General features: G+C 43.1%; 1 protein-coding gene across 1 annotated transcript; it reads left to right on the forward strand.

Annotated features, from left to right (window-relative positions):
- Positions 1-1,399: 1,399 nt before the first annotated feature.
- On the forward strand, positions 1,400-53,741 carry LOC311118085 (nuclear factor 1-like; the record flags this gene model as incomplete). The annotated part of the gene is made up of 4 exons (XM_084192959.1): positions 1,400-2,434; positions 17,990-18,073; positions 52,435-52,966; positions 53,652-53,741. Coding segments are annotated over exons 1-4 (709 nt in total), but the record flags the coding sequence as incomplete, so codon positions are not given.
- Positions 53,742-56,513: the final 2,772 nt, after the last annotated feature.

The following is a 56,513-nucleotide window of genomic DNA, read 5'->3' on the forward strand; positions in this document are numbered from 1 at the left end:
GATGTGATGTGCTGCAGGAATGTCATTGCGTGTCTGATTGAATAGCTTCAGATTTTAGGCCGGATACTTATCTTTACTCTCAAACAAACCAAAATATAAAGATATATGTAGCCTATCAATAACACATACATGTGTTGGCCCCCACCCATGTTAATGGGTGTATTTCTTAGGCCTACGCTATATGTGGCATGTCTGGTTGACTAGCTCCAGATTTTAGTCCGGATAGTATCAACCCAAAAATAATAACATAAGCAGTGGACATTAATCCAAAAAACTGATTATCGTTATTTATCAAAAGTACATAAATAGCCTATTTAGCAGGTTTTTATTTTTATTTTACGCATGTGTGTAGGCCTATATGTGGTGTGTTTGTGTCTTCAACCTGCGTTGCAAATGTGATTATGGCTGCAAATGAGCGGCATTTCAGTCCTATATACATTTTAGAAAACTGCACGAACTCCCGAAAAGTATAGCCATGCAGGACAGACAGAGAACAAAAAACCCAACTGCATGGGTTAAATTCCATTCCTGAATTCAGTAATGTCACATCAATTGTGCTGCACCTGTTAGCTAAATAAGCTTAGGTGGATGGCCTAAACTTTCCTCAGCTTGTGTCTTCAAGGTCAACTTTTTGTCTGTGATACAAAAAGGTTTATATTGCTTGCTTCATATGGCACCCCTAAAGGTTCTATATAGAACCATTTTGTAGGGTTCTTTGATCAGAACCCCAGGGGTTCTTCTTCATTGAACCAAAATTGGTTCCATATAGAACCAATTTCGGTTCTAGAACCTTAAGGGTAACATTTATGAAGTAAGCATAGAACTCTTTTTGGTTCTATCCAGAACCTTTTTTTGGATGTTCCAGTGTAGGATATTCCAAATTCAATTGCTATTGCATCCATGATCCATGCATATTAAATATCATTTTCTATAGGCTCTGAACTTTGGGACGTTTTTATGAGAATATCTGGGAGGCCTCAGAGCAAAGTTAGCGCGCGCTGCCTCACCTCACCAAGTTTGTGGCACTGCCAAAGGACGTGTACTCTAGTCACTTTGGAAACTTTAGCTGACCCAGATGACCTTTAAAGACGTCATTTTTAAAATGTAGACATTGTTAATAGGTTTCTATCGACTGCAGTTAATGAATATGTCACTATGGGTAAAGTTCCTAGTTGAACTGACTACCTGACCTGACCTGACCAGGACTATTCCACTAGTCTACACCTGACACCACTATCCCTCACTCATCTCCCGCTTTCTCTCTCCGTTCCTCTGCGGCTGGTAACGGTAGCGCAAGACAGTACAGGCAGCCCGTAATCCCCGCTGCCCGTGATTTAGCCCGAGCCCGCATAATGCTCCTAAACCCCCAGCTGCTACCCTGGTCACTTGCTCCCCGCGACAGACTGCGAACAGTTCGCGTTATTAATAATTCAACCAACTCGACGCTTCCACGAGACCACGACCGGCTGATCGCTCTGACCAGCCCATACGCTAATAACGCTATACAACTGCCCTCATTCTTATTCAATTTTAAAGGGACATTAACCTCCTTTTGTGTCGCTGATATTGGGGAATAAACCGACCATCAGCATTGATATTGGAACGTAGGCTAAGGCTATCGCCTCAGCAGTCAGCATTTTACGTGAGGATTTTTCGACAGGTCTTTGTTGCTGAAGTGTAGGCATTCTGGTATCTCGGCAATGCAATAATGATTTTGAAGACGTCTCTTTCATCTCGTACGCTTTGAGGAGGAGGAGGCGAGGGACCAGGGGACTCTCCGATTGTGGATCAAGAGTGAGAGAGAGGGAGAAGAGAGACGGTGGAGGAAGAGATAGGGGTGTTGGTGTTAGTTTGGATACATATTTTGGAAACGGGAGCAGAGAGAGCTGTTATTTTGAAGGGGGAGAAAATACATAAACAAAAACTTACTTTCAATCTTATCTCCGTCCACACAGTATTTAGCCTATTTGTGAGACGTTTGTTGGTGGTTCGGCGTCTCTCTCACGTCACTGATTTGTTGCAGAACTTTCTTTCACCGCTCGGTGTTGAAGGCAGCAGGACTTGGACTCAAACGTCTCCCGAACTTCTTGGGCCGACGACGAGCGTTGAAGATGGATGCAACTTGTGCTAACAAGTGAAAAGAAGAACCCAGAATAACGACGAGAAGTAGGGAGGGAGGCTGCTGCTACGCTGTCTTTCCTTTCCATTTCTCTCGCAGAAGAGAAGACTAACTTTTTCAAATACCGTTTTCTGGGCCACAGGCCGACTTGTTTAAAGGACTTGTTTTTGCTTCCGGTAACATCGAAGAAAAAACCGAGTCGCGCTCTCTCGCCCTCTTCGCTCCCTCACCCTCTCTCTCACTTTTTCTGGAAGCAGAACTTTTAAAGTAAAATGGGTCTTTGAGAGAGTTGGCACATCTCCCTGCGCTATAATGGTACGTGATGTAAATTAATAATATCACTGGAGAAGGCCTTTCAAAGTATTGCCGTATTATTTCTAAGGTTGAAATGTAGAATACCTTTACACTTTAACAATATGTTCTCATTATGTTACAATTAATATAAGAGGGGATTTATTTGATTCACGTCAGTAAAAATCTACCTCTCAGTCAGTCAAAAGTGGAGTATTTGTTATTGATTAGACGAATTACTTTAGTATAGGCCTGCAGGTGTATTATTTTATTATTTAAGTAATATTATTTTATTTAGTGTGCGCGCGCGCGTGTGTGTTACTGTGTGTGTATGTGTGCAGGTTCGTATGTTGATTCAGAGAGTTGAGTGAAATTGCTTGTCACTAAACTGTCAAAAGTGAAGCACCACAATGCAAGCAAAGCTCACCTGTATCCATCGTGTTTGCTATAATTGGCTAGACAAGGTGCCAGTGGTAACCACTCCGTTTTGTTATTGTGATGTGTCTGAATATCATAAACTGCTTATTATCCCACATTTATTTTCTCACACTTTTTTATTTAACCACGATTTTGATTTAATGTAGGCCTGTTATTATTTATATGATAATTTATTATGATAAATTATTATACATTTATTATAACATTTATAATATTTAGCCTATAGGCCTATTATTTATTATTATCGAAGTCAAAATAAATATGAGGCTATATAAAAAAAAACACTAAAAAAACATTGAGAACAAAATAGTCATCTGAATATAAAATCCATGTGATGACAAAGTGGCGGGAAACTGGGTCTATTCTGCGGTGGTTAGCCTACATCAAAAGGAATAACCAACGAATAACACATGCGACGACAGCATGTTTTATTGTTCTAAGAGAGCAGTTTGACAGGCCAGAATATGGGACAGTGCGGGTGGTTCTTGTGTGTTGGAGACCCAATGTTCAACCTTTTAGAAGCTTCAGTGTCTGGGGTGCATCTCTTTCAAATCAAATCAAAGTGTATTTGTCGTGTATGTATAAACAGATTAGCAGATGTTAAAGCAGGGGCAGCGAAATGCTTTTGTTCCTAGCTCCAGCAGTGCAGTAAATGTCTAAGAGTACAATATGCCTACTAATACACAAATAATCCCAATCTCTTTCTCTCTTCCTCCTACTTGCTGAATTGTCTTTTTTTCTGTAGCCTGTCGGTTGTATGTTCATCAATGGTCGGCTAATTGAGTTGCGTGGTTGATGACACTTCATATAGCCTCGCGCAAAGGGAGGGGGAAGCGGGTATATATTTGCCTTCAGTATTGGAGTGTTTATAGTTCATAGGCCCGCCGTTCAAACCATCCAATGGATATCAGACTTGTTTTTATTGCCAGAAGCACGTGGTTACCTTACCACAAGCTATAATAATAATATGCTAATAATAACTAGAATAATATATGACATTGAATAAAATTTAATAGGAATACTATATAGGAACACCTGCTCTTTCCATGACAGACTGACCAGGTGAATCCAGGTGAAAACTATGATCCCTTATTGATGTCACTTGTTAAATTTACATTTGACATTTTAGTCATTTAGCAGACGCTCTTATCCAGAGCGACTTACAGTCAATCAGTGTAGATGAAGGGGAGGAGACAGGTTAAAAAATGATTTTTAAGCCTTGAGACAATTGAGACATGGATTTTGTATGTGTGTCATTCAGAGGGTGAATGGGCAAGACAAAATATTTAAGTGTCTTTGAACGGGGTACTGTATGGTAGTAGGTGCCAGGCGCACCGGTTTGAGTGTGTCAAGAACTGCAACCCTGCTGGGTTTTTCACGCTCAACAGTTTCCTGTGTGAATCAAGAATGGTCCACCACCCAAAGGACATCCAGCCAATTTGACCCAACTGTGGGAAGCATTGGAGTCAACATGGGCCAGCATCCCTGTGTAATGCTTTTGACACCTTGTAGAGTCCATGCACTGACGAATTGAGGCTGTTCTGAGGCCAAAAGGTGGTGCAACTCAATATTAGGATGGTGTTCCTCTCCTTAACTCTGACTGTTCATAACCATATTGGATTACCATTATAATCTCTGTATCATAACTCTTCGTTAATATATGATTTCATATGTAAAGGGACAGATGCATTAGTCTTTTGATAGCTCTGTTGAGTTTTTTATTTTGTTGTCTGTTTTGTATACACTCAGTGTATATAGAAAAGTTATTATTATTCAAGAGGCCACTAATAATAATGTATTTTAAGTCCATAGTTACCATGAATGAAAAAATGGCATTTTATTTATATTATTCAGGCAGCATCAGTAATAGTATACTGTAACCTACACCCCAGTCACATTAGGAGTTATATTAGCCTAGCCCTAGGCCTTCTCTTGAAGCCTGCTTTCTGAGGCAAACACCCACCTCTGAAATGTACTACTTGATAGGCTGTGTGTGTGTGGTGTGTGTGTGTGTGTGTGTGTGTGTGTGTGTGTGTGTGTGTGTGTGTGTGTGTGGATAGTGTCTGATGTGATTTGGCCCTACGGCACCAAGCATTATTCAGTCTACACAATCCGTCAGTCCGACTGGCTCTCACCTGCACACATGGAATCTCACATCACTGACTCTCAAACATACAAACATAATACAATACATTAACACGTTATACTGTAGGGCTGTGACGGTCATGGCATTTTGGATGATGGCAATTGGCCAGCCAAATGACCGCTGTCACCGTAATAACCGTTCAAATAGCCCCATAGGAGCAAATAGGAGCAAAACAGGAAGTAAAGATAGGTGCTAAAATATGTGCTGTGATTTGTTGATTCAACTAAACTGACATTACAAAAAATACGCTCCATTGCATGAGCCACATCAGTTAACATCATTTGAATGAACATTCTACATTACCATATACATTATTGAGTGTACCCATGAGTTTACCAGTCAAATTTCCAGTGTTAGAGGTTCCAAGTCTGTTCTATTCATTCTAGTTCTATGTGCTGCTGCTGCATTGTGCCTAGGCAACCGAAGACTAGTTTGCTTGTTTCAACAAGGAGCAACAAAGTTTCATCACGTTGTTAAGAGTCCATGTTAAGGCCAAAACGGACTCAACTGCACGAATGCTCAGCCTTCCCGTCTTCAGTCAGCACGAATGCTCAGCCTTCCCGTCTTCAGTCAGCACGAATGCTCAGCCTTCCCGTCTTCAGTCAGCACGAATGCTCAGCCTTCCCGTCTTCAGTCAGCTGTTTGTTCCACACAAAAGTTTTTTTTTTTTTAACGGTTATGACGGTTATTTTACTTTCATGAGGGTCTTCATCCTTAACCATATGGTAATTGTGCCAGCCCTAAGTTATAGGTGACTTAGCAAATACTGTAGAGCAGCATTTCTCAAACTCGGCCCTCAGGACCCCAAGGGGCATGTTTTGGTTTTTGCCCTAACACTACAAAGCTGATTCAAATTATCAAAGCTTGATGATTAGTTGATTATTTGAATTAGCTGTGTACTGCTAGGGCAAAAAACAAAATGTGTACCTTTGGGATCCCGAGGACCGAGTTTGCGAAACCCTGCTGTAGAGGGCCAGGGTTGTAAAAATAAGTTCCTGAGAGATAGAAAAATGTATCCTAACAAATGGTTAGTTCATGCATCAATGAGCACGATAATTCAACACAAAACATCATTAACAGCATTGACAAGATTTCCTGTAGTCTATATTGTGCTTATTATTAGTCTCAGATTTGGACTTTGAACTGCCTCGTCTGTCAAGTGCAGTATTGTCATTGGTGAGTTGGCAAGGGGGCGTGAACCTCGACATCACGTCATCACCATGACATTTGACTGATTTGAATATCTGGATTCTATTTCTATGGGCTCACCCGTGTGTTAACATTATATGCCCCATTGAAACGCTTGTGTTTTGTAATCTAATGCGTTGTGGTAAACTCTCCCTGTATTAGAGCTCAGAAGCAAATTACTCCACAGGATCAGCCTATTGTGGGAAACAATGAGGTGATTGTAACCAGGAGAAACATTATTGTGGACTGCACATACCACAGTGTGGTTTCATGTTGTTAGAGAGTGTGGTTTCACTAGTAAGTTACCACAGTGTGGTTTCATGTTGTTAGAGAGTGTGGTTTCACTAGTAAGTTACCACAGTGTGGTTTCATGTTGTTAGAGAGTGTGGTTTCACTAGTAAGTTACCACAGCGTGGTTTCACTAGTAAATTACCACAGTGTGGTTTCACTAGTAAATTACCACAGTGTGGTTTCATGTTGTTAGAGAGTGTGGTTTCACTAGTAAGTTACCACAGTGTGGTTTCATGTTGTTAGAGAGTGTGGTTTCACTAGTAAGTTACCACAGTGTGGTTTCATGTTGTTAGAGAGTGTGGTTTCACTAGTAAGTTACCACAGTGTGGTTTCACTAGTAAATTACCACAGTGTGGTTTCATGTTGTTAGAGAGTGTGGTTTCACTAGTAAGTTACCACAGTGTGGTTTCATGTTGTTAGAGAGTGTGGTTTCACTAGTAAGTTACCACAGTGTGGTTTCAATAGTAAGTTACCACAGTGTGGTTTCATGTTGTTAGAGAGTGTGGTTTCACTAGTAAGTTACCACAGTGTGGTTTCATTAGTAAGTTACCACAGTGTGGTTTCATGTTGTTAGAGAGTGTGGTTTCACTAGTAAGAGTATCTGGGTAAAGACAGACATGTAGGGACAGAGTTATTGTGTTATATACATTAATACCAGCCTTCTACTGTGTAACTAGATGTATAGTGTTGTCCTATAGGGATCTCCCACACTACTGTGTAACTAGATGTATAGTGTTGTCCTATAGGGATCTCCCTCACTACTGTGTAACTAGATGTATAGTGTTGGCCTATAGGGATCTCCCTCATTACTGTGTAACTAAATGTATAGTGTTGGCCTATAGGGATCTCTCTCACTACATGGTGCCGGAGATACAGTATATTGGGTGGGTAATGCAGGGTTTTGTTCCAGCCCAGCACTAACACACCTGTTTCAAATAATCATTCAAATATTCGGTAATCATGATATTTAGTCTGGACCATGATTACAGGAATCAGGTGTGGTAGTGCTGGGCTGAAGTTGGAGACAAGTGAAGTGAACAAGGACAGAAAGAAGGGAACAGCTTCCTGGGATGAAACACAGCTACAATATATCTTTATTGATACAATACAGCCCTGTTATAAATACAATACATCTTTATTGATACAATACAGCCCTAGTATAAATACAATATACAGTGCCTTCAGAAAGTATTCAGACCCCTTGACTTTTTCCACATTTTGTTATGTTACAGCCTTATTCTAAAATGGATTAAAAAAAAAAAAACATCCTCAGCAATCTACACACGATACCCCATAATGACAAAGCAAAAATAGTTTTTTAGAAAATGTTGCTAATTTATAAAAATAACAAAACAGAAATACCTTTATTTACAGAAGTATTCAGACCCTTCGCTATGAGACTCGAAATTGAGCTCAGGTGCATCCTGTTTCCATTGATCATCCTTGAGATGTTTCTACATCTTCATTGGAGTCCACCTGTGGTAAATTCAATTGATTGGACAGGATTTGGAAAGGCACACACCTGTCTATATAAGGTCCCACGGTTGACAATGCATGTCAGAGCAAAAACCAAGCCGTGAGGTCGAAGGAATTGTCCGTAAAGCTCAGAGACAGGATTGTGTCGAGGCACAGATCTGGCGAAGGGTACCAAAAACTTCCTGCAGCATTGGTCCCCAAGAACACAGTGGCCACCATCATTCTTAAATGGAAGAAGTCTGGAACCACCAAGACCCTTCCTAGAGCTGGCCGCCCGGCCAAACTGAGCAATCGGGGGAGAAGGGCCTTGGTCAGGGAGGTGACCAAGAACCCAATGGTCACTCTGACAGAGCTCTAGAGTTCCTCTGTGGAGATGGGAGAACCTTCCAGAAGGACAACCATCTCTGCAGCACTCCACCAATCAGGCCTTTATGGTAGAGTGGCCAGACGGAAGCCACTCCTCAGTAAAAGGCACATGACAGCCCACTTGGAGTTTGCCAAAATGCACCTAAAGACTCTCAGACCATGAGAAACAAGATTCTCTTGGCTGATGAAACCAAGATTAAACTCTTTGGCCTGAATGCCAAGCGTCACGTCTGGAGGAAACCTGGCACCATCCCTACGGTGAAGCATGGTGGTGGCAGCATCATGCTGTGTGGGTGTTTTTCAGCGATAGGGACTGGGAGACTGGTCAGGATCAATGCAAAGATGAACAGAGCAAAGTACAGAGAGATCCTTGATGAAAACCTGCTCCAGAGCGCTCAGGACCCCAGACTGGGGCGAAGGTTCACCTTCCAACAGGACAACGACCCTAAGCACACAGCCAAGACAACGCAGGAGTGGCTTCGGGACAAGTCTCTGAATGTCCTTGAGTGGCCCAGCCGGAGCCCGGACATGAACTTGATCTAACATCTCTGGAGAGACCTGAAAATAACTGTGCAGCGATGCTCCCCATCCAACCTGACAGAGCTTGAGAGGATCTGCAGAGAAGAATGGGAGAAACTCCCCAAATACAGGTGTGCCAAGCTTGTACCGTCATACCCAAGAACACTTGAGGCTGTAATTGCTGCCAAAGGTGCTTCAACAATGTACTGACTGTCTGAATACTTGCGAAAGTATTCACCCCCCTTGGCATTTTTCCTATTTTGTTGCATTACAACCTGGAATTAAAATGCATTTTTGGGGGGTTTGTATCATTTGATTTACACAACATGCCTACCACTTTGAAGATGCAAAATACATTTTTTTGTGAAACAAACAAGAAATAAGACAAAAAAACTGAACTTGAACGTGCATAACTATTCACCCCCCCCCCCCCCCCCCCCAAAGTCAATACTTTATAGAGCCACCTTTTGCAGCAATTACAGCTACAAGTCTCTTGGGGTATGTCTCTATAAGCTTGGCACATCTAGCCACTGGGATTTTTGCCCATTCTTCAAGGCAAAACTGCTCCAGGTCCTTCATGTTGGATGGGTTCCGCTGGTGTACAGCAATCTTTAAGTCATACCACAGATTCTCAATTGGATTGAGGTCTGGGCTTTGACTAGGCCATTCCAAGACATTTAAATGTTTCCCCTTAAACCACTCGAGTGTTGCTTTAGCAGTATGCTTAGGGTCATTGTCCTGCTGGAAGGTGAACCTCCGTCCCAGTCTCAAATATCTGGAAGACTGAAACAGGTTTCCCTCAAGAATTTCCCTGTATTTAGTGCCATCCATCATTCCTTCAATTCTGACCAGTTTCCCAGTCCCTGCCGATGAATAACATCCCCACAGCATGATGCTGCCACCACCATGCTTCACTGTGGGGATGGTATTCTCGGGGTGATGAGAGGTGTTGGGTTTGCACTAGACATAGCATTTTCCTTGATGGCCAAAAGGCTCAATTTTAGTCTCATCTGACCAGAGTACCTTCTTCCATATGTTTGGGGAGTCTCCCACATGCCCTTTGGCGAACACCAAACGTGTTCTTTAAGCAATGGCTTTTTTTCTGGCCACTCTTCCATAAAGCCCAGCTCTGTGGAGTGTACGGCTTAAAGTGGTCCTATGGACAGATACTCCAATCTCCGCTGTGGAGCTTTGCAGCTCCTTCAGGGTTATCTTTGGTCTCTTTGTTGCCTCTCTGATTAATGCCCTCCTTGTCTGGTCCGTGAGTTTTGGTGGGCGGCCCTCTCTTGGCAGGTTTGTTGTGGTGCCATATTCTTTCAATTTTTTTATGATGGATTTAATGTTGCTCCGTGGGATGTTCAAAGTTTCGGATATTTTTTTATAACCCAACCCTGATCTGTACTTCTCCACAACTTTGTCCCTGACCTGTTTGGAGAGCTCCTTGGTCTTCATGGTGCCACTTGCTTGGTGGTGCCCCTTGCTTAGTGGTGTTGGAGACTCTGGGGCCTTTCAGAACAGGTGTATATATACTGAGATCATGTGACAGATCATGTGACAGTTAGATTGCATACAGGTGGACTTTATTTAACTAATTGTGTGACTTCTGAAGGTAATTGGTTGCACCAGATCTTATTTAGGGGCTTCATAGCAAAGGGGGTGAATACATGTGCAAGCACCACTTTTACGTTCTTTATTTTTTAGAATTGTTTGAAACAAGTTATTATTTTGTTTTCACTTCACTATTTTGGGTATGTCCATTACATGAAATCCTAATAAAAATCAATTTAAATTACAGGTTGTAATGCAACAAAATAGGAAAAACGCCAAGGGGGATGAATACTTTTGCAAGGCACTGTAAATGTGCTATTTCAGTTTTTAATTTTTTATAAATTACCAAATAATTCTAAAAATTTGTTTTTGCTTTGTCATTATGGGGTATTGTGTGTAGATTGATGAGAGAACAAAAACAATTTAATCCATTTTAGAATAAGGCTGTAACCTAACAAAATGTGGAAAAAGTAAAGGGGTCTGAATACCTTCCAAAGGCATTGTGTCTTTATTGATACAATACAGCCCTGGTATAAATACAATACAGTGGGGGAAAAAAGTATTTAGTCAGGCACCAATTGCGCAAGTTCTCCCACTTAAAAAGATGAGAGAGGCCTGTAATTCTCATCATAGGTACACGTCAACTATGACAGACAAAATGAGAAAAAAAATCCAGAAAATCACATTGTAGGATTTTTAATGAATTTATTTGCATATTATGGTGGAAAATAAGTATTTGGTCAATAACAAAAGTTTCTCAATACTTTGTTATATACCCTTTGTTGGCAATGTCACAGGTCAAACGTTTTCTGTAAGTCTTCACAAGGTTTTCACACACTGTTGCTGGTATTTTGGCCCATTCCTCCATGCAGATCTCCTCTAGAGCAGTGATGTTTTGGGGCTGTCGCTGGGCAACACAGACTTTCAACTCCCTCCAAAGATTTTCTATGGGGTTGAGATCTGGAGACTGGCTAGGCCACTCCAGGACCTTGAAATGCTTCTTACGAAGCCACTCCTTCGTTGCCCGGGCGGTGTGTTTGGGATAATTGTCATGCTGAAAGACCCAGCCACGTTTCATCTTCAATGCCCTTGCTGATGGAAGGAGGTTTTCACTCAAAATCTCACGATACATGGCCCCATTCATTCTTTCCTTTACACAGATCAGTCGTCCTGGTCCCTTTGCAGAAAAACAGCCCCAAAGCATGATGTTTCCACCCCCATGTTTCACAGTAGGTATGGTGTTCTTTGGATGCAACTCAGCATTCTTTGTCCTCCAAACACGACGAGTTGAGTTTTTACCAAAAAGTTCTATTTTGGTTTCATCTGACCATATGACATTCTCCCAATCCTCTTCTGGATCATCCAAATGCACTCTAGCAAACTTCAGACGGGCCTGGACATGTACTGGCTTAAGCAGGGGGACACGTCTGGCACTGAAGGATTTGAGTCCCTGGCGGCGTAGTGTGTTACTGATGGTAGGCTTTGTTACTTTGGTCCCAGCTCTCTGCAGGTCATTCACTAGGTCTCCCCGTGTGGTTCTGGGATTTTTGCTCACCGTTCTTGTGATCATTTTGACCCCACGGGGTGAGATCTTGCGTGGAGCCCCAGATCGAGGGAGATTATCAGTGGTCTTGTATGTCTTCCATTTCCTAATAATTGCTCCCACAGTTGATTGCTTCAAACCAAGCTGCTTACCTATTGCAGATTCAGTCTTCCCAGCCTGGTGCAGGTCTACAATTTTGTTTCTGGTGTCCTTTGACAGCTCTTTGGTCTTGGCCATAGTGGAGTTTGGAGTGTGACTGTTTGAGGTTGTGGACAGGTGTATTTTATACTGATAACAAGTTCAAACAGGTGCCATTAATACAGGTAACGAGTGGAGGACAGAGGAGCCTCTTAAAGAAGAAGTTACAGGTCTGTGAGAGCCAGAAATCTTGCTTGTTTGTAGGTGACCAAATACTTATTTTCCACCATAATTTGCAAATAAATTCATTAAAAATCCTACAATGTGATTTTCTGGATTTTTTTTCTCAATTTGTCTGTCATAGTTGACGTGTACCTATGATGAAAATTACAGGCCTCTCTCATCTTTTAAAGTGGGAGAACTTGCACAATTGGTGGCTGACTAAATACTTTTTTCCCCCACTGTATATATTTATTGATACTATAGAGCCCCACATTGGAGTTGTCATATTACCCATAAAACCTAGCGGTCAAACAGGGAAATGGTTCCAATCGTTTTCCCACCATTAAACACTTAACACTTAACACGTGGTATAGATACAATATATCTTTATTGATACAATACAGCCCTGGTATAACCTGTGCTAGAAGTTAGCTATTTGTTCTGTGGTGACGTTTCTCCTAGGTACAAATCTAGGATCAGTTTTCCCTCCCCCAATCCTAACCTTAACCATTAGGGGCGGAAATGCAAAACTGACCTAAGATCAGCGTCTAGGCTGGGGGAACTTCACCCTACATCTAGCTAGCTATCCTGTCTCAAAGAATGGGTATTTGTCACCATGCCAGGTTTATAGTGCATTTCTGGGGCGTGGTGGTGTACAGTAACTCTCTCCTGCTGCCATGCAGTTCTGTATGAACTTGTTCACCCTGTCCTGTCTGCCTTTAACTCTTATGATGTGAGGGATTTTCTACTGTATGTCTGTCAATCAGTTCGTCAGGGTAATTGCTGGGCTAGCCTACATTGTCAATGCTTTATTCATTCAGCCACCCACATACTGTCAGCCACCCACATCACTCACACTTGTTATGGGTAATGGTACTTGTCGTGACTACACAACACACATCCGCCTATGCACGCACGCACACACTCACACACACACACACAGCTATGTCTTAATATACTTGTGTGGACATTTTTGGGACCAACATTTGATTAATTAAAAATCCTATTTTCCCCAAACCTAACCCTTACCCTAACCTTAGCCTTAACCTCTAAACCTAACCTTAACTCCTAAGCCTAACCCTAAACCTAACCACTAACCCCTAACCCTAATTTGAACCAAACCCTAATCCTAACCCTAACTTCTTTTCAAGTGAGGTCCGGAAAAATCAATTCTCAGAAATGTAGGTGGTTAACTATTCTTGTGAGGACTTCTGGTACTCAAGTATAGTAAACGTGTACACACACACACACACACACACACACACACACACACACACATCATTAATTTACACTGAAGTGAGGTCAGATACTTTCTTCTAAAGGAGTTTTCCCCACACACCTACTGTATGTGTGGACCACATATATCTCTAACCACACAGTTTACTATTGTGTAAACCTGCTACGCAATTAACCAGAAAACAACATTCAGCACCACTCTGTCTTGGCTTCAACATCTGAACCCAGGAAAATAATGTTAAAACCCTTAAAAGTGGACTGAAATAATTAGCAAAGGCCCCATATCCATTCCAGAACCCCCCCCCCCCCACACCCATACACACAACCACTACCTACCCCCTCCTCCCTCCTCCCTCCCCCCTCCTCCCTCCCCCCTCCTCTTCTTCTTTTGTCCTCCTCCCATACTCCCTCCTCACCCCCCTGAGATAGTGGTGTGAAAAATCACATTTTTCCAACATTTTCTCCCTGAGGTGGCTCTGGCAGGGATTCACACGGAGGACATTTCTGCCTTTCATACACCCCCCTCTCCCAAACACACACACACACACACACACACACACACACACACACACACACACACACACATGCACACACACTGGAACAGACCGGTTTCGGCCCAGCCTTTGATGTGCTTGCCATCTCATGCAGGTTGGCTTCCTTGGTTTATCAGTGTATGTGCGTACCGCTCTGTGTGTGTGTGTGCGCGAGCGCGTGTACGTACGGCTCTGTGTGTGTGTTTATTTGGCATCGTGATATCCCGGCCACCAAATTGATAATAATAAATCAAAACAATAATGCTGATAATAATGACTGGTTGTTAAAGAGAGAAACTGACAATGGTTGGATAGTTGGGATGGTTGTTCTGCAGCCAGAATAACTGGTTTTGGAGAGAACAGCATGAACTGCCAGGTGTGGTGTGGTCTGCACAGTGCTGGGCAGCATGTGTGTGAACGTGGAAGAGGATGTGTGTGTTTGTGGCTGTGTGTGTGTGTGTGTGTGTGTGTGTGTGTGGCCGTGTGTGATTATGTATACAGTTCCAGTAATTAACTTTAAAACTGAACTATCTGAGGATCAATCCCAAAGCTCAGTGGAGGTGTGTGTGCGTGTTTGTGTGATTGTGGTTATTAGTGTTGTGTGATTGCGCATGTGGTTATTAGTGTGTTCCAGTACAGGTTTTGGGAGATCTCACCTCCAGAGAGTTGGGCCATATGGTCCACAATATATCCCCACAAAGAATCTCTCTTTTGTCAGTTATACCAAGCTGGATGGCAATTTATTTAACCAACTGGATCTTCCCACAAAAGCATTCATCCTATATCCATCTCACGTCTTTTTTTCAGGAATATCTCAATTAACACATTTGCATTGGGTTAGTGTTGGTGACCCACTTCCAAACAGGTCAGAGACTCTGTCAGCGTCCCAAATGGGACCCTATTCCTTTATAGTGCACTACATTTGCCAGGGTCCATAGGGGGTTCTGGACTAAAGCAGTGCACCTTAAAGGGAATAGGGTGCCATTTGGGACGCTGCCTCCGTTTCCAACGCCTCCGTATCTTCCCTCTAAAATGTTAATTAGCCTGTGCTTTGAGATATTTGTGCTCAGGGCTGGCCATATGGACCAAGCATATGTTCTGTATATACAGGACAATATATCATTCACACATGGCTCAGGGATGAGCATTGATAAGAGAGGGATAGAGGAGATACATTTGGGACGGAACCGAAGGGGGATTGGTTCAGTACAAAGGGAGACAGTATATTGTGGGGTCTGTGTTGTCCCTCCCTTGGCAGGTAGAGAGCATAGGATTGCTTCATCTTTATTCTTACTGTGCGATGATGAGGTTTCCATTTGTTTCCCAATAGAATGATTAGAAAGGTTTTCCTGTTGCGATCATTCAGCCATCCTTCAATATCCTCATTCTGTAACTGGGCTTTCTCCATCCAAATGCAGAACGCCATCTTTCAGCAGTCCTGGTAGCATCCTCGCACGCACGCACACACACACACACACACACACACGCAAACACACACACACGCAAACACACACACGCAAACACACACACGCAAACACACACACACACGCAAACACACACACACACCAGTAAACGAGCCAGCAGCCAATTGGACAAGCCCATGTGCCCAGTGCCAACACGTAGCATTTTGGGTCTGGGCTTAGCCAATCAGAGCAACTGACAGTGTCTCTGCCCGGGACGTCCAATCACAGAGGGCCTGTGCACCTGGTGATGCATTAGGGGCCGGCTACAGTGTTAGCAGTGGGCTTTCGGCTCAGACAGGCAGACCCCCAGACACACACACACACACAGGTGCCGTGGCTAAGGTCCATGAGGAGCACTGGCCAATAAGACCAAGCCCTGCTATCTAACACGTGTCCTGGCACTGGACTGGGTGGCAGCATCCCTTTCCCATCATGCATTGTGTTATCAGTGGGCCACCTCTCCCTCCTTCTCCCTCTCCTTCTCTCCCTCTTATCCCAGCTCAGTGTTCTCCGCTCTCTCTCTTTCTCTCTCTCTCTCTCTCTCTCTCTCTCTCGCCCTCTCTCTCTCTCTCTCTCTCTCTCGCCCTCTCCCTCCCTCTCTCTCTCTCTCTCTCTCTCTCTCTCTCTCTCTCTCTCTCTCTCTCTCTCCCTCTCCCCCTATCCACCTCTCTCTCCCTCTCCCCCTCTCTCTCAACAATGAGAGCAGTGTGCCTACATTAAAAACGAGGGCCTCGCCGTAAAAATAAGCTTATGTGCTAATAAAGATGATTAGAAATCACACAATACGCAATAAATAAAAAGAACATTGTGGGCACAGATTATCCCCAATAAAAAAATGAAAGGAGGAGAGAGTGAAAGAAAGAGAATAATATTTACATGTTAGTAGACGCTCTTATGCAGTGGAACTTACAGGCACAGGTAGGGTTAAGTGCCTTGCTCAAGGGCACATCAAAATATTTGTTCACCTAGTTGGCTCGGGGATTTGAACCAGCGACCATTCATTTACTGGCCCAACGCTATTAATCGGTAGGCTACCTGCCGCCTAGCAAGAAGGAGAGCGAGAGAGCGGGATAGAGAGAGGAATGGAGAGAGCGAAAGGCCGAGAGAAGGAGAGAGAGCGTTCATTGCGAATGGAGGGATATGAATAGCCTTTGTTTTCACCACAACTCAGGGTTGTGTGGTCTGCCAACGTCTGGCTCTTATTATGGGCTTTGTGTCTGCACTGCACGTGTGTGTGTGTGTGTGTGTGTGTGTGTGTGTGTGTGTGTGTGTGTGTGTGTGTGTGTGTGTGTGTGTGTGTGTGTAGTGTCAGAGAGGGCATACTTGGGCATGTACAAATGCATATATGTGTTAGTGATTATGTTTGCCCTCGTGTGCGTATATTATATAAACTCAGACTACCAGGTAGGCTTTTTCTGTGTATGTATACAGTGGGGGGGGGGGGGACCGGTTTGGCAACAATGTGTGTGTTTCTTTCTCCTGCTCTATCCGTGAAAGTTGTGAAATGTAAATAGGATTTCACAGAACTGTGCGGTTAGCTACCTGGCTGTGGATTTGGGCTCCAGTCAGCAAAGTGGAGTGGAGTGGAGTGGGTTAGCCCGATCACAGCAGAACTGGAAGGGAAGGGAGCTGTATCTCACACACACACACTGGAGCGCACACACACACACACACACAAACACACTGAAGCGCACACACACACAAAAACTGGAACGCGTGCACATACTGAAGTGCACAAATACACACACACACACGTTTTCACAACTCCAGGCCATTGCCAGAGCCTTCCCTTCCTTTAGAATACAAATGAAGCCCCTCTGAATACAGACTAGTTAGTACACTTCCCCTCTGAATACAGACTAGTTTGTACACTTCCTCTCTGAATACAGACTACTTTGTACACGTCCCCTCTGAATACAGACTAGTTAGTACACTGACCAGACAGAAGATATAAAAGCCTCCATCCAAGATGTAGACAGGATGTGTTGAAACTTGACTTGAGTTATTGGCATGCAAACTGTCATTTCCGTGTGGGACTGAGTTTGGGAAACCCTATTGTAGGGGATAATATTCAAATGTAATCAAAGCTCTGATTTGTACCAACCTCATGGTGACCAAGGTGAACAATAGAATAATGAACTGCCTATACATCATCTTTCTGTGGTTATTCTTTCATTTTTAATTGTGTTCTGTATGTTAATTTATTCATATATAATCAAAATGGGAGGAAAAAAAGTAGGTGAAGAACAGAATGTTTCAGTAGTAAAACAAAATGCGTTCTCTATAGTACCAAGTCCTTGAACAGGAGCTGTTTTTCCTAGGATTATTCAGACTGCTTAACGATAAGCCTTAAACTAATACATCAATGCAATTTAGGCCTACAAGTGAGTTTGAAATGTGTGTTGTTATGTTATGTTGTGTTGTGTTATGTATATAAATCCAATCAACAATTAATAAATTATTGTGTTTCAGGCCACTGACACGTACCTGGTGAATGAAGATCCTTCCAGAGGCCCCGGGATGCCCGAGTGTTTTCTAGTGTCTGATTCCTACAGGGTACGTACACACACACACACAATATTTCCCTACTACCTGTTACCGTCACTACAACTGTCACTATAGTTGTTGTTTTTTTACCAGGGCCCAGAATATATATATATCAAAATATAAATATATATTTATCAAAATATAAATGTATCAAAATATATTTATCACATAGGTTGTAGGTCATTCCATTATATGGTAATTGCATCATGGAGTGAAAATGTCCACAACACATTCAGCATTCAAAACATATAATGCACATATTAATATGTCATTTATACACAAATCATACTTACTGATCAACAGTACAGTACACTGTTTTCCCTTCTGTTATTTATTTATTTGGAAAGTCTGAGCCATGTGTATTCACATATACATTGCTGCAAGTATTCTACATGTCTACGTGTCATGTCTCTGCACAGTATACATGTAGGCCTATTGTTTTGTGCTCGGTACATTCCCTCAGCTTTTCTTTTTGAAGGTCTCTGACTCCAGCCACCAGACTGGCACATTGAGCGTGCTAATGATTTGATCAGTATGCTACATCACTTTCCAGTATGTAATAGCCAAGCCACAGGCAATGGTAAACAGCAAGTATGCATACTGCCGTACTCCTTCAGTGTGTAGAAAGAAGAAACGACGAGGCCCTAACACACACACACACACACACACACACACACACACATAAAAAAAACACACACACACACTCACATACATACATACATACACACACACACACACACACACACACACACACACACGAAAACTCAAGCACACACACACACACACCAACCGCAAGGCCCTAACTATAGTTAGATGACATATGGTTTTCCCATGTGCTTTTTAATGGCAGATTTAGCCTAGAGAAACTAGCTCTAACCGTTGCACTGTGGGTTTGGGGGTTTGAGGTAACTTACTAACGGTCAAAATAGGTTGTTTGATGCATGGGAGATTGTGTGTGTATGTCTGTGTGTGCATGTGTGTCCGTGTGTGTGTGAAACGTGGGCTTGTGTGACACATGCGTGTGTCCGTCTGTGTGTGTGTCTGCTCATATACGTGTGCGTGTCTGTGGGAGTTCAGAATTCCCTTCATTTGGGGCTCTAGAACTCCTGGGTTGTTAGTGGTTGTGGTGAGAGGTTCTGTTAAGAGAACAACCTGTGATGAATACAGAGATGATGCTCCCAAATGGCAACCTATCCCCTACATAGTGCACTACTTTTGACCAGAACCCTATGAGCCCTGGTCAAAAGTAGTGCCCTATATAGGGAATAGGGTGCCATTTGGGACATGGCCAGAGAGAGGGATTGAGACAGCCAAGGAGAGAGGGAAAAAGAGCCAGAGAGAGAGAGGGAGATGGAGAGAGAGAGAGAGAGAGAGAGAGAGCCAGAGCACAAAGACTAGGAGTTGTTGGGCTTGTGCCGCAGGGTGTGGTGAGGAGAGGGGGGATTTGGAATTGGATCCCCCTCTTTCTGATTTCCCCTCACTTTTTCTCTCTCGGATTCTCTCAATCTTTATTTCTATCTCTTCAGCTCTCTTTAATTGGCCACAGAGTGTAGTATAGTGTGTGTGTATGAATGTGCATGCTCTCTGTTTTGTGTGTGTGTGTGTGTGTGTGTGTGTGTGTGTGTGTGTGTGTGTGTGTGTGTGTGTGTGTGTTTGTGTCCTGTAGGGGCTGCATAGCATTCCTAATGCACAGTGCTGCATGGGGCTGAAGTCTCATAAATCTACTGGGCTTCAACGGCTCCCAAAAACGTAACTTGGCGCTCGTGCTCCGGGGTGACTTCTAACCCTCCAAAACCGCACCCCTAAACACACACACACACACACACACACACAGACCTATTTGTACACACACACACACAGACAGACACACATACAAATCGAACACATTCTCCTTCCTCACCTCAAGGGTGAATTGGTGGGATGCAGGAGAAGCAGTGTAATTGACAGGGTGTGTGCAACATATGCTCTCCCTGCAGCTATACATACAGAACGTGAGGTTGACCCAAGATGATAAACAAGCTGAACCGGGACCAGGGTGTTTAAGGATAAGCCAGTCAGCCAGCCACTCAGTCAGTCAGCCAGCCAGTCAGCCAGCCAGCCAGCCAGCCAGTCAGCCAGTCAGCCAGTCAGCCAGCCAGTCAGCCAGCCAGTCAGCCAGTCAGCCACTCAGCCAGTCAGCCACTCAGCCAGTCAGCCAGCCAGTCAGCCAGCCAGTCAGCCACTCAGCCAGTCAGCCACTCAGCCAGCCAGTCAGCCAGTCAGCCAGCCAGTCAGCCAGCCAGTCAGCCAGTCAGCCAGTCAGCCAGTCAGCCAGCCAGTCAGCCAGCCAGTCAGCCAGTCAGCCAGCCAGCCAGCCAGCCAGCCAGCCAGTCGTTGATTAAAAACAGAACTATGTTCTCGTCAGACAACACAAGTCCAGTTGTGGCTGACTCTTAAACAGCCTTTCTATTAGCCTGTAGATGACTATAACAGAAGGCTGGGGTTAAACAGGTTTGGTATTCTGTAGTACTGTAGTTAGGTCCCCTTATACATCATGTAATATATACATTTACATTACATTTTACATTTTAGTCATACAGTAATAGGATATTTAGCTGATGCTTTTATACAAAGTGACTTACAGATGTAGGATCTTAATTTAAAACACTCTTTTGTTCCTGATAATTTTTTATTGTGACAATATAGGTCAAATTAAGATCGTACATTTGTACATGCATTGAACATTATACCCTACCAGAGGGGAAAATGGTAGGCTTAAGTCATGTTGAGTTGCTCTGGTAGTTGTGAGATGTGCTGTTTGTAAGTGCTGGCTACCCCTGTTTGATTGGAGTGGTGTTGTCTAGCCTATTGTTAGAGTGGGCTACACTTTATAAAGTGTTGTATGTTTGACTCTAAGGGAAGAATATCTGTCTTTACAATGTGTGTGAGAAAGATGTTCAAATGCCTGTCACACACACTCACACACTCAAATGCACTAATAATGGGTAAGAACTTGGCAGTTGGCACGATCAGGGTCAGTAGTTGTTTCAACGTTATAATTGCGGTCAATGTTGGTTGATGTTTAAGTTTGATTTTTTCTCTCTCCAACTCCAACACGATCATATCTTTATAAAGCTCGAAGATTTACATATGAATATTTGATAGGGAAATAGAGGGAGAGAGAGGGGGAGTGTGTGTCGGAAAGAGGTCACAAACTTTCCCCCAAAGTTTGTGTAGGCTTTCACTTTCAGCTCTCGAGGCGGGGTTAGTGGTACAGCATAGAGTGAGCGCGAAGGGCACAGCGGAACGATTTGCAATGCAGTACCACATGCAGCGGACTTCCAACTTCTATCCAACTTGAATAAGATTCCACTTTATGAACTCTAAAATAACCATGTACTCCCCTTACTGCTTGACACAGGTAAAAACTCTACCTTTCTTTGGTATCCAGCCTCCACTTTAGCTCTCCGGATGTTGTTGGTTTTTGATGTTGTCGTTCTCCCTGGACTGTGCCGCTTGTCAATAATTTGGTTTTAGGGACCTTTTCGCTATCCGCTCGTTTCAGATGGTGTGTTCGGCTTCTCTCTGCTCTCTCTCGCTCTTACCCTTCTTTAATGGCATCTCTCCAACAGGCTTTCTTGTGCGTTTCATTACACATGGTTAGAAGAGAAAATGGCGCTTCTCCTGAATCTATTTGATATAAAAAGGAGGGGAGAGAAGAACTCAGAATGGAATGGGGCTCGCGGTATCCCTACATTGGTCGCCTGTTACGCTGTCCTATAGCTATTTAAAAACACAATAATTACACAACAATATAAACTAAGTAAAAGAACCAGCATTGCATGTATTAGTTTTGGAGAGCTTTAGCGTAGAAATGAACGATCTTTCTAACTTTGTTGCGATAGTTGTGGTGGCTATGGAGGTGTTTGAGGACTGTCACTGTGCTTGTCATTCAACCCACACGACAGCTGTAGCCCGGCTCACAGCTTTAGGCTTCTGTTCTGTTGTCACATGAAAATGTCCGTCTTGAGTTAGTTGAAATATAGTTTTACATTTCCAATCGATTAATGTAGTTTTTAGGTTGATAAGGATATAAGAAATAGAGGAGGAGAGGTGTATTATTTCGGAGGAAGGCGGGAATGCATGCCCGTTTTCCCTCAATATTTGATTGTGTTGGGGTCATACAATTATAGCACAAATACTTGTAGATACCTTGTATGTAGTCGAGTATGGGGAAAGTTATAGTCCTAGAGTTTTCTTTAATTTGACACACAACGTAGGCAACCTTACAGGACTAGACAATGAAGGGAGAAATATGCCATTTAACTATGAGGACTTTATAGGCCTTTGACATCTGACCAGCTGACTGTATAGGCCTATGCATACATTTGTAAGGGTTGCTTGTTTTATTTTAATTTGGTTAAGTTGATCTTTGCTTTTTTAACGAGATACCTTTACGGCAGAATACAGGTGAATAAATAGGCCTACAAAAGTGAGTGTTGGTTTTGATATTCCTTTTTATGGTTATTGTGGACGGCAAAGGGAAGAAATTAAATGTCATTGCTTTGTGCGTAAATTTAAGGTGGTATTTATTCACATAGGCCTAACATTGAGGCCTTTCCCTCCGTTGGTTTGGAATTCAGATATGTGTTGACAGTGGTTGAAGAATAAATTATATACTGATACAACATTTATTATTTTAGAAATGAAAAATATGGCACACAAGGAAGCGATTTTGGATCATATGCTTTGGCTAATGTTTTTATGCATTTGAAACAGTTTTGTTGCTGACAAGTCATTGCATTATATGAAGGCCTATTTATCTAAATGGAAAATTACTAATTTGAGTGACTGTTTGACTTATTTGAGATGAAAATCTTAAACTTAGGTCACAGTGCAATTTACTGGCCCGTTTTCCTGGAATCAGTTGCGTAGCCTCATGACAGCAGGCCTATGCTTATATGCATATGAAATAACAACAGAACACATATTATTGTATTAATTTACTGTAAAAAAAAACAAATTACAACTTTGATTAAAGAATTTGGTTGTGTAGATCTGGACTTCACTGTAGCCATCTGAGAAAAACGTTTAAACGCGCACAGAGCGGTGCGAAAACCTTCAGCTGAGCAGCACAGGACCCGCAGGACAGAACTTGTTTGCCCCTTGAAGCTCGACCGAAGTAGCTTACATACACACAGTAGGGCTATTATGCACTTAGATTTGAATATAGCCTTAAATGTCACAATCTTAGCACTCTTTTCCTTTGTCTGGTCCCATAGGCTGTAAACTGTAGGGCTATCTCTTCTAAAAAATACATGATTCTTACGTTGGCATTTTATTTATTTTAGTGTGTGACTATGTTCTATTTTGTTTTATCTTTTACTACTATTGTTGTATATCGCTCTCTTGACTGCTAAAATATAGCCTATATAGCCGTGCAGTAGGCCTGTAGGTCACGGAGCCTTAGCCCGTTTTCTCAGCATGGCCTATATGCCTACATGTGGCTGAGGTTGAATTGTAAATTTTTTAATTGCATCTCTGACTTAATTTTAATAGCAGAATTCACGCAATGCATGTTATTTTACCAACCCAAGCGTTTACACGCACAATAGTCCACATTCTAGACGCGGCCTTCTCAGCTTTGCAAGTGTTTTTTTCGAAGTTCCCTGAATGAATGAATGAATGAATGAATGCCCTTCGTTATTTTAATTGGACTTAATAGCCTACTTTAACCATACAATTGAATGTGTTGCTGTCAATGTAATTTCTATTCATTTTCTGTAACAAGTGTTCCGTTTTAGAAGTAGGCCTAAGGAACAGTAACTGCAAGTTTGGCTCCAGAAAAATATAGGCCCTCTCGGTCAGCTCTTTATAGGAGACACTTCTATTCAGCTAAAATCACTGTGGAAGAAATGTCAGTCTTAAGAAACGTATTTCTTATAGAAAATCATAAACAACATGAATTATTTATTTATAGATAGATATTGTCATATGGGTCAGCTGGGGTCAATGTAATTTAGCTTGTAAGAGTTCAGACTTGGCATTATATAATTTATTTGTTTTATTTGCCTATACATTTATTCAGGGCACTTCTTTCAAAAACGGCTTATTTAGTTTATATATATTTCCAAGCCAAGTGCATATGGGGTTGAGCTCTACGCGCATCATGTTTCCCTTTCTTTCCATTAATTAAAATTAATTGGCTACAGATCCGCCTACATGAGCGGAGCAGCGCGGCGGGCGCGTGCATGCTGCCCATATGCGCGTGCATGCTGCCCATATGCGCAATACATATTGATCTTGATATGCTTCTGTGAGATGATTTGTTTTCCTCGCGACTGATTTTTACCAGTAATTGATTTGTCAGCTTTATAATGATCTGATCTAATTTAAGTTAGTAGCATATTCAGTATTTCCATTATAAAAAGGCAGTCATAGTTGCTTGGCCTCGAGACATTATGCAGATTATTTGGCAGTGAAAATATGAAAGGAAATACATTATATATTTGCCTTGCCTGTTCCAATATTATAATTTATGTTTGCATGTTGTGCAAATTCTTGCCATATGATCTTTTGACTAAAACGTTCCCTGCATGTGTAGAGCGGAGTTTGCAGAGGGCCAATTAACCTTGGTTTTCTGGTGAGTGGCATGGTGCTTGTGTGTGTGTGTGAGAGAGAGTTAGAGAGAGAGAGAGTGTGTGTGTGTGTGCTTATCATACCACCCGCGGGAATTATCCTCGCGTTCCTGCGGACTCAACCATTTTGTCTGGAGATTGTCTTTACATTTTCTTCGATTTGACCATGTTGTTAATAATTAAAACATCAGCAGTGGGGACATGTGGTAACAAATGAAAACAATCACTGATACATTATTAATGAGGATAAAAGCTTTGTTGGAATGGACATGCTTAGGTGAGGGACCTTGGGCATGACGCGTAATGGACGCGCAGTATGGATAGCCAAATGAGTACATTTGCAAAGTGGCACTGGGAGGGTTTTTGAGGAGGAATATGGCACCGTTTTATATTTTTTGGAGGGAGAGGAGGGAACCATTTGCATAATGTTTTTATGTAATGTGTTTGGATATCAATTATTGCTTCAGTCTCCACTCAAGTTTCCTTGCAAATTAGATGTTTAGTGCAGGCTAGCCTGCGTCGAGTCTGGATTTGCTTGCGTTTTCACAAGGCTTCTGCAGTCTGCCTTTAACGCACCGTGCCAAGTTTTCTGCAACTCTTGATAACAAAATACTTAACTCTTGCTGGATATGCATATAGTTGTTGGTCGATTGAATGTTTAAAAAAATGTATATATTTTATGCTTAATTATTCCCAAGGTGTTTTAGAATTGATATCAAGATCAAATGCATACAGAGGCTTACTTAAAATGCACTGAGCCGTGTGTGGCAATGAATGCCCGCGTGGTGGTGGACTTGAAATAAATAAAATAGTTTAGGCCAAACATAGCTGTGAGCTTTAGGTAATATAAAGCGATAGAGATAATGTTTATTAGCATCTCTCAAACAATAATGTAGTTGTAGTTTGATTGCGTGTGAAGGGAAAGCAAGGACACTGCTGTATGTGTGTGTCCATATTAGTGAGACGGTGCGCAATTCCGGCAGTGTGTTTGGGAAGTGCTGCAATGAGATTTGGGCAGGTCAGTGCACAGGGATAAATGATCAGGGCCGGCTCTAGCCTTTTGGAGCCCCTAAGCTAGATTTCCTGCAATTCTACCCATTTTGCCATGGGTTGGAGACCAATTTTTAAAAGTTTTAAAGCGACTGCTTATGTAATGTATGCCTGGAGCCAGCCCTGTCAATGCTTGTAGGTTAACCCCTTCCTTCATCACTTCAGTATTGGAAGCACCAAACTATTGATTCATCTCAATGAATGATTCAGCAGTTGATGATGATGTCCTTATTTATTATGCAATTTATCAATTTGGAACAGCTGAGAAATCACAAAATAAAATGTTTATTAAATGTATTTTTAGAAAATGCATAATTGGCTTTGATACTCTGATTGGTTAGAAATGTTCCAATTGCTGATGACTTTGTTTTGTACAACACCCCTCATTTTGACGTCACCACAAACGACTTCAATGATGGCAGTCTGACTGAAGTATGGAGCTAACATAGAGCAGCGGAAGAATTCAGTTTGAGTCGTCAGGCAAAGATAGATAGGCCTTAGTCCTGATGTCAGGCGATAAGTCGTCAGTAGTGTGAGTTATTCTCACCCAGCTTGTCCTCGAGGGACCTCATGCGTCAGCGGTGGGTTTTGTTTACACCAGCACCGGATGGTGACTGGGGTGACGGTGGTGTTGGTGTAAGCTGAGGTGGCCCCCCGGATCCGGTAACATAGCCTACCGTGCTGGTAACATCGTTCCTGCCGTGGCGTCACTTTTCACCACACCGACACCGGGACAGGAGCTGGTGTCGGTGGTGGACATAGAAATATAACTATTAGAATGGGAGCCGCAGCCCCTCCACCTATCAGGGAACATTGACTTGAATTGGAGATGCCCGTTCTAGTCATTCTATTTCTATGGCGGTGGAGATATGAATAAGCATAGGGTTTGGGGTGATGGACAGGTAGAATGCCCCTACGCTGCCTGGCAGGCTGACACCCTGGGGTGCATTGTGTTCTGGTTACTTATTCATCTCCCCCCTGGTACCATTCTGCCTGGGGGGCATCTCATCCTTGTGGGCATCTCATCCTTGTGGGCATCTCAGCCTGGTGGGCCCTGCGCTGGTACATATATTATATTTGTATAGGACTATGTCCGTTATATATACTGCAATGCTAGTAAATGTGTACATTTGCTTGTATGCATGTATGCATGTAATAATGCATCTATATACATTTACTATACTGTACGTACAGTAGAAGTCGGAAGTTTACATACACTTAGGTTGGAATCATTAAAACTCGTTTTTCAACCAATCCACACATTTCTTGTTAACAAACTATCGTTTTGGCAAGTCGGTTAGGACATCTACTTTGTGAATGACACAAGTAATTTTTCAACAATTGTTTACAGACAGATTATTTCACTTATAATTCACTGTATCACAATTCCATTGGGTCAGAAGTTAAATACACTAAGTTGACTGTGCCTTTAAACAGCTTGGAAAATTCCAGAAAATGATGTCATGGCTTTAGAAGGTTCTGAAAGGCTAATTGACATAATTTGAGTCAATTGGAGGTGTACCTGAGGATGTATTTCAAGGCCTACCTTCAAACTCAGTGCCTCTTTTCTTGACATCATGGGAATATGAAAATAAATCAGCCAAGACTTCAGAAAAAACATTGTTGACCTCCACAAGTCTGGTTCATCCTTGGGAGCAATTTCCAAATGCCTGAAGGTACCACGTTCATCTGTACAAACAACAGTACGCAAGTATAAACACCATGGGACCACGCAGCCGTCATACCGCTCAGGAAGGAGACGCGTTCTGTCTCCTAGAGATGAACGTATTTGGTGCGAAAAGTGAAAATCAATACCAGAACAACAGCAAAGGACCTTGTGAAGATGCTGGAGGAAACAGGTACAAAAGTATCTATATCCACAGTAAAACGAGTCCTATATCAACATAACCTGAAAGGACGCCCAGCAAGGAAGAAGCCACTGCTCCAAAACCGCCATAAAAAAGCCAGACTACGGTTTGCAACTGCACATGGGGACAAAGATCTTACTTTTTTGAGAAATGTCCTCTGATCTGATTAAACAAAAATACAACTGTTTGGCCATAATGACAATCGTTATCTTTGGAGGAAAAAGGGGGTACTTGCAAGCCGAAGAACACCATCCCAACGTGAAGCACGGGGGTGGCAGCATCATGCTGTGGGGGTGCTTTGCTGCAGGAGGGACTGGTGCACTTCACAAAATAGAGGGCATCATGAGGAAGGAAAATTATGTGGATATATTGAAGCAACATCTCAAGGCATCAGTCAGGAAGTAAAAGCTTGGTCGTAAATGGGTCTTCCAAATGGACAATGACCCCAAGCATACTTCCAAAGTTGTGGCAAAATGGCTTAAGGATAACAAAGTTAAGGTATTGGAGTGGCCATCACAAAGCCCTGACCTCAATCCTATAGAAAATGTGTGGGCAGAACTGAAAAAGTGTGTGCGAGCAAGGAGGCCTACAAACCTGACTCAGTTACACCAGCTCTGTCAAGAGGATTGGGCCAAAATTCACCCAACTTATTGTGGGAAGCTTGTGGAAGGCTACCTGAAACGTTTGACTCAAGTTAAACAATTTAAAGGCAATGCTACCAAATACTAATTGAGTGTATGTAAACTTCTGACCCACTGGAAATGTGATGAAAGAAATAAAAGCTGAAATAAAACATTCTCTCTAATATTATTCTGACATTTCCCATTCTTAAAATAAAGTGGTGATTCTAACTGACCTAAGACAGGGAATTTGTACTAGGATAAATGTCAGGGGTAGTGAAAAACTGAGTTTAAATGTATTTGGCTAAGGTATATGTAAACTTCCGACTTCAACTGTATAATGAGAATGAATGTACATGCGTATATACATCTACACATATAAACAAAATACCCCATCTCTACCACTGGGAACCTAATAATGCAATCACTAAGGCCCAAGCTAGCTGAAGTCGTGTGGGATGCCATGTATCGCTCATCGGGCCGGGTGGCCAAGCCGGGTGCATCTCTTCGCCTCCTGTCTTTGAGGAAGAAGAGTTAAATCCATCCTCTGTTCATCTGTTTATCTGTGCAGTCTTGGAAAATGGATTTACCATGCTTTACTGCTGCCGCTCCACAATCACCATGCAGGGCAGTATAATAGGTGGCTGACTGTCCCCTGTGTGTGAGTGTGTGTGAGAGAGAGAGAGAGCGCGAGTGTGTGTGTGTGTGTGTGTATCACACCCCAACCCCCCAGCATGGATTAGGTTTTGGCTGAGTCGTGGCCAGTGGTAGCAGGCAGCCCCCACAGCGGTCTGGTGGCGGTCTGCGAGATACTGCTGCGGCCACACACACACACACACACACACACACACACTTTACAGATAGACATAGTGAGATGTGGATTGTGGTGAAGGGAGGAAGTTAACTATAATTAGTTCATTATGGTGCAACGTGTGTGTGTGTGTGTGTGTGTGTGTGTGTGTGTGTGTGTGTGTGTGTGTGTGTGTGTGGATACGATATAGAGAAGAATAGATGACAGACAGCCGTGTTCTCTGTTCTCTGTTCTCCTCAGTCAAGCCAAGCCACGCCAAGCCAAGCCAAGCTCACCATGAGAAAACATATTTTATATTCAAGGTGAAATGTGGTCATTATAAAACACCTACTTGCTTAGTTTAAACATTAGAGATATAAAAGTGTGTTGTTGAGTTCTGAAAAACCTAATCATTCAATTCACTCATGAGTTCCCACTGTAGGGTATTCACTTCTATCAGACATCAGAATCAAATGTTCACATATACAGTACCAATAATGAAACGGTGTAGATAGATGAAGGCCACAGAATCTGTTGCGTCCCAAATGGCACCCTATTCCCTACATTATGCACTATTTAGGGAATAGGGTGCCATTTGGGACGCAGCCTCTGAGTCTGAGCCCAAACAGTCTACAGACAGACCAGCCTGCGTCTGCCAACTACCAACCAAGCACATACATAAGGTAAGGAGGGAGAGCTTGCATCCCAAATGGCACCCTATTCCCTAAATAGTGCATTGCTTTTGACCAGGGCCTGTAGGGAAAAGGTTGCCATTTGGGACGCAGCCAAAGTCTGTGATTCTGCCAAGTTGGAGCCAACTTTCAGAAGACGTGATAACGGAAAGACGTAAAGGATGAGAGGAGCGAGGGATGAGAAGAGGCTCTCTGGCAGCTGCCCTGGGAGAGAAGAAACGCCCCTTTTTTCTTCCTCCCTCCTCCTCTTCCCTCCTTCTTCTCCTCCTCTTCCCTCCTCCTCTTCCCTCCTTCTTCTCCTCCTCTTCCCTCCTTCTCCTCCTCCTCTTCCCTCCTTCTCCTCCTCCTCCTCCTCTTCCCTCCTCCTCCTCCTCCTCCTCCTCCTCCTCCTCCTCCTCCTGCTCCTCCTCCTCCTCCTCCTGCTCCTCCTCCTGCTCCTCCTCCTCTTCCATCCTCCTCCTCCTCCTCCTCCTTCTCCTCCTCCTCCTCCTCTTCCCTCCTCCTCCTCTTCCCTCCTTCTTCTCCTCCTCGTCGACTCGCCTCTGTTGAATAGAGAGCAACGGTTGGGAAGGATCCTCAACTGTGGATGAGTTGTTGTTGTTGTTGTTTCTCTCCCCCCTTCCCCCCCCCCCCCCCTCCTCACCCGTTTTTTTTTTCTTCTTTTCTTTCGTTTCTTTCTCTTTTTCGTCGGGTAGCTAACCCAGTGAATGGGACAATGCAGTTAACCGTGAAATTAAAGCTCTTAGTTACTTTGTGGAGTTTTTCTCCAAAGAGGATTTTACACATCATGCATCCATAAACCGATCACTCACACATACACAGTACAGATAGATCTATATAATTAGAGCCACTAGCTAAATGTATAGGCATTGATTTCTGACAAAGCAGGACTATTGAATGCATTTTTATATTCTATATGTATTTTATATGTATAATTAGAGTGACTAGACACTATGTCCATGCATCGAGCACCAATTAAATGTATAGAACCTCTGCCTTGATTTCTGCCAAAGCAGTTCTATTGAATGCATTTATAGTGTATTCTATATGTATTCTATGTCAGAGAAATGCCCCTGGCTGGTAAGCAATTCTATGAATGCATTTCTATGTTATATAGCTATGTATTCTATGGGGAAATTGTCCTTGCTAAATCTGGTGGGAGACCAGAAAAAAAGTTTACTCAAATACAAGGGTTTTATTAAACAAATACATGTCACACTCTTCTCAGTAGAAGTGAGCCAAGAAACTGTAAGATGGATCGTTCTGACTTGATTGAAACCAGGCAGTCAGCCGTTAAAACCATGTCTCAGTTCAGAGATACTCCATCCGATTAAAGGACTTGGCTAAATCTTCCGTCTCAAATGATTTTGTACTTAATATTACCGTCTTCATCAAGTACTTGATACAATATTTGTATCATGTGTTTCGATACAATTTACATTTACATTTTTGTCTTTTAGGCAAAGGGTGGCTATTTGAAAAATCTCAAATATAAAATATATTTTGATTTGTTTAACACTTGTTTGTTTACTACATGATTCCATATGTGTTATTTCATCATTTTGATGTCTTCACTATTATTATACAATGTAAAAAATAAAGAAAAACCCTTGAATGAGTAGGTGTTCTAAAACGTTTGACAGGTAGTGTATATATCCAGTTTAGACAGTTGATCTGAAGATTTGCAGGAAAGCCGTAGTGCCAGATAATAATCTGATTTGTTTGCTGCTAGAAATAATAATTCAGCATATGAAGCACGTAGAATAGCCTATTTGGTTTGATCCCTGTTTGATGGGACCATAGAGAGACATGTATATGATTAGTGTTCTATTTCATTCTGTGGTTGGAACAACCATTCATCAACCACACAGCTAGCTATAGGTTAGTGTATGTGTAATACAGTACCCTTTGCCAGTTGATCTGATCATGGCTCATAGGATACCATAGGTCTAGAGTACCAGTGCTTCACTGCATTGGCATGACACAACACACACTGAAGGTCATTTATTTTAGTGTGTTTGCACCACAGGGACAAGTGTGGAGCGTTTGCATGGGGAGGTGTTGACAGGAGCGTCTAATGCTGTAGGCATGTTAGACAGTCACATCAATATAGAGCAGCGCTCTCACTCTTTTTCTCTCTCTGTCCCCTCTCTTTGTCCCTCTCTTTGTCCTCTCTCTCTCTCTCTCTCTCTCTCTCTCTCTCTCTCTCTCTCTCTCTCTCTCTCTCTCTGTCCCTCTCGCTCTCTCTCTGCCCCCCTCACTCTCTCTCTGTCCTCTCTCTCTCTATCTGTTCCTCCCCCATTCTCTCTCTCTCTGTCCCCCCTCTCTCTCTGTCCTCTCTCTCTGTCCCCCACTCTGTCTGTCCCTCTCGCTCTCACTCTGTCCTCTCTCTCTCTCTCGCTCTCTCTGTCCCTCCCCCATTCTCTCTCTCGCTCTGTCCTTCTCTCTCTCTGTCCCCCTCACTCTCACTCTCTCTCTCTCTCTCTCTCTCTCGCTCTCTCTCTCTCTCTCTCTCTCTGTCAGTCAGTCCAGTACTTTTCATACTGAAAAACGATTCCGTACACCACCGTAGTAGAACTGTACTGTCCAGGCTGGGCTAGGCCTGAACAGTACAGTCAGTCAGTCTCAGTAGAACAAAGTGTTCTCTAACTCTCTGCTCTACTCTACTCTCAACTCACTGCTCTCACTCCTCTGGAGAGAGGAGGAGGGTTTTGGCTGCCTGCCAGGGGTGGAAAAATCTATAAGCCATTACGTAATATACCATATCTTTACCTTAGGTGAACCCAGTACAAGATCCACAGCTGTGAGCACACAGAGGGAGGGAGGCCTGTGTGGAAAAGAGATTGTGTGTGTGTAGGGAGAGAGAGAAAGAGAGAGAGTGCGTGTGTGTGTGTGTGTGTGTGTGTGTCTGTGTAGAAACAGAGAGAGAGGGAGAATGAGTGTGTGTACTGTATTAGAGAGAGAGACTTCTTTGTGGCCAGTTTGCAGCACTTGCAGACCCTCACATCAATAGGTCACATCACAATTAGCTGTAACTCTGTTGTAACATTAGCTACTTTCCTTTCTTTCTGTTTGTCATGTATTTCTTAAAGCAGCGTTGGCATAGATAGACTTAAGAGGAGACTTTTTCTGGATTCTTCCCAGTCACTTGGCCAAGTGATCATGATGCTCATAGAGTAAGTCAGATCGTCTGTGATTCATTTATTTTGATTATATACAACATTTTAATCAGAATACTGTTGTGTGATTCGAAAAGCCATGGCAACGTACTGCACTGTACTTCCAAAGCTGCTGGGCTGAATATTAATTTATGAAAGCTTCTTCTTCCTGCATACAGATGTGTCAGTGCGTACATACGTGTGTGTTTCTGAGAATGAAAATGGGAGTACGAGGCCGCGTTGAACAGACCTGCTTTTCACTTGACACATTGACAGTATTGACACGTCAACGCTCTCATCCCATAATATGCTCTAATCATGGCTGCTTATCATGGCTTGATAAGAGGGATAGGTCTGCATCCCAAATGGCACCCTATTGGTCAAAAGTAGTGCACTATATAGGGAATAGGATGCCATTTGGGATGCAACTACGGTATTTTTATGTTTTGATGTGACTGACGCAATCTTGAGTTTGTGCAAGTACAGGCCTCACAATACAGTGGGGGAAAAAAGTATTTAGTCAGCCACCAATTGTGCAAGTTCTCCCACTTAAAAAGATGAGAGAGGCCTGTAATTTTCATCATAGGTACACGTCAACTATGACAGACAAAATGAGAAAAAAAAATCCAGAAAATCACATTGTAGGACTTTTAATGAATTTATTTGCAAATTCTGGTGGAAAATAAGTATTTGGTCAATGACAAACGTTTCTCAATACTTTGTTATATACCCTTTGTTGGCAATGACACAGGTCAAACGTTTTCTGTAAGTCTTCACAAGGTTTTCACACACTGTTGCTGGTATTTTGGCCCATTCCTCCATGCAGATCTCCTCTAGAGCAGTGATGTTTTGGGGCTGTCGCTGGGCAACACAGACTTTCAACTCCCTCCAAAGATTTTCTATGGGGTTGAGATCTGGAGACTGGCTAGGCCACTCCAGGACCTTGAAATGCTTCTTACGAAGCCACTCCTTCGTTGCCCGGGCGGTGTGTTTGGGATCATTGTCATGCTGAAAGACCCAGCCACGTTTCATCTTCAATGCCCTTGCTGATGGAAGGAGGTTTTCACTCAAAATCTCACGATACATGGCCCCATTCATTCTTTCCTTTACACGGATCAGTCGTCCTGGTCCCTTTGCAGAAAAACAGACCCAAAGCATGATGTTTCCACCCCCATGCTTCACAGTAGGTATGGTGTTCTTTGGATGCAACTCGGCATTCTTTGTCCTCCAAACACGACAAGTTGAGTTTTTACCAAAAAGTTATATTTTGGTTTCATCTGACCATATGACATTCTCCCAATCCTCTTCTGGATCATCCAAATGCACTCTAGCAAACTTCAGACGGGCCTGGACATGTACTGGCTTAAGCAGGGGGACACGTCTGGCACGGCAGGATTTGAGTCCCTGGCGGCGTAGTGTGTTACTGATGGTAGGCTTTGTTACTTTGGTCCCAGCTCTCTGCAGGTCATTCACTAGGTCCCCCCGTGTGGTTCTGGGATTTTTGCTCACCGTTCTTGTGATCATTTTGACCCCACAGGGTGAGATCTTGCGTGGAGCCCCAGATCGAGGGAGATTATCAGTGGTCTTGTATGTCTTCCATTTCCTAATAATTGCTCCCACAGTTGATTTCTTCAAACCAAGCTGCTTACCTATTGCAGATTCAGTCTTCCCAGCCTGGTGCAGGTCTACAATTTTGTTTCTGGTGTCCTTTGACAGCTCTTTGGTCTTGGCCATAGTGGAGTTTGGAGTGTGACCGTTTGAGGTTGTGGACAGGTGTCTTTTATACTGATAACAAGTTCAAACAGGTGCCATTAATACAGGTAACGAGTGGAGGACAGAGGAGCCTCTTAAAGAAGAAGTTACAGGTCTGTGAGAGCCAGAAATCTTGCTTGTTTGTAGGTGACCAAATACTTATTTTCCACCATAATTTGCTAATAAATTCATTAAAAATCCTACAATGTGATTTTCTGGATTTATTTTCCTCAATTTGTCTGTCATAGTTGACGTGTACCTATGATGCAAATTACAGGCCTCTCTCATCTTTTTAAGTGGGAGAACTTGCACAATTGGTGGCTGACTAAATACTTTTTTTCCCCACTGTACATGCGTCCATTCCTACTTAATGGCTATTGTCGTGATTCTCTGGCTGTCAGTGTGAATAAATTCCATTGGCCCAAACGTGTTCCTCTAAACATAGATGCTTGGTGATGGTTCATGTTGTTCAAGAAGGGTTAAATTAGTTATTTGCAAATTATTATTTCTCATGCTTTGAGAAGAGAAAGTTAGATTCAGGTGCCTGCTGCTGTGGTTTTCAGTCTGATTGCAGACTAGTCCCTATATTAGGATTTAATAAAGGGGTCGGCAACAGGAGGGATTCCTTTTGGCCTGCCAAAGTTTAGTAAAAAAAAATATATATATATATATATATATATATTTTTGTTTTGAATTCAGCAAAAATGAAAAAAGTAAACCTGATCGCGTCTCAATGTAATCAAGGTATGAAATTACTGTTATTTTCAAATACAATCTCTTTTTGGGCATAGTTGTGGTCAATTTGCAGTGTACAAGTTCATATAATTATCCTCGGGCCCCCGACCATCCGCTGCGACAAAAATCGTCCTACGGCTGAATCTAGTTGCCTATCCCTGCTCTAATACAGTGGGGGGGGGAAGTATTTAGTCAGCCACCAATTGTGCAAGTTCTCCCACTTAAAAAGATGAGAGAGGCCTGTAATTTTCATCATAGGTACACGTCAACTATGACAGACAAAATGAGAAAATAAAATCCAGAAAATCACATTGTAGGATCTTTTATGAATTTATTTGCAAATTATGGTGGAAAATAAGTATTTGGTCAATAACAAAAGTTTCTCAATACTTTGTTATATACCCTTTGTTGGCAATGACACAGGTCAAACGTTTTCTGTAAGTCTTCACAAGGTTTTCACACACTGTTGCCGGTATTTTTGCCCATTCCTCCATGCAGATCTCCTCTAGAGCAGTGATGTTTTGGGGCTGTCGCTGGGCAACACAGACTTTCAACTCCCTCCAAAGATTTTCTATGGGGTTGAGATCTGGAGACTGGCTAGGCCACTCCAGGACCTTGAAATGCTTCTTACGAAGCCACTCCTTCGTTGCCCGGGAGGTGTGTTTGGGATCATTGTCATGCTGAAAGACCCAGCCACGTTTCATCTTCAATGCCCTTGCTGATGGAAGGAGGTTTTCACTCAAAATCTCACGATACATGGCCCCATTCATTCTTTCCTTTACACAGATCAGTCGTCCTGGTCCCTTTGCAGAAAAACAGCCCCAAAGCATGATGTTTCCACCCCCATGTTTCACAGTAGGTATGGTGTTCTTTGGATGCAACTCAGCATTCTTTGTCCTCCAAACACGACGAGTTGAGTTTTTACCAAAAAGTTCTATTTTGGTTTCATCTGACCATATGACATTCTCCCAATCCTCTTCTGGATCATCCAAATGCACTCTAGCAAACTTCAGACAGGCCTGGACATGTACTGGCTTAAGCAGGGGGACACATCTGGCACTGCAGGATTTGAGTCCCTGGCGGCGTAGTGTGTTACTGATGGTAGGCTTTGTTACTTTGGTCCCAGCACTCTGCAGGTCATTCACTAGGTCCCCCCGTGTGGTTCTGGGATTTTTGCTCACCGTTCTTGTGATCATTTTGACCCCACGGGGTGAGATCTTGCGTGGAGCCCCAGATCGAGGGAGATTATCAGTGGTCTTGTATGTCTTCCATTTCCTAATAATTGCTCCCACAGTTGATTTCTTCAAACCAAGCTGCTTACCTATTGCAGATTCAGTCTTCCCAGCCTGGTGCAGGTCTACAATTTTGTTTCTGGTGTCCTTTGACAGCTCTTTGGTCTTGGCCATAGTGGAGTTTGGAGTGTGACTGTTTGAGGTTGTGGACGGGTGTCTTTTTATACTGATAACAAGTTCAAACAGGTGCCATTAATACAGGTAACGAGTGGAGGACAGAGGAGCCTCTTAAAGAAGAAGTTACAGGTCTGTGAGAACCAGAAATCTTGCTTGTTTGTAGGTGACCAAATACTTATTTTCCACCATAATTTGCAAATAAATTAATTAAAAATCCAAAAATGTGATTTTCTAGATTTTTTTTCCTCATTTTGTCTGTCATAGTTGACGTGTACCTATGATGAAAATTACAGGCCTCTCTCATCTTTTTAAGTGGGAGAACTTGCACAATTGGTGGCTGACTAAATACTTTTTTCCCCCACTGTATAATCCACCATCCGCGGCACTGCCAGAAATATTGACAATTGCTAAATAACATGGTAAGAATCAGTCAACTCTGATGGTGATCGTTATTAAATTGTCCGTAATGACGGTTGATAATACCCATATGGATTGGGGAAGAGAGGGACACACTCACACACACACACACCCTCACACACACACACACAAACATGCGCTGAGAGGCAATTGTAAGTTAATGTGAAACCATAGTAAAACACATGCAGATGTGGATTAGAATGTCTTACCACAAACTCACTTCTAACACTTTCCATTGTTACACTCCTTACATTATTCCTAGTTTAATTTGACCAATCTCGCCTGTGGAATTTCAACACAGTCACACACACGCAACTCTTCAACTCGGAGTCAGACCCTCAAATTAAACACGTTTGGAGCCCCATCTCTCACCACACACACACGGGTGGTTAACCGTGGTGCAGGGGTGAGGGCGGTTGTCGGTATTGGGGGGCTGGCGGCTACAACTAGGGAGGCAGATAGCTAGGTGGGGTTGTGGCTGGGTGGGAGATGGTGATATGTTTGTGTTTATTGACTTAAAGACATACACACACACACACACACCAGGGCTCCAGACTCAGGGGAAACTTGTGTGTTTAGAGCACACAGGCCTAATGATGCTGATTTAGACATTCTTGCGGCACTCCCTCTGGCTTGTGGTGAGTTAACTGGAACAGGGGCGACAACAAGCCAGCTCAGTGAGAGTGGTATGAGTTTGTGAGCCCCATGGGCCCTGTTCAAAAGTAGTTCACTATTTAGGGAATAGGGTGCCATTTGGGACACAGCCATGGAGGAGGAAAAACATACATCTCCAATGTGAATCGAACTAGTTCCCGGCAGTTTGTGTTTTCCCAGTTGCGCTCAATTTATTTATTTTTATATTCAGATGTTATGGATGGCTCCTGGAATAGGGCCGATCAATTTCCCAGCAATGGGAATTTACACTGTTTGAATGTTCTCTCTCGTGTTCTAAACAGAGGAATTTTGAGATGGAGGCTTTATGGGAGTGAATTCTCGACCGCTTTTAAACAAATATCGGAATAATGTAAAACTTCCACCATTTTATTTGTTATTACTTCAAGATTTGCCTTTTGTGTGTGTGTGGGGGGTTGGGATGTGTTTGTGTGTGAATCATAGCGTGGCAGTGTGTAGTCAGGCCTTTTACACAGGTGATAAAATGCTGACCTGGACCAGAGTAAGTACTGGAACCTACTGCTCACTGTCTCTGTGTCTCAGAGTTCTCTCAGTACAGGAGATACCTGCACATGTGCCTGCACACACACACACACACAATATCACACACACCCTCTCTCTCTCTTTCTCTCACTCGTGCGTGCTCTCTCTCTCTCTCTCTCTCGCGCACGTGCGCTCTCTTTCTTGCACTCTCTCTCTCTCTCTCTCTCTCTCTCTCTCTCTCTCAGTAAGAGCCATGGGTCTTATCTCTGATTTTGTGAAACTGTGCTAACTTTCCTTGGAAAACAGCTTGTCTAGCCTATCTAACTACTATTTCTCCATTTGCCAGTCCATTGTCTAAGAACGGAATGCCATTCATTCCCAAAGACAGTTACCCAACTTCCTCCCCAGTCAGCCTCTATGTTAAACCCTACCTGGTTCTCCAACTTGCCTGACTCCACTGTCTTCCCCTCCAGACTAAAATGGTTGAACATATTGAATTTCTTTACGTGATGTGATGGAATGCTAATGCTAATGCATCAAAACCATGGCACCCTATTCCCTATATAGTGCACTACTTTTGACCAGGGCCCCATATGGCTCTGGTCAAAAGTAGTTCACTATATAGAGAATAGGGTGCCATTTGGGACACAGCCCATATTATACTACTTAGAGGGATCTAGCGCTAATAGCCAAGTACCTATCTGAGGAATCAGATATTATGGAAATGTACCTCCTCTCAATCCTCCTCTATCCCCCTTGATGGGCTTGTGTGTCAAATGGCACCCTATTCCCTACATAGTGCACTACTTTTGACCAGAGCCCTTTGAAGATCGGGTGTCATTTGGGACGCAGCTTTAGACAGAAAACTTACTGGAGTTCCCTTTCCTTTCCCCCTGAAGAATCACATATTTGAAAGCCAGAAACTGTACTGTTGACTCACACAATACAGCAGTTGTATTCTATAATGCTATTCCTTCCTATTGGAGAACGACGTAAACTCTAAATCCTATTGTACATCTGATTCTTATATACATTGTGTGTTCGCTTTTCGGCCCTGAAGCTCGAATGTGTGTGTGTGCGTGCACACTGTAACAGGACAATTGGTAACCGTAAACATTCTGGAACTCTCTCGTCTCCATCCTGAAACAGTCTTCTCTTGCAGTCTGAAGCATGATTGAACAGAACAGCAGAGGTCAAACCCACATGGCTGTTTCTGTTTGTGATGGGGTAGCAGCTATAGCTCTGGCTTGACTCATTTGGCCACAGTGGTGGTGTGAGGCTTGGCTCGGCTATGGCTACTGCACTGCACATTTTAAAGCTACAGTCTGGGTTTTGTTCTCAGCAAAACGGCAGTTTGTAAACAAGGGAGTAATAAAAAAGTGTATTTTGAGTTTACGGTAAGGTAAGGACAGTTGTGCTATAGGCTCACAACGCAAGTTATATTCCTCAAGAATCAATCTAGAATTGAGAGTGAACTCTTGAAAATATTCTTAGATCACAGATTGTAGCTTTAAAGGCAAGCTCCTTCTTTTCAGCCTGAATCAGCCCTGCGTCTCCTGACTGACAGCCAAGAAGTTGAGCAGCATCTGACGTGGCAGCTACAGTGTGCGTTTGTGTGTGTGTGTGTGTGTGTGTGTGTGTGCAACAACTACTCTCAGAATAGGAGAACAGTCCAGCTCTCTCTCTTTTGTTCTGACTCACTGTATAACCAGCGGTACCACCACCATATCTGTCACTGTGTTACTACGGTTTGGAAGTGAAAGTGTTTGGAATAAGTGCCCATCTTAGGTGGTTTTTGCCATGAATTTAGCTATTGAAAGTGCTGGGCCCACGGGCCGTAGATGCCCACCCCTGAGTTAGGAAGTAGGAAAAGGTGTTTGAAATAAGTACTGTTCTTAGGTGTTTTTTTTAAAGGATTTTGATCTAGGACTGAATTAAATTAAACAGGTTCTATATCCTCCCTGTTGGAGAGATGTGATTCCCTCCCCTGTGTCTCCTCTCAGACCCTGGTTGCATCCCAAATGGTAACCTATTCCCTATATAGTGCACTATATACACTTTTGATGAGATACCTATAGGCCATGGTCAAAAGTAGGGCACTATGTAGGGAATAGGGTGCAATTTGGGACACACTTTTCAAACAAAAGAGTTGCTTGAAGATTACGACTATTTTAACAACTTCTCACTAGAAATAAGCAGACGGTCGAGCACAAGCCTCAGCACACAAAAAGTACCACCTATAACCCTGGCACTGCCATCCAACAGGCCATGCCCCAACACATATATAGTGCAGCCTTTAACCCTCGCATTGCCAACCAAGCACCAGACAGCACACAAACAGTGCAGGGTCTAGCTCTAGTGACTCATGGACTATGTTCCAATGTCCATACTAGTTTAGCTACCACTTGCATGCCAGATGCATCGCTTCATTGTAACAGAGGATGTTGTAACAGAGGATGTTGTACCAGAGGATGTATAACAGAAGATGTTGTATCAGAGGATGTTGTAACAGAGGATGTTGTAACGGAGGATATTGTAACCGAGCCACAGGATTTTAGTGGAGTTCCATTTACTATGATTAGGGCCCGTTTTCCTTGAAAACATGACCTTACTAGGAAAAGCTCTGGGCACTAACTAAGATATATTTTAGTTCAATTTAATTAATCAAGATTGACAAGTGTAACAGTTGGTGGAGGACTAGGGTTTCAATAGGAGGAGAACAGGACAGTTAATCCTAGTGTAGGTGGTGGAGGACAATGCGGCCATCCCTCACAACGAATACATGTATTCTACGGTGATGACAGACCCATAGTATTACTATCCTAATACATCAACTGACACAGTACATTTACAAAAGTGGCGACTGGTGATGACCGACTGGTGAAGACAGACTGGTAAAGTAGTATCCTCTTATAAACAGTACAATGCATCATCAACGGTGTATAATCCTGACACAATACATTTCAATGGAGTCATTTCCAGTTCAATAACATGAGGGTTCTTTAAATGGATATATCTTATGTAAGATGTCGTCGTCAGAACAGAGAGGGAAGAGTAACACTCTAAAGGCTTTGGGAAATGTTGGAGCAAATCTCTGTTTATACTAGCTATAGTCAAATGAGGTATGTGGGCAGGGAAGAGTTACTGCCTGCCAGGTGTGTGTGTGTGTGTGTGTGTGTGTGTGTGTGTGTGTGTGTGTGTGTGTGTGTGTGTGTGGTGTGTGGGTGTGGGTGTGTGGGTGTGTGTGTGTGTGTGTGTGCGTGTGCGGTAAACTAGGAAGGCTAAAAGGGAGTCTCATTGCACTTGTCCGTTTGGCACTGGTGGAATGAATGACTGTACAAGTTTGGAGTCTGGTCGAGTCAAGCTGTGTAGGGTGGTCCGTGTGTGTGGGAGAAGAGAGAAAAAGAGAGAAGGGGAACGGAGGGAGAGAAAGAGAGAAGGGGAACGGAGGGAGAGAAAGAGAGACCGAGATGACAAGAGAGAGTAAGGGTTACAGAGAGAGAGAAGTAAAGAGAGATGTCAAAAGAGAGAGAGAGACTGCAGACCCGAGTGAGAGAGCGAGGAAAGGGTGGTGGAATTCGGGAAGGGTGCTGGAGGTGGGGTTGGCGGGATCCAGAATTAATGTGTGAGTTGGGCTGGTGGGATGGTGGCGAGGCATTTGCATAAAGGGTGAGGGCATCGTGCCCGGCTGTTGGGAAGGGTTGGCACCTCGCCTCACTAACTGGCAGAGGGAGGACTGAGGAGGAATAAAAGAGAGAGCGGGAGAGAGAGAGATACAGAAACAGAGAGAGAGGGAGTAAGAGTGAGTGAAGGGGAGAGCGAGAGAGAGCAGTAGAGAAAGATAGAGAGAAAGGGAGAGAGAGGAGGGAACTCACTCAATAGAGCATCTCTTGTTTCAGGGAGAGCCGGGTCCTGGCTGGCTGTTGGCAGAGCAGGGGAGAGGAGAGGAGAGGAGAGGAGAGGAGAGGAGAGGAGAGGAGAGGAGAGGAGAGGAGAGGAGAGGAGAGGAGAAGGGATATCTGGTTAAATTATCTGCTTCATTCCTGCTGTACTCAACAAACACTCATACAAAGTTTATATCAAGTCCCTGCAGCTGTACTGTGGTCAAGCTGTTATTGGAATACGATATATACTGTATCTGAACCTGACTGTGTGTGTATGCGTGTGTCAGACAGTGTCCATGACAGACATACACACACACTCAGGTTCAGAGTGTGAGACAGTCCCCTCCCTCTCCTTTAGCTGGAAAACTGTCTGTCCCCCCGCCTCCTACACACACGCACACACACACACACACACACACACACACACACCCTGCCCTCCCCCCTGAGTGTCAGGCACTGCCCACTTGACCTTTTCAGGAATGGCCGCCCTTGTGGACTGCTGGGGGGAATGCTGTGCATTCACTTTTACTGGAGCCGGCCGGCTGGGGGGCAGACAGAGAATACCTAGCGCCGCCCCCGGGGCAACTGGTACAATAATAATGGACAGGGGACTTAGTGACATATCTGATCCGCTTAGCTGCTTCTCCCTGCCCTACACTGAAATATACCCTCTTAATAATGTCATGTAGCACTGAATGGGGCGGCGCACAATTGGCCCAGCGTCGTCCAGGGTAGGGGAGGGGAATGGCCTGCAGGGATGTAGCTCAGTTGGTAGAGCATGGCGTTTGCAGCGCCAGGGTTGTGGGTTCAATTCCCACGGGGGGCCAGTATGAAAAATAAAATAATGTATGCACTCACTAACTGTAAGTCGCTCTGGATAAGAGCGTCTGCTAAATGACTCAAATGTAAATGTAAATAAATCATTGAATGGATGAATCAATGAATGGCTGAATGAATGAGTTATGAATGCATTATTTCGCATCCAATAGACACAATGAATCTTCTCAGTAATGTTAGGCTGCTGTATCAATTGTCAATATTGTGATATTTTAGTCTTCTTATCACCAGGCAGGAAATTGTTAGTATAAGACTGGGCCATTGTCTGGACTAAGCCTCCTGCTGTGCATTCTGGGATTTGTAGTGTATAGCTGGAAGAGGCTCCGATCCGGTCAGGGCCCTGTGTGTCTGGTTCCGTTTATAGCACACATACACTCAGGGCCTCACACACACACACACTCACACACACTCACACACACACTCCCTCGCCACGTAAATGCTTCCAGACTTTCACACATAGTAATGCGTCAGTGTGTAAACAGGGATAATTACAAACGATGCACAGACACACGTTCATCATCATTCTAACTGCCTCACTAACGAGAAAAGAAAGAAAGAAAGAAAGAAAGAAAGAAAGAAAGAAAGAAAGAAAGAAAGAAAGAAAGAAAGAAAGGACAGAGTTTTTCTGGATTTTGGCAGGAGAGAGAGAGAGAGAGAGAGAGAGAGAGAGAGAGAGAGAGAGAGAGAGAGAGAGAGAGAGAGAGAGAGAGAGAGAGAGAGAGAGAGAGAGAGAGAGAGAGAGAGTTTTTGTGAGGAAGAAGTGATGCTATTGTAACCTGTCTTTGCTCTTTTGACTATTGTTTTAAACCCTATGGCCTATACACAGTTGCAAACTTGCAATGGTATGCTAGTCTGCTGCAACTGCAGTGCGGTTGTGCTGTCCTGCACACCTTGCTTTTCCTGCTCTCCTCGTGGGAATAAAAACATGGAAACTTGGCTGTAGCTATAGGAACACATTTTAGGAACACATTTTTCCCTTTTTCTTTTAACACAGAATAGCCTAAAATGGCAGAATGCTCCATATTAATGCAGAATTTCCTGCCCTATACAAAGTTTAGGAGGGAAGTTAAGAAGTTTGCATTGGATTTTCTATGCAAAGCACAGGCACTTTAAAAACTTAATGACTCATAGTAATTTCGCAATCTATTCTAGAACACCGAAACTTGAATACAGAACACCCTAGAAAGTAAGCTGTAACACACACACATACACACACACACACACACGCACACACACTAGCATATGACGTGGAAAATATCCACAGGTGCCGTGGCCCAAATCTCTCGCACTCTTTCCCTTACATCATCGCAGTACCTGTCAATATGTGATTTTACTGAGCAGATGTCGAATGTTGTCCTCCCAATTCCAACTGTGACACGTCCGTCCTCGCGCTCTCCAGTGACTTTGTGTTTTATGGGAGAGGGCGAGAATACGTGCAGATCTCCAGTACTCCGTGTCACTCACCTGTCGTTGCTTCACCATCTTGAATTCACCTTATGCTAAGATAGAATGAAGTCATACATTCCAATCACATCAAAAAAAAAAAAAATCGATTTCCTTCCACAACTTGACCATAACCATCATTTTTTACATCATATCCCTATTTATAAGTAGGCCTAACACGGAAATAATCATCTAGTCCAACGACACGTTAACTTGTGTGATAGGTGAATTGTGTTATTTTTTACAATGCATTTGTAATGCATTTCTAGAAATGTTACTATGAAAAATAAGAAACATTGACGACAGAAGCAGTGATATTTGAATGGCAATGGTATGAAGTGTTTTTGTAATTTATAATATTTCTGCATGATCAGACTGTTTGAGCAAGGCATTTGAGTAAAGAAACATAATTATATTATCCCCAAATGTATTTTTGCATCGAAAAAGTATTATTATTATTATTATTAGCTTATACAAATATACTGATGGTTAATTAGTTTTTTTCTACTGTACATTTTGTATTTTAGAAGAAAATAATATGTTGCCCTATACTCTCAACTGCTACACCACATAAAAGGCCTATGTTATGTACAGAAAAAAACGTTTAGGTTACCAAACTGTCTCAACAATAAATACATATGAATCCAATGAATAGCATTTCATTGTTTAAAACATCATTTGCCAAAATTGGCCAACATTAGAAATAGAGGATTGCACTATTGTCCAGTAAAGTAAAAGCATTTTTCTGAGTAAATGTAACTTCGTACTGATTCAGGCTATAAGGTTAAGTGCACGAAAATTAAACATTATTTAATCAACTTGATCATTTGTTTTCGGATCTACAAGTCTTTTTTAGCAGACTTTCCACTCCAGTCTTTGGCAAATGACAGCAGTGGCAAGGAGTGGAAAGTAATTGCGCAACAGAGATGGCAACCAGGCTGAAAGGACATTTCAAAGAATGTGAACGAAATTGTGACGTATTGTGTATTAGTTGCATGTATCCGTTGTTAAATCTCAATATGTAGCAGAATTTGTCAAATAATAAAGTCTTTTTTTAGTCATTTCAAGCAGTAAAGAAACATTGAATATATTATTGGGGTGTATTCATGGTTCATTTATCTAATTAGGATTATTTTGATGTTATTACATGATTACATTTTTACATTTTACATTTTACATTTTAGCCATTTTGCAGACGCTCTTATCCAGAGCGACTTACAGTTAGTGAGTGCATCCATTTTCATACATGATGTGTCTCTACTCGTTTAAGACCATACTAGAACAAAACAGAAGATTAAAGTAATTTACAAATAGGCTAAATGCATAGGCCCACTGTATGAAAATAGACAATTTCTTTATTAATCTTATTCCGAAAGATTATTTGTAGTCAATCTTTATCATTTGGGTTATTATATGTGGTTGATAGTTTAAATTGTTACAAACCATTGTAATTAAGCCTATATATGTCTGCAGAGGGGCCTATTCAGACTAAAAACCTGAAAGCAAAATTATGTGCAGTATAACATTGGCTCTATAGATAACACACACGGGCTATATTTATGTTTACGAATAGTAAAATGTTCAATTTTCCTGTGAGAAAAAGCTGACCTATTTGGCTGAAAGTGTTTCTGCTTTTGGTTGAGCCTCGCGCCTGCAAGTCGATAACGCGGAGTTTCGCACCACTTGGATCTGTTTTTATTGAAAGATGAAGTGAGAGGAGGTTTGTTCCTATTTTAACAGACTATATTATGTGAGTCAAATATAACAAGAAGAGAGGAGAGACGTTCAGAAATGCCGTCGTCATCTAAAGCAGTTCTACAAAAACACAGAAAGCGGCTATAGCAGAACATGTTTTCTGGAAGAGATTACAATTTACTGGTCCCCACAGCAAGGAGTTATTTTCCCCCTCGGCAACGCTTTTTATTTAATTTTTTCTGCCCGTTGTTAATCTTGGCAATGCAAATATAGCCTACATTTGTTCTGAGTGCTGTTTTCATCCAACGTTAGGCTACCTGCTTATTCCTTGGCTATTGAAAGAAAGAGACTCATTTTGGCAGGCTTCGCCAGTAGGCTACGTATTCCTTTCAAGATAAAGAGATAGTCTGCCTAAACATTCAAGTAGCCTATATACATTTAAAGGTTTATTTTTAGTCCTTGCCTTACAGCTTTAATTTAATGGGGACTTGTTTGTGTATCTTACTGGACTGCTAGTGCTAATTTTCAGCTTAATTTAATGTCTAATTGGTTTAGACCTATAAAGGAAAGGATTATATTCTATGTCACTTATAGATTAGATATGAAGTAGAAACCCGTTTTGTAGGACTTAAATTCATTTATAATTCAATAGTATCAAACTTAGAGAGAAGGCTTTGAATTGCCTCATATGGAATGTTAGGCCTTTCCTATTTCTCATGTGTGAGAGCAGTTTGTGCAGAGGCCTTCTGATATCCTCAATAGACCTACTGGCCTATTAAATGCTGGCCTAGGATATATAAAAGTGTTTTGCTTGTAGGCTTATAGGGCAGGGTTGTTGAGGATTCTATATAAACAATTAGAAATAAAAATGCAACAATGGAACTGTGGGTGTTGCTCACACACAAACCATAATGCCTCGGGTAAACGTTATCGTTATTTTCCCTTTGTCTGCCTTTTTGGCAGTTGTTATACTCTGAATAGTATTTTCCCGCGGTTTCTGTGTAGAATCGATGGCTTTGTCCATTCATATATACATACACTCATTGTTAAAACTATAGGCGGCTTTCCCAGTCCCAAACACTCGTTTTTTTCCCGTCTCTCTAACTTCACTTGCTCTCTTTTTCGTTTGTGAGAAACAGAAGCGCAGGAGAGAGCTCGAGCTTGTCTCTGTGCAGCCTCGCGAACAAAGGTCACCGTTTAGAGAAAGAGAGAGTGGCACGCGGAGATAAGATGAGCTCTCTCTCTCAAAAAAAAACCAAAACATGATTGCAGAACAGGAGATACCGGTAACTATACCGCTGGCCCGCGGCAAGAGGCCCATGGCAGGCGGCTGTTGGCGGCAGACACACACTCACCGACCGCCTGCCGAGCGAGCGTATGTATTGGCCAAATGCATCCAACAGATCCACTGTAACTAGGCATGTAAATACGTTTTGAAAAATTATATTAAATGCCCCATAATAAATGGTAGGGTGCCACATAGACTGGTGTCCTGGCCAAAATAATAAAAGTTCAGCATTTTGCTAATTATATTAAACAGACATAGGCCATGTTTGTTCGTAACTGCAGCAGTCCGGCACTATATAAAAGGCATCATTTAAGATTAATCTGGGAAAAAAATCTTCAGCTGTAAAATGTGTGGCTTTATTGAGGTATTTTGGATTTTATAAAATAAATCTTAGACACCAAATAGTGTTAATGTCATATCAATTGATTCACATAAATATATATATACAGTATACATATGAAAAATGTGAGCTTGCTTGATTTCTTTACTTTGGTTCATCAGATTTATGGACATGTTATGGCCAGTCTGTGATTGAATATTTTGCATTGAGAGTGTAAGCAATATAATCCTGGGCTATCTTATATTGTGCAGAATCATAGAGCGCTTTCATTCATTTACTTGATGATATTTTCTGTTTTTGTTCCAGTCTGGTTGTGGTTGCAGCATGATAGGCTACTTGTGACAATATGGATGATATTTATGACAATATGGATACTTGTGGCAATAGTAGACTACCGGTTGCAAAGTAGCCATCTCTCCCCATCTCTTTGTATTACAATATGCCTAACGCTCAGTTAAGAGATTGGATGGAGACTCTCTGATAATTTTAAAACAAGAATCTTATTAGACACACCTCTCTCATTCCTTTCTCTCTCTCTCTCTCTTCTCTCTCTCTCTCGCTCTCTCTCTCTCTCTCTCTCTCTCTCTCTCTCTCCTCCTCTCTCTCTCTCTCTCTCTCTCTCTCTCTCTCTCTCTCTCTCTCTCTCTCTCTCTCTCTCTCTCTCTCTCTCTCTCTCTCTCTCTATCTATCCTCTCATCTTGTATTTCTCCCAAATTCCTCTCTCTGTAACTTCTCTCCCCTACATTTGGTGCTCCCCCCACATTTTGTGCCCACAGAGCAACTGTGTTGTCTCTCCTTCCCACATTCGGTGCCCGCCTATGTATTAGCATGTGCGTCAACCAGTGTCCGTCCAGCCCAGCCTGTCCAGATTGGGTCTTTGCTCAGTACCACCATCCAGCACCATGCAGCCAGCCACCCGGCTAGCCAGGCCGTGGCTTCACTGTCAGGCAGAGGCAGAGAGAGCAAGCTGGGCTAGATGGCTGTGTAGATCTGATGGCCCTGGGCTCGAACCAGAGGATTCTTGGTCTTTGTAGGGGTGTTCAGAGAGTGGCCATCGGGCTGGAACACAGCGGGTGCTGGAAATGTTGGAACTCGGAATCAAATAGTTCCGCTTCCATGCCAGAGGACCTACATGATTCTGCTACCATTTTGCAAATTTTTGACACAATCTCTGTAATTTCCTCCTGGCCCGAATTTACTTATTATTTTCACATCACTTAGATATGGGTTATGTGGTTTGTGATTTTGTGTGTATGTGTGTGTGTGTTCACAAAAAAATGAACAATTATACTATCATGGGATGGCTGTGAGAATTATCCTTTTAAAAAAATTTCCCCCTCGGAAATGCTGTATATACAGTATATATATATATTAATTATACAGTATATATATTAATTATACAGTATATGTATGAATTATATCCCTTGTGGAACCTAAATGTCCTATTCCCTGAACACTCCTTCCTTCCTCACTAGGGTCAGACAGCCAATGAGAGCAAGTAAAGTGGTAGCCAGGGTGATGCAGTCAGTCGCCAACTCCTTGCAGTTCAACCTACCTGATGTTTTGCATGTCCTTTACGTCACTGGATGGAAATGCTTTACATCCAACGTTACATGTTGGAATATGAAAATAAAGCAACAAAAATGGCATGTTTTTATATGACAAAGAAAGGATAGATGTGTATTTTTGGAGGCACAGACAGGCCATATACTTTTGTGACTTGCAGTGAAAGGATCCTTTGTAAGGTTTCACGTATCTGCCTGCCCTGCATTCATAAACAGCAAATAGGCTACATTTACATTTACAGAGATACGGTCCAGTCCGTAGCTGACCGGTTCAGTTCCCAAGTTCCCATTGTCCACTGACTGAACCCCTCTCATTGGAATGCACTCTACATTTGTAACAGAAACTTTTAATGTGTGTCGAACACGCTGTTGTCAAGCACGCAGCTGCTAAAAAGGGCCAGTTTAGAATTGGAATGAATGTGAGAGAACAAATAGAAAAAGGTCCAGTTTGGAACAAATGCGAGAGAGTGATTTAAAACAGGAAAGCAGGAGAGTGTTTTTGGATAGAGGATGGATGGATGGATGTATTTTGGGGGGGAAGAAGGGGGGAAAGGAATGGTTGTTCTTCTCCTCTTTTCCCCCCTCTCACTCTCTTTGTTTGTGTGGTAAATCCAGGAGCAGCTGCTTGGTTTGAGGGTCTAGTGGGATTTTGGGGCTGCGCTTTCTCATGGCATCCTGTGCCAAGGTGGTGAAACGCGAGCAGAGAGCGGAGGAGAGGGAGAAAGAGGGGGAGAGAGGGGAGGGAAGGATTGGCTCTGGGCGGGTGCACTGGGAGAGGGTGTCTGCGTCCCAAATGGCACCCTGTTTACTGCAATACTTTGGCCCATAGGGCTCTGGTCAAAAGTAGTGCACTATATAGGGAATAGAGGGTGCCATTTGGGAGACAACCAGAGAGATCGTGCTGGTTTGATGAGATGGTGGTGACCATGCTGGTGACGGAAGAGGCAGGATGGGTGAGAGAGGGGGGAGGGTGGGGGGAGTAGAGTGGAGCGGGTGCTGTCTGGATTGGTGCATGTAAAATGAATATCCTCTGGACTTTGCCTTTCCACTAGATTGGACTTGTCTATTTGGCTAATGACATGCCTTCTGTCTGCTCTACACACAATCCCACTCTCCCTCCCTTCCTCCATCCCTCTCCCTCCCCCCTCCCTCCCTCTCTCTCTCTCTCTCTCTCTCTTGCGCTCCCTCGCTCTTTATCTCTCTCCACTCTCTCCACTACCAGCGACCAACCCAACCTCCCCCTCCTCTTTGCCATATCTCTATCTTCCCTCCCTTTCAGTCGCTGGGAGCGTGCGTATTGGCTGAGGCTGAGCAGGACTCTGTGCCAAATAGGTGGGCCTTGTGCGCGTTGGCACAGACTCAGTCAATGGTTAGAGAAGGAAAGTGGAGAGGAACAGAGAGAAAGAGAGAGACAGTTGGAGAGAAAGAGGGGGGGAGAAAGAAGGCTGCAGCCCGGGTTTGCCAGCGGTCGGACACACTCTACCAACATTGATTTGAGTCCTCTTGTTGTTTTTTTCTCCTCTTCGTCTCCGTCCTGCTCCCCCCTCCCTCTCTTCGTCCGTTTCTCAGTTCCTCTCTCTGTCCGTGAGTCTTACTTAGCCTACAGATCTGAACCAATACCACGATACTACTGCTTTGCCAAAGCATATTTTTTTGTTTTTCACCCCCCCCAAAAAAATTATTTTCATTTTTTGAAAGCGAACAAAGAAGCAATTTTATTTTACATTTTTAAACTGATCTCATCCCTTTATTTAAATTGTATTATATTTGATTGCACGCGTACAACCTTTGTTGATGTTTTGTAATTCACTTTTTAACTTTCCCTCCTCTCTCTCTCGTGTTCTTGAACATCACCTCGTTTTGCAGCTCTTCTACCACAGTACCTCCTGTGTTTCTGTCCTGTTATTACACCATCCTCACCCCCTCCTTTGCCTCTCCTTCATTTTTGACTTTGTTTTTCTTCTTCCTGCATTTATTGGACAATTTTCTTCCCCCTTCCTGCCTTTCTTCATTTGTTTAGTAATTTCGAACATACTGTAGTTGTGGAAGGCAGTTGTGTATTGACTCAGTAAACCAGTATCGAACTGGGATACTGTTTTGTCTGGCGCAGTGAATTTATCATGAGACAGCGAAATGGTAACTACCAAGGTTTTCTTTTTCTGTCTATCCTCTTCTGTTTTGTGATGACTGTTTTTGTTGTTGATGGAATTTCAGTATTGAAGCGAATTCAGTCTTTGGCAAAAATCATTCATGTACATGATTTTTATTGAGGACTGGCAATGATGTTTCATTCAGAACTTGAATTATTTTTATTTGAGTTATTGTAAGTGTTAACAGAGGAAGCAGGTATGAGGGTGTTTCAGAAGAGAGTACTAGCTCTTGTGTTGGTATTCTGCATGGATTTTAACTTAATGCAAAGTTGAATTTCCTGCTCTGTTTGAATAACCATTTTATTTGAGTCATTTTATTATTAGTGTATTGTTAGGATTGTAGCTTTACTCTACACAATTAAATGCCTGTTATGTGCGCGTTAATGAATGTTGGCGAATGGCATGAAATTCAGCAAATCAAAATATTGTCAACAATTTATTATTATTATTATATATTACTGGTAGATAATATTGTGTGTGTAGCCTGTGTGCGTCTGATTCCTCTCTGCTCTCTCTCTCTCTCTCTCTCTCTCTCTCTCTCTCTCTCTCTCTCTCTCTCTCTCTCTCTCTCTCTCTCTCTCTCTCTCTCTCTCTTTCTCTCTCTCTCTCTCTCTCTCTCTCTGCTCTCTCTTTCTCTCTCTCTCTCTCTCTCTCTCTCACTCTTTCTCTCTCTCTCTGTCTCTCTCTCTCTCTCTCTCTCTCTCTCCCAGCACCTCTCTCTCGTTCATTCTCTCCCTCCGCTCCCACAAAGCGGGAGCTGCTGCTCCTCAATGCTGCGCGCCGGTGCTAACTGCCTCTCCTCTCTCTTCCCCTCTCCCCCGCTCCCCCTCTCCCCCTCCTTCTCCTCCCCCCCTAATTTCTCCCCCTCCTCCTCCCCCTGTTTCCACCCCCCCCACCACCACCAGGATGAATTCCACCCGTTCATCGAGGCCCTGCTGCCCCACGTCCGAGCATTCTCCTACACATGGTTCAACCTGCAGGCCCGCAAGCGCAAGTACTTCAAGAAGCACGAGAAGAAGATGTCCAAGGAGGAAGAGCGCGCAGTCAAAGACGAACTGCTGGGAGAAAAATCTGAGATCAAACAGAAATGGGCGTCGAGACTCCTTGCCAAGCTCCGCAAGGACATCCGGCCAGAGTTCCGGGAGGACTTTGTCCTCACCATCACAGGGAAGAAAGCCCCCTGCTGCGTGCTCTCCAACCCCGACCAGAAGGGCAAGATCAGGAGGATCGACTGTCTCCGCCAGGCTGACAAGGTGTGGAGGCTGGACCTGGTGATGGTCATCCTATTCAAGGGAAGCCCCCTGGAGAGTACGGACGGAGAGCGGCTGGCCAAGTCGCCCCAGTGCTCCAATCACGGCCTGTGTGTCCAGCCGCATCACATCGGGGTCTCCGTCAAAGAGCTGGATCTCTACCTGGCCTACTTCGTCCAGGCACCAGGTCAGTGATCTGTGTTTGTTAGTGGATACACAAACACGCGCACACACACACACACATTTTCTTTCGCTCTCTCGCTCTCTCGCTCTCTCGCTCTCTTTCTCTTTCTCTTTCTCTCTCTCTCTCTCTGTCTCTCTATTTCTCTCTCTCTCTCTCTGTCTCTCTCTCTCATACATACAGTCTGACAGAAAAACACACAGCTGTCATTTTCTCATGTTTATTTAAACCAGTTGTTCCTTCTTAATTGCAAATGTATTTGTGTTGTACAAATAGAGGGGATTTAATAGAGATTATAAACAAATAACGAAATATAAAGCCCAACACATTACATTATAATTTAATTTGATTTCACCTGAATGCAATTTAATAATGTAGATTCCAGTGGCAATGTGAAAGAGAATGATGGGAGTCTGTGTAATTTAGTGTGTTTGAAAGAGCAATTTAGTCAGCATCCACTGGAGAGGGAGTATGTGTTTCTGTGTGTGAGACACTGAGCTATTTTGCTAGTGTGTATATGAGCATGTATTTTGCATTTATGAGACAGGGATTGTGTGCATGTGAGTGAAAGGGTGTGTTTACGAGAGGGTGTGTGTGTGTGTATTTGGGAAGGCCCGTTGGTTGCTGCTGGGATTCTCTGGGGTTGGCCTGGGACCAGGATGTTGTGAGCGGTGTGTGGGTGTCCTCTCAGGCCTCCTCATCTTCTCCGTCTGCCCGATGAGCGCCAGCACCACGCCGAGCCTGGCTGCCAAACACCGTCTCAGCCACCGCCACCACCGCCGTATAGATACACACACAGTCAATGCTGCACACACACAAAGCCAAACATAGTCTAGACCGCACACACCGTTTCAGCCACCGTTGCACACACACTCGTACATACAGCCAAACATAGTATCAGTCGCTGTCGCGCACACACACACACACACACACACACACACACACACACACACACTACAGTTAGAGCCACGAAACACATACACACAGACACACGGCCAAAGACCAACTGAGATGGCGTTGAATACAGCCAAACATTGTTGTATCTCAGCCACCATCGTGCATACACACACATACACACACACACACACACACACACACACACACACACACACACAAACATTGTCTTATTTGTCCAGCCACATTCGCACACACACACGGCCAAAACACTGTCTCTATCATAGCTTCCTCACACACGGCCAAACACTGTCGCGGCCGCCACACACACACACACACAGCCAAAAACTCCACTACACACTACCCCCTGTCATTAATTGACTGCACACACACTCTAGTAGCTAACTAACATTGTGCGTGGACACACACTTTGACACACACACAACTCAACGCTGCCCGCAATTCACATCCACAGATGCAGACACACACAAGTAGCCAAACTCTTTCTCCGTCGAGGCAGCGAACACACACTCCTCGGCCTGGGCCAAACACACTCCTCAGCCGGGCATACACACTCCTCGGCCTGGGCCAAACACCATCTCTAACTATCCCAGCCAAACACTGGACTGGCAGTCTCTCACTCTGATTGCCTCTGTATGTAGCTAGCTACAGTACATCCACTAGGTAGTAGGGGACTATGTTGTGTGGGAATAAAAGAGGATGCCATTCTGTATATATTTTTTATAATTTTGATTTTATTGTCTGTAATTTCAAATATATTTTAAAAGGCTTGATTGTTGCTTTTTAATTACTATTTTATTAGAGAAACAAAAGTTGTATTTATCAATGAATAATGTAGAGTTGATATCTTGTTTATGTTGGGAGAGTAGACTAATATAATTTCACTACAGCATTTTTGTTTTTACAATTAGTAATGTTTCACAGACTATTATCGGAAATACATTTGTGATACAGACATGCTATTAGTGATTTTTCAGCACCATATCTGGTGTTATTCTATCCAAGTTTTGGTCCATTTCCTCTCGTCGTTATGCGGTCATCGGTACAGTGTGGACACACACACACATTTCCCCTCTAGCTGACTGGCTCTGTTTGCATTAAATGGCTCGGGGCTGCCCAGCCCAGTGCCCGTGCATAATGTGACTCTGCAGTGTGCGCTTATCTTATCTGGCTAATCCAGTGTTGCCCCGGTGCTTTATCTACCTCCAAAGGGCCTGGACGGGCTCAGGCCTGCGCTCCTGGTGTGACTGTGAGACTACAGGGATACTGGGATATTATAGGGGGGCGACTCGTGCCAATCTGCCCTGGGGGCTGAGGCTGGGGCCTACCTAGTTAGGTTCTCCTCTACATGTACCTTTAATTGACTGGTGAATAAGCTGTACTATAGTTACTGCAGTAGGCAGTTTATCCTCTACTACAATTACATTGAATGTACTTAACTGTAGTTACTGTGGTCGTTTGAGGAGAGTGTGTGTGTGTATGTTAGTTTGGCTACTTTCTGGTCGACACTTACCTTACCTTGAGTACTGTACTGTAGGTACTGTGTGTGGGTATTGAGTGTGTTTTGTGTGACAGTGTGTGTCTGTGTTTTTGTACCCTGAATGAGGAGACATGCTTATTTGCTTGTTTATTGTCAGCTTGGCATTCCGTCAGTCTTTAAGCCTGTACGTCTCTCTTCCTCTCTCACCCAAACACTTTGTTTAGTCTCCTTAAACGTCGCCCTCATTGTCCTCTTCTCTCACAGAGGTAGCCTGCTTCCCCCGATCTCCCTTTGTTTACGTCAGTAGAGAGATAGAGAGACAGAGAGAAAAGGCGGGCGAGAGAAGCGGGCTTGCGTTCTCTGATTGTTCTGTTCTGGGTTGGCAGCCAGATCGAGCCACAGCCCCGTTGGTGTGGGAAGACGTCGACAACAACGTCTTGTGTTTTGTTTACGGCAGAAAGAAAGAAACAAGGGCGGAAAAAGCTACCACGGTGAAACTCTGCTCTGAGCTGCATCCCCTTGTCGAGTGTTCTCCCTGGTTTCTCCCAGCACAGCCAGCCAGCTCAACACTGACTGTATAGAAAAACAAACCAACGCTCCCTTTTCACTAGCATCACAATAAAGCCACCTTCCCTCTGCGTTTCAAACAGCTGCCATAGAACCAACCAAAAATCAGACAGATAAACATCCGCTTCAAGCAATGCAATTGACATGGTCGGAGGAGAGAACAGAGGAGCGTAGTGTACTGCAGACAAGGGTCAAGGTGCTGTCTGTGGTACATTGTGTTTAGCATTTTATTAGTGAGCGTATCAGGCAATAGCGATCGCTTGCCCCGGAAGTGCTAAAGGTCTGCCAATGCTGCACCCTGTCTGTGCCACTTGTTCATACAGACACACACACACACACACACACACACACACACACATACACACACACACACACACACACACACACACACACACACACACACACACACACACACACACACACACACACACACTCCTCATCATGTAACCTAGATGTTTTTCAAGGTTGATCTGTTTGAATTTAAAATGTCTCTTTAAGACTGATTCATATGCGGTTGGAAAATACCTTTTATTCAAGAAGAACGTGTGTCAGTTCCAGTGTGTATTCTCTTTAGAGTATTAATCATATTTT

The sequence above is a fragment of the Coregonus lavaretus genome, assembly GCF_964263955.1.
Source record: "Coregonus lavaretus genome assembly, contig: HAP1_SCAFFOLD_984, whole genome shotgun sequence".
NCBI classification, from domain to species: domain Eukaryota; kingdom Metazoa; phylum Chordata; class Actinopteri; order Salmoniformes; family Salmonidae; genus Coregonus; species Coregonus lavaretus.